The 71591-nt window shown below is 45.0% G+C and overlaps 2 protein-coding genes and 1 pseudogene across 2 annotated transcripts; 2 read left to right on the top strand and 1 right to left on the bottom strand.

Annotated features, from left to right (window-relative positions):
- Positions 1 to 9746: 9746 nt before the first annotated feature.
- LOC118710678 lies at positions 9747 to 9891 on the bottom strand (annotated as a pseudogene).
- Positions 9892 to 17145: 7254 nt separating this feature from the next.
- Positions 17146 to 18441, top strand: SPESP1 (sperm equatorial segment protein 1). The gene has a single exon (XM_045574911.1). It carries the CDS (start codon positions 17293 to 17295, stop codon positions 18259 to 18261), a length of 969 nt encoding a protein of 322 aa, XP_045430867.1. The 5' UTR covers positions 17146 to 17292; the 3' UTR covers positions 18262 to 18441.
- Positions 18442 to 33948: 15507 nt separating this feature from the next.
- On the top strand, positions 33949 to 69801 carry NOX5 (NADPH oxidase 5). The gene is made up of 17 exons (XM_045581082.1): positions 33949 to 34077; positions 38451 to 38574; positions 40209 to 40359; positions 44460 to 44670; positions 45737 to 45971; positions 47150 to 47303; positions 47530 to 47708; positions 48773 to 48955; positions 50427 to 50559; positions 53814 to 53956; positions 55546 to 55698; positions 57247 to 57291; positions 57600 to 57724; positions 57998 to 58082; positions 59402 to 59501; positions 67804 to 67970; positions 69068 to 69801. Exons 1-17 carry the CDS (start codon positions 33977 to 33979, stop codon positions 69197 to 69199), a joined length of 2421 nt encoding a protein of 806 aa, XP_045437038.1. The 5' UTR covers positions 33949 to 33976; the 3' UTR covers positions 69200 to 69801.
- The last annotated feature ends 1790 nt before the right edge of the window (positions 69802 to 71591 follow it).

Here is a 71591-nt window from a genome sequence, read left to right as displayed (position 1 = left end):
AATAGAATAGAATAGAATAGAATAGAGGACCCAGAAATTGACCCAAGCCATTATAATCAATTAATATTTGACAAATGAGGCAAGAGCAAACAATGGAGTCAAAACAGCCTCTTTAATAAATGGTGCTGGGAAATTTGGTAAGATGCATGCAAAAAAATGAAACTTCATCACCAAATTACACTATATACAAAAACAAACTCAAAATAGCTTAAAGGACTTGAATGTGACAGGAAACCATAAAAATCCAATGAGACTCCATGGGAAGCAAAATTGCATACATATGTCATATATCAATAATATCTTTACAGACACAGATCCTAGGGCAAGTGATGCTAAGGAGAAAATAAATAAATGGGACTACATAAAAATAAAAATCTTCTGTACAACAAAAGAAACCATAAACAAAACAACAAGAAAGCCCACTGCATGGGAGAACATACTTGCCAACGTTATCTCCAATAAGGGTTTAATCTCCAACATTTACAGGGAACTCATACAAGTTAACAAAAGGAAGACAAACAACCCAATCAAATAATGAGCAAAGGATCTAAATAGACCTTTTCAAAAGAGGACATTCCGAAAGCCAAGAGACACATGAAAACATGCTCAAAGTTACTAATCATCTGAGAGATGCAAATCAAAACAACAATGAGGTACCACCTCATACCTGTCAGAATGGCTATCATCAACAAATCAACAAATGACAAGTGCTGAAGAGAATGCAGAGAAAAAGGAACTCTCCTTCACTGCTGGTGGGAATTGCAGGCTGGTGCAGCCACTATGGAAAACAGTATGGCTTTTCTTCAAAAATTTTAAAATGAAACTCCCATTTGACCCAGTAATACCACTTCTAGGAATATATCCCAAGAAGCCAGAAACACCAATCAGAAAGGATATATGCACCCCTAAGATCATAGTAGTACAATTTGCCATAGCTAAGATTTGGAAACATGCCCATCAACAGATGAGTGGATTAGAAATATGGTACATCTACACAATGGAATACTTTACTGCTATAAAAAAAAGGAATTCTTACCATTTCAGCAGCATGGATGGAACTGGAGACCATTATGCTAAGTGAAATAAGCCAGTCAGTGAAAGAAAAATACCACATGATCTCACTAATTTATGGATAATAAAGAACATTATAACCTGATGAACAAAAAGATAGAAGCAGAGAAGCATCGAACAGACTGTCAAATTACAGCAGAAAGGCTGGGGAGTGTTGGGGAGGCGGGGTAAGAGATCAACTGAATAACTTGTATGCGTGCATATAAGCATGACCAATGGACGCAAGACACTGGGGCGGGGGGTAGGGTTATGGCATGTGCCGAGGTGTAGAGTGGGCCAGGGAAAGGACAATGGGTATAAAAAGGAGACATATGTACTACTATTTGTTAATTCTTTAAACAATAAAATTAAATTTAAAAAAAGAAGTGAAATTCTGTCACTTTTGTTGTATTTTGTTCATTAGAATCAAGTTACTAGGTCCAGCCCATACTGAACTAATATTTACTCAGTACTTACTCTGTGCCAGGCCCATACACTCGGTCTCCTTCTCTTCTAAGCCAGTGGCTTGTCTGAGTTCAGAGGTGCTCTCAGCATTTCTGAGCTCCCCCTGAGGCTTACAACACCAGAATGCCCCTTTAAAGTGGCTTTAATGCCTCTGCCTACAACACCTCCAACAACTGCCCTCACCGCTTAGAGTGATCTATTTTCGGTTTTTGGGGAGCTCCAAGCTTTCTTCCAACTAGACAACCTCCTCCAAACCCTTTTTGGAGAGGTGGGCACAGTGTACCGCGCAACGCCTAACACTCCCTCCATCGTAACACCTTTATGTTGTTGTAATGGGCAGGTTCCTTGTCTCTTCCAACAGTTCCTTACGTGCTGGGACGTGCTTTCGACACTGTTATATGCCACCTCCCCTGAGGGGCCAAGAGCACGCACCTGCCTGGGCTTCGACACTTTCCAAGGCTCACGCAGCCGCAAAGTTTCGCAGGTAGAGAGAGCATGCGCACCAGGGCAGCGTGGCGTGGCGTGGCGTGGTCACGTGTCCTAGGAGGGGGCGGGCTCATACGCTCGAATCCGCCTCACACTGGCTGCGCTTGCGCGCTGCGGTCAACCGTTGCGGGGCGTCCAGGGTCCTGAGTTAGGACCCTTGGCCGCCTACACCGTGCCCTTCGGCTCTGAAGTACCCGGCCTGGCGGCCCCAGGACGCTCCCGTCGCATGGCGGAGTGCTGCGGAAGATGCCCATGAAGTCCTTCGTCCTTCTGGGTGTGCTGTTGACATGGCCTTCGTTCGTGCCATCGTTTCCGAGTGAGTGACCGGCCTGAGGGGAATTTCCGGGGTCTGGACCCGCCGGAATTCCGGCTCCTTTCCTTGGTCCCACATTCCTCCCAAACTTCACTGCCCAGGGTCCTGGCCTCCAAGGCTGAGGTGTGCCCCTCCTCCTCCTCCCCTCCTGCACGCTGCGAGGCTGGCCTGGCCACGCAGCCACTCAGGCAGTGGGTCCCAGACTTGACCCAGGATGCACCGGCTGGGCACATGGGGCACACGGACCTCCTTCCACCGGAGAGTCACTGCGGTAAAGCAGGGTGGCAAACGCAGGCAGGCCAAGGCGGCCTGTTTTTGCATGGCTGGCTAGCTAAGGATGGTTTTTACATTTTTAAGTGTGAATATGAAATGTGATCTTTAGTGAAATGTGAAAAGTATGAAATTCCAATTTCATTGTTCATAAATAAAGTTTTATTGGAACATAGCCACACTCATTCCTTTATGTATTGTCCTGGCTGCTTTCCCTTGTTATAACATCCGGAGTTAAGTGGTTGCCACAGTGACAGTTTGGCCTGCAAAGCCGAAAATATTTACAGAAAAAAAGTTTAACCCCTGTGATAAAACAGGGAGAACATGTGGATTGTGGGCAGCGGCCTGGGACACTTAACTGACCCCGTGTGCACCCCTGCAGAGCATCCTCAGGAGTATAGCATTAAAAACCTTTGTTAAGAAAAATTATAACTTATGACCTGTCTCCTCCCACCCCACTCCTAGAAGTTGAAAATTAGTAAGGTGGTTACCTTGAGGTATTTAAATAGTGAAGTCCAGTATCTGATAGCTGATATTCCAGATATGATTTGTCCATCTAGTCTAACTAAATTTATTATAGCATTTTGGAATGTTGGGGTTTGGTTTAACCAAATAAAATTTAATAGGGAGGTATAAAGTATTAATACTAAAATGCTTGCTAATTCTGCAGGCCTACATTTCATGAACAGTAGTGGCAAAAGTTCTGGATTAAGTGTCTGAGTAGATAAGTTAGACCATTAAATACTATCACTTTTGGTTTTTAGTTGTTTTAAACAAAAATATTTTTGAAAAAATGTTCTTTCCCATAAATAAACAGAACATACTGAAAATAATAATTACCTTTTCTTGATATCTGATGGTCTTTGCATTTTGGTAGTTGTAGATCATTATTAAGTCACAGCTAACATATGGGGAATTTAGATGACATTGATACATATTGTACATTCTGGGTCTGCTAAAATGTTAGAGATCTTTAAGAAGAAAGAAAGAAAGAAACATTAATATATAAATAATAAAATGGCAATAAATACTACCTATCAATAATCACTTTAAATGCAAATGGATTAAATACTCCAATCAAGACAGGGTATCTGAATGGATAAGAAAACAATACCCATATATAAGTATTTTTTAAAAAACGGCAGTGTTTATTAAAATACTGTACATTTCATCTTCAAAATTGAGCTATCAGTTTTATAGTGCATATATATATATATATATATATATATATATATACATACACACATTTTTTTTTGGGGGGGGAACACCCTATGTGTGCTGTCTATAAGACAAAAAATAAAATAAAAAAAGATACAGCAGCCTTGTTGACACATTAGACCAGATAGATTTAATTGGTATTTTTAGAGCATTATACCCAAAGCAGAAGAATATTCATTCTTTTCAGGTATACATGGAACTTTTTTAGATAGACTACATTAGGCCACAAAACAAATTTCAATAAATTTATGAAGATTGAAATCATATCAAGCATTTTCTCTGACCACAAAAGTATGAAACTAGAAATCAATTACAAGAAAAAAACACTGGAAAACACACAAATGGAAGCTAAATAGAATGTTACCAAACAATATATGGGTTGCCTTTTCCTATGGGAGCTGCTGGGTAGAGGCCATCTCCTCTCCCTACCATGGTGTGTACTCATCCACTGACATCTGTGTACTCTAAAAAGAAGGAAACATCTTGCAAAAATGTCACTTTGCCTGCTGTATTCAAGGCTCCCATTCAACTAGATATTGTGAACTTTGTTCATACCAACTTGTGCAAAAGCAATAGCCCTATGCTGTCAGTGAATTGGCAGGTCACCAAACCAATGCTGAGTCCTGGGATACAGGCAGAGCTGATCCCTGATCAGTGCCCCTACCCCATAGGGGGTGGGGCCAACTGGTCCACCATTTACAGCCCCTCCCAATGGCCAGCCCCATCTGCAATAGGTCTCCTACCCCAATCGGGATTGGGGCCCACCAATTGCTCATGGCCCCTCCCCTTAGCCGGCCGGCCCTGATCAGGCCCCAATCGGGGTGGGCCAGCCAGCCAACCTCCCGCCGTCTCTTCCTCCTGACAGGCCTGGTTCTGGTCTGTCCTGATTGGGGATGGTCTGGCTGAACCCCACCCATGAACAAATTCGTGCACTGGGCCTCTATTACTTAAATATTTAATTATATTTTAACATTTAAAATAGAGTTGTATTCTTCCAAGACAATTTTTTAAATTTTTGTATTGATTTCAGAGAGGAAGGGAGAGGGAAAGAGAAATAGAAATATCATTGATGAGAGAGAATAATTGATTGGCTGCCCTGACCAGGAATTGAATCATTACCTTCTGGTCTATATATAGAAAAAGCCAGCGACCAGAACACCATAACAACTGAATGACCAGTTGCTGTGACATCCACTGCAGCCAGTGAACCGGCCCAATCAGAGAGTGGGACTGGCTGACCAACCTCCTACAGACCCTCCCCCTAGCTGTCCCTGCCCCTGATCACCCCCCATTCCAATAGAGGTTGTGGCCAGTGGGCCAACCTCTTACAGCCTCTTCTTCTGGGTGGCCCCACCCAAGATTGGCCCCCCAACCCAATCAGGGGCAGGGCCTGCTGGCCAACCACCTGTGGCCCTTCCCTCCAGCTGGCCCTGCCCCCAATGGGCCTCCACCACCCTGATTGACCCCCCACCCCACTTAGGGGCAGGCTGGCTGGCCTACCGCCCATAGCCCCTCCCCATGGCAGGCCTCACCTTCAATATGCCCCCCACCCCGATTGGGGTGGGCCAGCTGGCCAACCTCCAACCAGCTCCTTCTCCTGACAGGCCTGGCCCCAATCTGCCTCGATGGGGGCGGGGCCGGCCAGACCCCACCCATGCACAAATTCATGCACTGGGCCCCTAGTTTATAGGTTGACACTCAACCACTGAGCCACACGGTCTTCCCAGACAGTTTTATCATTATACTTCTCTTTTGCCAGCATCCTTGTGTCATCTTTTTATGGCAACATTGTGTAGTTACTTATATGTTCCTACTTTAAAAAAAAAAAATCTTTATTGTTCAGATTATTACAGTTTTTCCTCTTTTTTCCCTCCATTGCTCCCCTCCACCAGGTTTTTACCCCACCCTCTGCCCTTTCCCCACCCCCCACTGTCCTCATCCATAGGTGTCAAATTTTTGTTCAGTCTCTTCCTGCACCCCCACTCCCCTTTTCCCTGAGAATTGTCAGTCCACTCCCTTTCTATACCTCTGATTCTATTATATTCACCAGTTAATACTGTTCATCAGATTTTTTAATTTCCTTGTTTTTTAGATTCACTTGTTGATAGTTACATATTTGTTGTTCATAATTTTTATCTTTATCTTCTTCCTCTTCTTAAAGAATACTTTTCAGCATTTCATATAATTCTGGTTTGGCAGTGATGAACTCCTTTAGCTTTTTTTAATTTTTATTTGTGAAGCTCTTTATCTGGCCCTTAATTCTGAGTGATAGCTTTGCTGGGTAGAGTAATCTTGGTTGTAGGTTCTTGCTATTCATCACTTTGAATATTTTTTGCCTTCCCTTTTGGCCTGCATAGTTTCTGTAGAGAAATCAGCTGACAATCTTACGGGTGCTTCTTTATATGTAACTAACTGCTTTTCTCTTGCTGCTTTTAATATTCTCTCTTTGTCTTTTGCTCTTGGAATTTTAATTATGATGTGTCTTGTTGTGGTCCTCTTTGAATTCCTTTTGTTTGGGGTTCTCTGTGCTTCTTGGACTTGTAAGTCTATTTCTTTCACCAGGTGGGGGAAGTTTTCTGTCACTATTTCTTCAATAGGTTTTCAGTATCTTGCTCTCTCTCTTCTTCTGGGACCCCCATAATTCTAATGTTGGTATGCTTTAAGTTGTCCCAGAGGCTTATTATCTTCAACTTTCTGGATTGCCTTCTTGCTTCTGTGAAGGAGTGTCCTCTGGCTCTTTGTGTTCCAAATCTTTGACTTGATTCTTGCGATCTTCCAGTCTGTTTTTAGGACTAAAAAAATAATATTTTTTATTTCAGTCAGTATATGCTTTATTTCTAGTTGATCCCTTTTCGTTTCCTCAAAGGTTTCATTTATTTTATCGGCCTTTTCTAGGAAATTCTTGAAAAATCTTATAACTGTGGTTTTGAACTCTATGTCTATTCTTTTGCTTTCCTCCATTTCCTTCCTTTATGGCCTGTCTCTTCTCTGCATTTCAACTGCTTCCCTGAGTTGATGGTGTAGCTTTGTGTGCTAGGTGTCCTAGCAGGGCCCAGTAGCTCAGCCTTCCCAATTACCTGAGGTGGACACTCTTGGTGTAGCCCTTTGTGGGCTGTGTGTGCAGTCTTGTTGTTAAGCTTTGCTTGTTGTTAGTATCACTGGGGAGAGTTGATCTCCAAGCCAATTGGCTGTGAGGATCAGCGATGTCTCACTAGGAGGGCTTCTGTGCTCAGCTTGGATGGGGCGGAGTCTCAGAATGGCGCAAACTTTGATTTCCTGTCAGCCCACCCTAAGAGGGTCCTGTTCCTAAGTCCTGCAGTAATGGTTGTTGGCCATGCACACCTCTGAAAGAGTTTTGCCCACTGCCTGACAGTCCAATTTCTCCTTGACTGGAGCTAGATATCAGTGTAATAGGGAGGTTTTGTTCCTCCCGAACAAGGAAGCTAACTGCATGTTAACTGCCCGCCCTCTTTGCGCATGCTGTGAGTAAGCCAGCAATGTATTCAGTGGCCGCCCATTCCACGTGCACAGATCTCCACAGCTCCTGAGGCTCATTGTCCTTTCTCTTCCCTTCCTAGATGGTAGAGCTTCCACTCAGCTAGCCTTCTGGTGGTTCAGACCGATCTTTGCTCTGTTTTCCAGTTGTATTTTTAAAATTGTTGTGGTAGGCTGCATTTAGGTGTTTACCTTATGCCACCATCTTGGTTTCTCTCATATGTACCTACTTTGAAGCAAGACAACATATTTTTGAATCCCATTCTTACCACTTTCAAGTTGAATATAATTTTAGGCAAATTATTTGTTCTTTCTAAATATCCTCCTTTTCTCTTTATAAAGGTACATTTAAAGCCCTTAATATAGTGCCTGGCACATAGTAATTGCTCAGTCAGTCAGAGCTGTTATGGTCTTTCAATCAGTATTTTCTAATTTCCTCTTCAGATTTCATGCCACTTTGTTTCTACAGTTGTTAGATCTTTTTTTTTTAAACTTTCCTACGATTTGGCATATGCATAATTCTTCATGTTCTATTTCAAGAAGAGAAGGGTAGATAGCCTCAAGCTCAACTATAACTTCCATATCTGTGATTCCTGCTAACTTCAAGCCTGCTTCGCAGGTCGCCATCCTGCTAACTAAATGCATAGGAAAGCAGCATTGTGGTTTTTCAAGGTGGAAGAAATTCTTATTTAGCCATGTTCTGAGACATTGCTATGTTTGATTAGATCACTGACTGGTAAAATAGAAGGGATATAATAAAGAACACAAGGGAGACAACAAATATCCCAAGTTTAATAACACAACTTCTAGCAGAGTAGTCTGATCTTTGTAAGAATTTGAAGATTGTTCATCCTTCTAAATACCTCCTAAAAAATGGGATAAAGCAGGTTTTCAGTGGCCAGAGCCATTTTGAGGGATATTTGAGGCTTGACTATATTTTTTTACCTTGCCTGCAAAGATTTTTATAAAGAACAGGTTGATTTGCAAGAGCATTTCTGGTTAGTAGAACTGACAAGGTCTACATCAAACACACATATTTTAGGGGACAAAAATAGGAGGTGTGAGGTGGGGGAGGAGGGGATGGATTTAACAACAGAACAATGTGGAGACAAAGGGTACATGAAGAAGGAAGAAAAACAAGGTAGGTAGAGTGCTCAGTTGATAGGCAGCATGAATAGGCTTTTTAGTGTTGCCACAGTAACAGTATAAAGGGATAATGAGTATTTCAGGTGTTTTTTCTTTTTCTTTTTAGAAATCAACTAGCAGTAAGTATCTCCTTTTTATGTCCTTTGACAATGTAATCCACCTAATAGTAGCCTGGATATCCTATTTACTACTATGAAAAGAGTCAAGTTAAATGATTAAACATTGAAAGGGAGGGAGGAGCAGGGGAAGAAAGAAAACATCAGCAGGGCTGGGGATTGAACCTGCTATATATGCTCTTGACGGAATGGAACCTGGTACCCTTCACTATGCGGGCTGATGCTCCAACCACTGAGCAAAACCAGCCACGGCTGGAAATGTCTTCTTAAAAGCATTTAAGCTTTTAAAAAATACATTTTATTGATTTTTTACAGAGAGGAAGGGAGAGGGATAGAGAGTTAGAAACATTGATGAAAGAGAAACATCAATCAGCTGCCTCCTGCACACCCCCATACTGGGAATGTACCCGCAACCAAAGTACATGCCCTTGACCGGAATTGAACCCGGGTCCCTTCAGTCCACAGGCCAATGCTCTATCCACTGAGCCAAACCAGTTAGGGCCGTGGTCAGCAAACTGTGGCTCATGAGCCACATGTGGCTCTTAGGCCCCTTGAGTGTGGCTCTTCCACAAAATACCATAGCCTGGGCAAGTCTATTTTGAAGAAGTGGTGTTAGAAGAAGTTTAAGTTTAAAAAATTTGGCTCTCAAAAAAAGTTTCAATCATACTCTTGATTAATGAGTTTGCTGACCACTGGGTTAGGGCAAAAGTATTTAAGCTTTTGTTGCTTGCAGACTTTAGATTTGCTTATGAATAGTTGCTCAGAATAGATTTTTTCCAAAATTGATTTAAAAAAAATTTATTTTGGAAAAATGTCAATATATCCACAAATAGAATGGCATAATAAATGTCCACATATTTATAACCAGCTTCAACTATTATTAACCCATAATTAATCTTGTTTCATTTATATCTCCATCACCCCACCTCCCCAACTTCTCAGTCTTGGATTATTTAGAAGGAAATTCCAGACATCATATAATTTTATAAGTAAATACTTCAACCTGTAGAACTAAAATATAAGTATGCAACAATGTGAATTTCATACCTAAAAAGATAATTATTCTTTAATATTATAAAATATCTGGTTAGTGTTGAAATTTTCCTAATTCTCGCTCTCTTCCAGTTTGATTGCATTGGGATTCAAATAAGATTCATACATTTAATTTATTAATGTCCATTAACTCCCTCCTCCCCCCAGACATGAAACAGCTCTGGCCACTGACCCAGACATCAAGCTAAGATGAACTAAGGACTGTATATCTGCTTTACCCCTGATTGATATAAGAGCAACACCACCAATCAGGCGTTTCCTTGCCCATTGCCAGGGGGTCATTAATTCCCTTTTAATCTATAGTTCTTCATCTTTATTTTACCCCTGGTAATGTAGTTGAAGAAATTGGATAATATACCCTGTAGTTTGCTGCACTCTAAATTTTGCTGATTACATATCCATGGTGTAGTATATGTTTTCCTTTGTTGTCCCATGTATTTCCTGTATTTCCTGTATATTGTTAGTTAGATCTAGAGATCCTGTTAGATTCAAATTTGATCTTTTATGTAAGACTGCTACATTGAAGGTTTTGTGTTTTTTCATGAGGATGCATATATAATTTTGTATCTTTTTGTGATATCATTTGTATTGGTAATCATTGAAAATGATCATATTCTATTTATAAATGGTTTTGTTTATTATTTGGACTACTTTATAAATTGAAACTTTGTTTCATCTTGAGCCATATTTCAATATGCAATTTGGTCTATTTCTGCATTTTCTGTTCTGTTCCACTCATCTATTCATATGCAGTGCTAAACTATTTTTGTAATAGAGGCTTTATATTGTATTTTAATACCTAATAAATGGTAGCTCCTGTTTTTCTGGCTATTCTTACTCATTTGTTCTTCAAATGAACTTCATGATCCATTTTTTTGTCCTCAGAAAATAACTAGTGATATTAGGAGCATATTAAATGTATGGCCCTGGTTGGTTTGGCTCAGTGGATGGAGCAACAGCCTGCAGATTGCAGACTCAATCTTAGTAGGTGACATGCCGGAGGCAGCCAATCAATGATTCTCTCATGGATGTTTCTGTCTCTCTCTCTCTGCCTCTCCCTCTCTGAAATAATAATTTTTTAAAAAAAAGTATGAGTTAACAGAGAATATGAGAGAATATGACATCTAAGTTTCTTTATGATATTGAATCTTTTGTCTGAGTACATGGTATATTTTTCTATTTGTAGAAGTTTGCATTATGCCTTTTAGATTTTATTGTATTCTTGTGCCCATTTTATGAGGTTGTTATAACAAATTATCAACAGAAATTTATTCTCTTACTGGAGGCCTGAGTCTAAAATCAGTTTCACTGAGCTACAATCAAGTTGTAGGGCAAAGCGGGTCTCCTTCTGGAAGCTCTGAGAGCCAGTATTTTCATTGCCTATTTCAGCTACTAGTGGCTGCCAACATTCTTTTTCTTGTGGCCACACTAATCTCTGCCACCTCTCCCATATAACCACTTTCTTGTTTCTGTGTGTATTATATCTTTCTCCATCTCTCTGTTATCAAAACATTTGTGACTATATTTAGGATAATCCCCTTTTGCAAGACGCTTAATTCAATCATATATGCAAATATCCCTTTTCCATATAAAGTAACATTTATTGGTTCCAGGTACTAGAGCTTGATATCTATATGTCTATATTCAGCCTAGAATAATTCTTCATATAGGTTTTAAGCAAGTCTTTTCAACTTTATTGGACTAGAGGCCCAGTGCATGAAATCCGTGCATGGGAGGGTGTCCCTCAGCCCCGCCTGCATCCTATCCAATCTGGGATCCCTTGAGGGATGTCCCAATCATCCATTTAGGCCCAATCCCACCAGGCCTAAATGGGAGATCAGACATCCCTCTCACAATCCAGGACTGCTGGATCCCAACTGCTCACCTGCCTCTGCCTGCCAACCTGATCACCCCTAACCACTCCCCTGCTAGCCTGATCAATGCCTAACTGCTCCTCAGCCAGCCTGATCAATGCCTAACTGCTCCTCAGCCAGCCCGATTAACTGCCCTCCTGGTCACCCCTAACTACATTCCTCTGCCAGTCTGGTTGCACCTAACTGTCCTCCCCTGCAAGCCTGGTGGTCCTTAACTGCCCTTCCCTGCAGGCCTGGTCCCCCCAACTGCCCTCCCCTGCAGGCCTGGTCCCTCCAACTGCCCTCCCCTGCAGGCCTGGGTCCCCCCCAACTGTCCTCCTCTACAGGTCTGGGTCCCCCCCAACTGTCCTGCCCTGCTGGCCTGGTCCCCCACAACTGTCCTCTCCTATAGGCCTAGTACCCCCCCAACAGCCCTCCCCTGCAGGCCTGTTCCCCACAACTGCACTCCCCTGCTGGCATGGTCTCTCCTAACCACCCTCCTTTGCTGCCCCGGTCACCCCTCACTGCCCTCCCTCCTTGCCTTATTTCCCACAACTGCCCTCCCCTGCAGGCCTGGGTCTCCCCCAACTGCCCTCTCTTGCTGGCCTGGTCTCCTCCAATTGCCCTCCTCTGCTGGTCTGGTCCCCCCTAACTGCCCACAACTGCCCTCCCCTGCAGACCATCTTTTAGCGGCCATCTGTGTCCATATGGGGGCAACCATCTTTGACCACATGGGGGAAGCCATCTTGTGTCTTGGAGTGATGGTCAATTTGCATATTACTCTTTTATTAGATAGGATTTTTAACGTTTTTTTTAATTTTCAAAAGAGCATCTTCCCTAGCATTTTATCCTGTAACTGATTTACATTTATACTAAAGGCCAGGTACATGAGATTTGTGCACTCTGGGGGGTCCCTCAGCTGGCCTGCACTCTCTTGCAGTTCGGGAGTCCTTGGGGGATGTCCAATAGTCAGACATCCTTAGCGCTACCGTGGCCCCTGCTGCACTCACCACCACCACCACAGCTGTGCTCACCAGCCATGAGCCTGGCTTCTGGCTGAGTGGTGCTTCCCCAGTGGGAGCTCCTGTGTTGAGTTGTGCCCCCTGGTGGTCAGTGCGACAAGTTGTTCAGTCTATTTGCATATTAGTCTTTTATTATATAGGATATTGGTTTTTATATACTGATTTTCTAATTTGCTACTTTATTACATTCTCTTATTCCTTTTCAATTGATTCTTTTATCTGGTCTAGATGTATAATTATCCTATACTAGAGGCCTAGTGCACAAAATTCACGCATTCGGGGGGTGAGGGGGAGACAGGTCCTCTCAGCTCAGCCTGTGCCCTCTTGCAATCCAGGAGCCCTTCAGGAGATATCTAACTGACAGCTTAGGTCCACTTTGGGAGCATGCCTAAGCTGTCAGTCGGACATCCTTAACACTGCTGCATAGGTGGGAAAGGCTCCCGCCACCGCCCCTATGCTTGCAGCCAAGATTCTGGCTTCTGGCTGAGTGGTGCTCCCCGTCTAGGCGCGCACTGACCACCAGGGGGCAGCCCCTGCATTGAGTGTCTCCCCCCTGGTGGTCAGTGCGCATCATAGCAACCGGTCATTCCATCATTGGGCTGAAACCATTTCTCTGACATCCCCTGAGGGGTCCCAGATTGCAAGAGGGTGCAGGCCAGGCTGAAGGTCTCCATTGGTGCACAATTGGGGCCACGGAGGGACATAGGAGGTTGGCCAGCCGGGGAAGAACCATGGGTGGGCACCAGGGTGTGTTTGACCCATCTCACTCAGTCCTGATTGGCTGGACCCCAGTAGCAAAGCTAACCTATTGGTTGGAGCTTCTGCCACCCGGTGATCAGTGCATGTCATAGCAAGCAGTTAAGCAGCCTTAGCATATCATTAGCATATTATACTTTGGTTGAACAGCCAACTGGACAACTGGACACTTATCATATTAGGCTTTTATTATATGCTAATAAATTTTACTATAATAAAAGTATAATATGCAAATTGTTGAATGACCGAACAGCAGAATGACCATCCGGTCAACCATCCAGACAACCATCCGGGACCATGCTATGATACTCACTGGTGCCAGGCCAGCCAGGGTGGGTGCCATGTGATTGGTCGGGAGCCTGGCCATTACCGCATGATTGCCCCGCAGAGGAAGGCCCAGGACACTGACTGGCAGGGTGATCAATCAAGGGGCTCCATGATTGCCCCAAAGTGGTAGGCTCAGGCCTCCGACAGGTGGGCTGTAGTGGGTGAGCGGGGCCTCCCTCTGCGAGGGAAGCCCAGGTCCTGGGTGCTGGCAGCTGGAGGGAGACCCAGGTCCCAGGTGTAGGAGGGAAGCTGGTGCCGGCAGCTAGGGGAAGGAAGGACTACTCTTGCATGAACTTTGTGCATCAGGCCTCTAGTATCTACATATAAAGATAGCTTTGCCTTTGTCTTCTGAATTCTCATGTTTCCATTCCTTTCCCCTATCTAATTACATTGACTAATACCTCTAACACCCTGTTTATAGTAATGGAGATATTAGTATTCTAACCTTGTTCCTGTCTTTAGGGGGAAAAGCTTCCAGTGTTTTACCAAATAGGATACAAAACATGTTTTTAATGTTCTTTTTAGGGATTTAAGTTTATATTTTAAAATTAGAAGTGTAAGCAGTTACCTCTATTGGGAATATTATTATCTTAAATAGTGCTCTGTAGCTTTTGAAGTATTTTTAAATATTTAATTTATTTGGTTTTGTGAGCTAAAAGGGCAAATATAGCATTTTAATTTTATAGTTTGGAGAAATTAAGTAATTGCCTTAGGTCATGATGTTAGGAAGAGGTAGAGCCAAGACTTGCTTTTTATTGTTTCTGTACTCAAGGCTACATACTTACTTTTCCTTCAGGAAAATTCTAGATTTAGGACAATGCTTTTTATACGTATGAGAATATATAAATAAGTTATTTTACTTTTTAAAATGTAACTTGTAGTGGTTATTAAGTGTGTGTGCTTGTGTGTGGTTTATTTCTTTCTTTCTTTCTTTTTTTTTTTTTGAGAGTAAAACATCATATATAATAAAAGCCTAATATGCAAATCGACCAAATGGCAGAATAACTGGTTGGCAGGGGTGGGGCCAGCAAGCAGGCAGCACCTGGCCAGCCAAGATGGGGCCAGTGGGCAAAGAGAGGGGATTGCAATCAGGGGTTGGGAATGGGTCTGTAGCGACCAGCAGCGGTGGAGGGGCAATCAGGGGGCAGGGCCAGCCATTTGCCTACCAGTGCCATCTCCTGATCAGACAGCTGGTCACCTCCCACAGAGGAGCAGGGCCTGAGCTGCCCCCTTGTGATCAGTGCGCTCCCACAGGGAAAGCGCTGTTCAGCCACAAGCTGGGCTGATGGCTGGCGAGCACAGTGGCAGTGGTGGGAACCTCTCCCGCCTCTGTAGCAGCACTAAAGATGTCCACTGGGGAGCGGGTCTAAGCTGTCAGTTGGACATCCCCCAAGGACTCCTGGACTGTAAGAGGGTGCAGGCCGGACTGAGGGACCCCAGCAGGCCTCTAGTTATAGATAAGTCTAAAGTACTCTTTAATGATCAACTTCAGTCCCATTCCCTCTCCTCAAAGACAACTACCCACATGAGTTTGGTATGTTACCCTTCTGTCCATTTTTTAAAAATCAATAATTCACAAACAAAATGTATGATACTATGTTAGTGATTAAGGATAATATCAAAATCTACCTTATGTTCTATATCTTTCCTTTTTTCACCCATCATCATTATATGGATCTTGGAGTATGCAAAGCTTTTCTCAACATGACATAAAATGAGGAATCCACTTTTAGAATCTAGATGTTTAGACAAGTCTAGTATCTTCCCACTATCATATTGCCTCACTAAGCTGTTTCATTAAGACTTCTAAATTTTAGAAATATGCTTTCAGTTTTGATTAAACTTCATCTGGTCTAAGTTGTAACAGAAGAATTAAGGGAGAGATGTGAAACATGTAAATATAAAGCATTTTTGGACTATTTTGTGTTTTCAGACAGCTGAATAAAAAGTGCCTCTTTAACAGAAAGTTTGTTACTACTGTGATTCATCTTGCCTGCAGAGGGAGGGTTCATGATGAAATGCTATATAATGGTGTGCTACTATATATCTCTTTCTACCTTTCTGTTCAGTGATGTCAAGTAGGTAGCTTGAAATCAACCGTATTGAGGCAAATGCTGTAAATCATAGCGTTTCTGTGTTATACATTAAAGTTTGGTAAAAAGTGAGTTATACCTGGCTGGCTTGGCTCAGTGGTTGAGCATCAACCTATGTATCGGGAGGTCAGGGTTTGATTCCTGGTTCAGGGTATATACCTGGGTTGTGGCTTGATCCCCAGTTGGGACATGCAGGAGGCAGTTGATCAATGACTCTCTCTCATCATTGATGTTTCCATCTCTCTTTCCCTCTCCCTTAGTCTCTGAAATAAAAAGTATATTTTCTTAAAAGTGACTTACTTCCTTGAATTAAATCAATTTGTATCCATGATAGTGGCAAAATCTATTCAAAACTGTATGCAATACAAAGTTCCAACACTTAAAATTTAAAACTGACTAGGAGTAGGGAAGTTGGGCAGAATATTAGAGTATCTTATTCAGAAGTCTTTTTTGTTGTTGATTTCCACATTGGATATGAGAAGCTTCACCACTCAGGTGCTGCAAAATATCAGTATAAAGCCAGTATATAACTGCCATTTTTGTTGTAAGAATTAAATTTTGATGGTTTAGACAGGAATCTGCAAACTTTTCTGTAAAGGACCAAGTAGTATTTTCAGCTTCTCTGGCCATGTGGTCTCTGTTGCAACCACTCAACTCTGCTGTTGGAGCCAAAAGCAACTATAGATAATAAAGAAACAAATGGGTAAGACTAGCTGGTTCCAATAAAACTTTATTTTTAAAAAAACAAACATAGAAACAAACAGTAGTTGGGTGGAAATGACCCACAGGCTATAGTTAGATAATTTTTGTTTAAAGGCAGTGGTGTACTGGTAAATGTCTAACTGACTCTTTGGAAAGAAGGGTAAGCCCTGATTTACAGCATTTGCCCCATTACGGTTGATTTCAAGCTACCTACTTGACATCACTGAACAGAAAGGTAGAAAGAGATATATAGTAGCGTTTCATCATACAGATACCCTAGATGTAAATAACCTCAAGAACACAGATAATAGTAACATGAAATAAAGTAAGGAAGTGATGAGTTTGAATATTTATTACTTTTCAATATAATTTATTTAAATGCAAATTCAGATAATTTAATTATGAATGATGTCTATGTGTAATATCTGGCTCACAAAGTTCCTAAAATTTAACAATTGGCTCTGGTGAAACTAATTCATTATGAACCTAATTCATCACACCACTGAGTTGGAGGACATAATTGCAAATTTTGTTTTAATAAGTTACATACTGAATCATAAGTTATATGAATTGTGTTCATATGCAACTTTTCCACTGATCTTGCTCATTTGTTTTAAATAAGAATCTGAAAGAATAATTTTAAGTGAGAGTTGACTTTCAGATATGCTTTATTCCTTGGTTCTTTATTTTAACTTTCAAGTGATAGTATATGAAGTAAATATGGGTCAGTAGATTTTGTCAGTATATTATATATGTTAATGTTTCTTATTATTTGATTTTTTTTCTCCTTAAGGAATAACTGTGACACCTGATGAAGAAAAAAACTTGAATCATTATGTACAAGTTTTACAGAATCTACAACTAAGGGTTCCCACTAGGGCGCCAGGCCAAGAGAAAATATCAGTGTCTCCAAATAACATTTATTCTATGAGACAGACGACTTCAAATAACATTTATTCTATGAGACAGAAGACTTCAAATAACGTTAATTCTGTGAGACCGAAGTCTTCAAATAACGTTTATTCTATGAGACCAAAGGTATCACAGTTTAAAGAGTTAATTTCACATGATAAAGTTTCAACTGAGAATGATGTTTTAAGTGACCCTATCAGTGATAAAGCTACACGTTTCCCTACTAAAGACTTCCAACCTGAAATAAGGAGGAACAAACATACTAAAAATACACCATTCTGGTCGATTAAACCAAATAATATTTCTGTTATTTTAAGTTCAAAAGTACCTTATATTGACAGAGAGCCACAGCCACAGCCAGAGCCAGAGCCAGAGTCAGAGGAGTCACAAACTGAGACATCAATGTTTTGGCCAAATGTTACTGAATTACCTCCAAGTTCTTCCAGGATGAGCACTGACTGGGATACCTCCACAGAACTAGAAGATGTTCCTCAGCTATCAGGGGAATATGAAATACCAATATATGAAAGTCATCCACTAATTTTGAGTGACGAAGAAATTTTGGATAAAATATCAGATATTCGTTCGGAAGCACAACACGTACCTCTTGTTGAGAGCCTCAAGCCAGAATATAGAGAGGACATTCAAGCCTCTAAAGAGAACCTAAAACGAAGCCTTGCTTTAGCAGAAGCAGCAGAACACAGATTACAAAAAATGTATAGATCCCAGTTATTACCAGTAGGACGCAGCAGTTTTCTAAGTGATGACATTGAAACTGTTATTAACACGCTGTATAACTCTAGATCTAAGTTATCTCAATATTTAGATATTAAATATGCTCCAATAGATATGAGACAGAAAGCTATTACAGTAATACGTATATTGAAAAACAGATTATGTACAAATCGACTAGAATCTCAAAACCTTATTAGGCAGTTATTAAACAATAATATAAAAATTTTAAACCTACTTGATGTTCCATAACAAAGGTGATCTAAGAAAACTGGGCATTCATTAACAGGAGAAATAAGCGTACTAGTAATTCAAAAGTTATATAAAATATTTTCTATTGTAGTTCAGTGTGCTCACATCTTTACATATCATATGTTATGAACATTTTTCATATGCACTAATATGCCTAAAATTTTAAAATAAAAGTTTGGTTCAGGAGTTTGTAGTTTTCTTTCATTAATTGATTTTTTAAATTATGAAGATCTAATCTTCAAAATATTTAAGCTTTGGTTTTACTTGAATAAATTGATTAGATTCACCCATTTAATAAGAGTTAAGGACTGTGCAAACTCTATATGTAGCTAGTTTTAAATGAGGGCATATAAATGTTTAGGGTAAATTGTCTTTATTACTCTTTGAGAGAATCTAGTTTTCTGTTTGACTAGCATAGAAAAGTAAAGCTTGTATCAAAATTACTTTTATTTGGATATATGTGTGCCTCCTTTGAAAAGTGGATAATACATTAAGATATATCTTTTTCTTTGCTGGTAAGTACTTTGGGATTATCAGCGAGGAACTGTAGCCAGAATTGGTAGTAAAGTTGTTCTCACCTATTTCCTCCTTTGTTTATATACTGTATATGTACATTGAAGCTTTGCAAATCTTTTATTTGGGAGTATGACTAACATCATTAAAGTTAACTGTGTAATATTGTAATTATGGTGCAGGTAATTCTGTTTTATAATTGGACCAGTATTTAAGTTTGTTTATTTATTCATCAACCCAATCATTATTAGTTTAATAAAGATATATTGACCTTTTACTATGTACAGGACAAAATAGCAGGCTTTTGGGCTATAATAAATCAGACCCAAGCTTTCCTTCTTCCTTTATCAGGTTGTGTGGACTCCATGAAGTTTGAGGTAAGGTGTTGCTGCAAAAGATGTAGGAGACAAACATCTCACTTGTTTCTGTAGCTTATCTGTGCCTTCTGTGTCTACTTGAGCTCAATCCTGAATATATCATTTCTATCATACAAAGGATTACTGCTCATTGGTCCATTTCTTGACATGGTGGATCTGACAATATGAATGTCAAGAGCAAAACTCTGGCTATTAAATAATAATGCCAATGCAAAACAACAAAATGAGAAATCAGAATTATGGACATATTAATATTTTTAGCTACTAAATGAGTCTCTTTTGTTGCTGGTGTAGATTTACTCAGAGTCCTTGGACTTGCTGCATAAGACTTTGCAGAAGACTGGAAGCTAGCAGATACTAGCATGAGCAGGAACATGATTAAAGAAGTAGCTTCCACTTCAATCTCTAATTTCTTCAGATGACTCCATGTTGGCACCTCAGTCCCTTGCATAGCCTTCAGTTTTCTTCTCCCACTTTGCTGTCGTCTGGGCAACTCTCAGTCTTTTTGGGTGAAGGGACACAGGAGCTTCTCTGAGTCCATTGTGATGATGGACATCACACTCTGGTACCCGAATGGGCTGCATTGCTCCTTCTTTCCTTTCACACTCTGGGCCTGGCTCCTCCGGGCCTGGCTGCTCTGGGCCTAGCTGCTGCTGCTCCGGGCCTGGCTGCTCTGGGTCAATTATGAGCTTTTTGTTGGGACTTGCCAGAGACTCTTCATAGTGTGCTTATCTACCATGGTTATCTCTAGCACCTTGGCTAGGCTGTATTACAGCATCTGAATGTCAGGGCTACCCAAAACCTGGACCTTCAATAGAGCTCTTGCTTAATCAGAGCCTCACTCAAAACTAATAGCCTTCTCAGGAACCTAATAAATGGGCTGTAGCAATATTCCCCAAAGAAGTACATGTTGTCTACAAAATCCAGAAATCCATTAGGCGCTGTGTTTGTTTCTTAGTATTAAGGGATGAGAGATACAAAGAGTTGATCTTATGGAAGGATGAATTGGCATGGTCAGACCATTCACCTGATCTGACAGACTCCTGAATCCTGATAGAATAAACCTTCTACCCTCTGGCACATTTCCTTAGACCGTCTCACTTCTTTGTTTACCAAATATAATTATGACATTTTATCAATATACAATAGTTGACCAGCAAGATATAGTGTGGAATGTTAAAAAGATCAAAGACTCTCTGGACTGTATTGTGACAGGGAACAGGAGCGTTAACATAGCCTGGGTCAATACAATGAGCATGTCTATACACACTTCCTTCCATGCAAATATTATTATAATTTGCTCTTTTATATTGATGGAGATAGAAAATATTGCATTTTCCATAATATTAGTCACATACTAAATATTATATTTGTTTTAGTAAACCAATAACCCCTGACACAGTACCTGTAATTAGAGATACCACTGGGTTGAGTCTTCAGTTAGTACACCATTATCCACCACAATCTGTGGTGGTATAGGGGGCATACAAGTTAATTGAATGGGGGAAATGATGGGTATTACCACCCCGGCATTCTTTAAGTTTTTTAGAATAATTCACTCAGCAAGGATTCATTATTTCTATTGATTTGCCATCTTGGTTATCAGGAGAGCACACTAACATAGGAACTTTCATGTGCCCTCTATATAATGTTAAGGGCAGGAAAAGAATATGAAGACTAGGAGCTGCTAAGAAAATCAGTCTCAATTATACATTTGAGGATGGTGAAATAGCCACAGGGTGGACCCCTTGAAATCACTGTGAAACAGGCTTGAGCAAGAGCTTAATTTATCACCTGGTCTTCTTGAATCCCTTCTTTGACCAGGAGCCATGATGCTGGGTGAGGAAACACTCTGATGCCACCCCTGCACTTGCATGACTCCAAGAGTTAGTACCTCCTGGATGTTGTGCCCAGGTTCCTTACTAACCTATCCCTAGTCCTGGCCCTGCTATGACAGCCTCACTCCATTCTGGTGTAGAGCGCTTGCATGTATATCTCTCTTATACCTACTCCCTACCCAACTACACAGGAGGTTCATGTCACATCTTAAGTCATAGTGATTTCTGACTCTTCAGCAAAACCAAAATGGCCCCTTCTGGGTTCTCATTGCTTAAGCCCTTAGTTTGCAGCATTTTTAAATCTTACATATTGTTTATTCTTTATTAAAATTCTACATTGAATCTAAGAATATGAACTTCATGTCATTTCATAATAATTTTTATTTGCCAAGAAATTGTTATCTTGGAATGTTATATCTTACAGAAAAGCAAGATTCTTTGTCAATTGTTTTATGGTCAAGTCTATAACCATGTCATTGTTTATTCCAGATATAAGGAAGCTTATTTATTTCCCTAGACTGATTTGGTAAATTATCAATAATAATAAAAGCATAATATGCAAATCAACTGAACAGCCAAACAGTGGAATGACCATCCAGACAACCATGCTATGACACCCACTGGTGCCAGGCCAGCCAAGGCGGGTGCGATGCAATTGGACAGGGGCCCAGCCATTGCCCCATGATGGCCCTGCAGAGGGAGGCCCGGGCCACTAGCTGGCAGGGTGATCAGTCAGTTGGGGGGGGGGGGGGCTCACAATTGCCCGAAAGAAGGAGGCAGGCCCAGGCCACCAACTGGAAGGCTGTGGTGGGTGGGGTCTCCCTCTGCCAGGTCCAATCAATCACCCCAAAGAGGGAGGCCCAGACTACCCTGTGGCAGCAGTGCAGCAGGTGTGTGGGGCCTCTCAATGTGGAGGCAATCCACGAAGCCCCAGCCAAGTGGATAGGGCCTACCTCTTTGGGGTAATCCATCACAGGGCTCCTGGACTGTGAGAGGGCACAGGCCTGGCTGAAGGACTCCCCCAACCATGCATGAATTTCATGCACCGGGCCTCTAGTATCTTCATAAGCAATGTGGAAGCATTTTTATTTTTCTCCTTACCTTATCCCTCCAGAATTTGACAACTCTCAATGAGTGAGTATAATTGTTCTTATGGCAATAAGTTTATTTACATAAATCCAATCAGAATCTATTTTCTTTATAAAATCAGGTTCCCATTATGGTTTTATTAACCAAGACTTTGATTGGAAGGCCATATCTGAGAGAGACATGTCAGGATCCTGGATGTCACTGAGAAACCTTAAGGAATAAAAGATTGGCTTTAAAACCAATAAAATCACCTTGAAGAAATGGCCTGGTGCCTTCCTTGTTACCTTGGTTCATAGCAATCTTTCCAGGTAAGGAAGGAAGGTTGCTTTCCTGAGAGATGGCAGAAAGAACCTTAAGGGGGGATTTGGGGGACCTCAAGGACTTGAGACATTCACCCAGACCTTTACAGGCAAAGCCAGATGGCAACTGTGTGGCTTGTCTTCTGTGCCTGAGGGGCTGACTGAAGCTCACTCTAAATATTTCTTATAAGTGGAATTCCAGCAAAGTAAATCTGAAAAGGCCTATATAATAAATTACTATTGTTAGTGTGGTTATACAAATAATCAGGGCAAGTTAAAACCTAATAGTCCCTTTGATAAAAAATGAGGATGATTTTAGGGAGAAAAATTCTGTTCCAATAAAAATCACAATGCCCAATTATAATATTAAACTCCAGTACAATTAGCTGCCTTCAAAGTTTTAAGGCTGTACCATATGCTATACAGACCTCAGCACCTAATAACATCACCAGAGATATTCCACCTACAGACAATCAATCGTCACTACTTGCTTGCTATCCAGCAAAAGCTTTGCATTTAAAAATCTTTTCAACTTGGTTTATGAAGTATAGTAGCAACCATACTTAGCTAAAAACTGCTGTTTGAATTTTAACCCTGCTCTTCTGGCTTTGGCACTCACTTACTTGCTTAAACATAGGGTAGTTGCCTCAGCTTCCAGATTGAGACCTGGAGGCTAAGGCAGTTTTCCTATACCTGTGGACCAGGACCACAGGAGACTGATTCCCACTGACTCAGTAGCTTCAGGAGTAGAAACTGTAGATAACGTTTAGAGATTAACCGCTGAGCTCTGCTTCTGTACTATTTGCTTTCACAAGATAGGGCCACATTCCAATGTCCAGCAGGATGTGGCTGGGAACGACCCTGCAAGCTGTTTCCAGCCTTTAGAATTTAGAGCAAAGGAAAATTCTTGTGGTTTAGACCTTTAAAAAGACTGCCTACGCCTGTAATGGCAAGGTCATGAGTGTGGCCACCTGCGTGTGGTGCTCTTGCGGCCATCCTGGCCAGTTCAATAAATCCTTGCCTGCTTTTTAAAAATCAATCATCAGCCTCTGGTGGTCTTATTCTGACTCCAGGGTTCGACCCCACAATAGTTTATAATTTTATATATTGGTTAACCTTAGTATTATTATTTCTATTTTCATAGGGTATATGCCTATGACTTTATTAAATACTGGTACCTTATTACTTCTTTATCTTGAATTAAACCTATTTCTTATAAGACCTCACAGGAACCTCAACCTGAGACCTACTCTTGTGAGCCGATTGAGGACCTCAAGCTCCTCTTTAAGAAAAAAACAAAAACAAAAACAAAAAAAACACCACAATACAGATAAATAATATAATAACTAAACATTGTTCTCTTCTCCTCTCCTCCACTCCTTACAGCATAGCCACCCTCATGCCACAGTGCTAGCTTTCTGGACTGTCCACTACAAACTCCTCTCCCTAGATGATTCTCATTCCGACTCTCAGATTCTCAGTCAGGGTTCATGCCCCTTAACAGCGTGGAAGTCACTATAGAAGACAGACCTTCACCTATGCTCCCCAGTTCTGAGTTGATTATTAAGATTAATATTAAAACAAAGATCGAGGGCGGAATGTTAGGGTGAACTACCTTAATCTCTCCTGCTAGGTCATGTTTTCTGAAATATATGCTGATTTCTCATAGTTTGGGGCAGACAGCTGGCACCTGCAGAAGCAAGATAAGAAGAACTTCTTTCCGCCTGACTGACCTGTGCACTCTCCTCCCTTGACTCCCTTCACCCACTCGAGCTCTCTCCTCAGCTTGACCAGCTGGTGCACCCACATCCTGACCCTCTGCTGCGTACTTTTACCCTATAGAGAGAACCTGACCACCCCTCCGGGCTGACATCGACACACTGATCTCAGCCCTCTGTGAGAGAATGCAATAAAATTTTTTAAACTCTCAAAACATCTCTTGGACTGGCTCCCATCAGAATGGACATAACACCCATCTTCCCTGGGGGGCTATTGTGGGCAGTTTCTCATTTCCTTCTGGACTCTGCTTGCCTCAGGGTAGAGCTGCAGAACATGAGCCTTCTTACTGCAGTCTAGAATTTGTTCCTCAGCAACTGTCTATCCTACAGTGCATGTTGCAGTCATCTAGCCCCTTTTGTTTTATTTTTTAAAAAATATTTTTATTGATTTTCAGAGAGGAAGGGAGAGAGAGAAACATCAATGATGAGAGAGAATTTTTGATTGGCTGCCTCCTGCACCCCCCTCCCCCCCCAGTGGGAATAAACCTGCAACCTGGGCATGTGTCCTGACTGGGAAAGCATGATCTCTGGTTCATAGGTTGTTGCTCAACCACTGAGCCACACCAGTCAGGCTGGCTCCTTTTGTTTTAATGCCATCCTTTTTGATGTGTAGGACAGGGATCATGGGACGGCTGGTACCTCTAGCTACTTTTCCTTTCACTGTATCAGTGATGAACTGCCTAAATCTAAAGGTGGCTTTCTGTCTTTTTACCAGAGGAATCACTTAGGCCTTGGCCTTGGCCTTGTCTTGTGTTTGCTTGACATGAAACACTCCTTTCCTCTCCCAAATTTTCTGCAAATCCAAGTTCTAAGTCATAGCTCTGGTTCTGTTGAGTTTTAATATTTATGTAAGTTTCCAAATGATCACCTTTGTGTTACTTATCTTTTAATAAACAATATACCGGTATGCTACATGGAATTTAATTTGGAGAACTCCCAGTAATTCAGTGGATTGGTAAAAGTAATTCAGATTTGTTTTGAGAGTAAGTTCTTAACAATAAGTGATAGTAACAGCAAGTTCTTAATAAATTCTTAGTACTAAATAGTTTTTTGTTTGTTTTTTGGTAAGCATGATATTGTACTTTATTTTGATACTTTCAGTGAAAATCCCATGAGATATTTAAAATTCAACAATATTCAGCTCTGACCAGTTTGGCTCAGTGAATAGAGTGTTGGCCTATGGACTGAAAGGTCCCAGGTTCAATCTGGTAGAGGGCATGTACCTTGGTTGAGGTCACATCCCCAGTAGGAGGTGTGCGGGAGGCAGCTGATCAATGTTTCTCTCTCATTGATGTTTCTAACTCTCTATCCCTCTCCCTTCCTCTCTGTAAAAAAATCAATAAAATGTTTTTTAAAAATAAAATTCAACAATATTCAATAGTATCAAACATATTTGGGGGAAAGAAAAGTAGAAGTAGAATTGCCATAACCTTATTCCCTTTCTCACTATTGTGGAGCCTACTCCACCATCTTGACTGGAAATTCAAAAATAATTCTTAACAGTTCTTAGCAAACCCCAAGACCACATAGTTCTAAAGTTCACTTGCTATTCCTCACCGATAGGAGCTGCTTGCTTGCTGGTCTCCTCTTTGGCCCCAGCTTGCCACCATCTTCTTGGACCCTCTCTCCACATCCTCTCCACAACTCTCTCATCTCCAGCTGACTTCAACCAAAATTCCAGAATCTTCTGGTTTGCAATCCAATCAAGTTCTGGGTCTGTCTTCGTAGCCCAAAATGCATAAAAGAGATTTGATAAGCATTTGTCAGTCTCCTCGAGATCTATGTTTAGCAGCACAAAGAACTGGCAATAGCTTTGCCTCTATAGATTTCATTTTGCTTTGTGTTTTATATATATATTTATGAGAAATATATATATATATATATATATATATATATATATATATATATGAGAAAAGGAATATATATATATATATATATATATATATATATATATTCAGAAAGGGAAAGAGAGAGGAAGAGAGAATCCTTGATTAGCTGCTTCCTACACTGGGAATCAAGCCCACAACCTGGGCATGTGCCCTGAACAGAAATTGAACTGTGACCTCTTGGTTCATGGGTCAACCTTCATCCACTGAGTCACACTGGCTGGGTTGTTTTGCTTTGTTTTTAATATAAACATTTTTTTAGGCAAGGTACTTTCCTGCTATGGAAAGGTTTTCCTTCTCAGTGGTGCATGTTCTGGGAGTCACAAGGTAGGCCTGCATCATTAGCTGTGGCAGAGGTGAGAGTCTTCACCATCTCAATGTTAGTTGGACATCTAATACTGAATTACTCAGGAGCAAAAGCAGTCTGGCTGCTGTGAATATCTCTGTGCTCTTCTTTGAAGAAAGGACTAGGAGTCTGGAGGCAGGATTCTGGCTTTGCCTCTGTTACAGTGGGTTGAGGCTCCTCTCTCTCTCTCCAGCTCTGCAGAAGCTAGCTGAAGAGGCAACCAGCCTGGATGGCCCTTTCCTTTGACTAGGAGTCCTCAATCCTGGGTACTTGGTCTCTACACTGGTGGCAAGAGATGGGGAAAGGACCAAACTTTTTGGATTTATTTTTCTTTTATAACTTCTCAGTGGCAACACTGACATTCTTGAAGTGAGAGCTAAGTGTTGGGTGAGATGAGTTTTCTGATGCTCCAACTAAGATAGGATCTGAAGACTATGTCAACTGGTAGCCTTTAGGTTTCGTTTTCAGGCACAAAAGGCCCTTCTTTGTTCCATAGATCTGTGCCAGTGTGGTGCTGAAAATCAATATATCCTTCAGAAAGCCTAGAATATGACAACTTGGGAAAACAGGAGGTTGCCCAGCTCACCAGCAAATAAGGAATTTTTTTTAAAACATCAGTATGAAACCTCTTAGACTCTCAGTGATTAAAATTGAAGACTCACCAAGTAGGCTGATCTAAGACCTGCAGTTGATAGATGATAAGACTGAGATCAAGGAGGGGAGGGCCTTGCTCAGGATCACCTGACTAGCCTCAAGTTCACCCACTGCCCTCACCACCAAGTGTTTGGTTGAAGGTCAACACATTCTTTTTTTCTTGTTCTTGCTGCACCTCAGAACTCATCTTTTAAATGTTGTACCTGTATTCTTCTTCATCTAGTCCTACTGCCACTGCCCTAAAGTCTTTTTCTTCTGCCAAGATGGTGATGATGATAATATTAATAACAGCAACAGCTACCTTCGATTGAGTCCTTCCTCTACATCAGACCCTATTCTAACGTTTGTAAGTATGGACACTTAAATGTAGCAATCCTTCAAGGAATATACTAGTATCACTTCTATTTTGTAGATGAAGAAACTGAGGCACAGAGAAAGTAAGCACAAGGTCATAGCGCTGGTAAGTAGTGGAGCATATTTGAATTTGAGCAATTTGACTCTGAAGTGCATGCTCTCAACCATTTTATTGTACTTTTTTTAGTGTATACTAGCATAGTAGATGATATTATTACCCCATTTTACAGACCAAGAAACCGTGTCTTCGTAAGGTTAAGGTAGTTCATAAGGCTAGTAAAAAACAGAGTTGGTTCTCAAACTAAAATCTTTGCCCTTAAATACTAATTATACATTCCTGTCATAATAACTTCCCCACATCAAATGGACTAAATAAATTTCCAACAGGAGAGACAAATAAACTGTATTTTCAACAAACAAGTTTAGGGACTACTGCTATGTTGATATCCAAACCTTTAACACAGACATCTGGGGGATGAGGGCATGTGCTGGGGGGTGGGAGCGGCCAGGGAGAGGTCAATTGAGGAAAAAGGAGACATATGTAATACTTTAAACAATAAAGAATTTAAAATTTATATATATATAATTGATTTCAGGGAGAGGGGGAGAGATAGAAACATCAGTGATGAGAATTATTGATTGGTTGCCTCCTGCATGCTCTCTAATGGGGATTGAGCCAGCAACCCAGGCATGTACCCTTTACTGGAATCAAACCCAGGACTCTTAAATCTGCAGGCCAATGCTCTATCTACTGAGCCAAACTGGCTAGGGCACCTGTAAAGAATTTTTATAAAAACTAATTTGAGTCAAAAAGAGGATACACCTGAAGGCAAGATCTCAACAGACTGAGCTAAATGCTCCAAGAACAGCAGTGTGCAGCTCCTTTTTACGAAGGTAAGGAAGATTTCAAAAGGGTGGGAGGAAGCCCTGCAGGATGGGGTTACAGGGTAGTTGAGATTATGTACTTAAGGGTCAGAAAGGGGGCATTTCAAAGGTGTGTTAACCTAGATGCACAGAAACAGTGGATGGGGCTTGCTTCTGAGAAGCTATATGCTTGGAGCGAGTCTGAAAAAGGGGGTGGGGCAGCTTCTAGTTGCCATGGCAGCTATTGCTCTTGGTGATACAAGATGCAGGCCTGGCCTGCCCAGCTCTCCAGACAACAGCATTTCCAGATCAACCTGAGTCCTGAATATTTAAAACCATCTCTAACACTAGTGTAAGTCAGCAACGTTACTTCTGGAAAACTGCATTCAGTGCTCTGTGCTGCAAGGTGGACACTCTCAAAAGACAAATGTTCTTTATATAAAACATCTTTACCCTCTACCTTGGAGTACCAAGTGCCCGTTCTCCTCCTCACTGGGATAATCTGGCTTCACTGCCTCCATTGCTTTCTAGATGCAAAGTCCCGTATCTTAGAGGCAGCCTCCTCCTCACACTGCTCTGCTTCCTGGCCCACTCAGCTTCCTCTCTCAGACCCAGAGACAGGAAGAATTGTTTATTGCTCTTTATGGGCTAGAGAAACCATATTGTCTGTAAGAAGAAAATTAGGCTACCCTCCAAGGAGGTGGCCTCCAGAAAGCTTTGATTTCACCCGGTGAGTCAACAAAAACAATCAATGTCATAAACTAGCTTCTCAACAAATTATTGTGCTACATTAAATGCCAACAAGTTCTCTTTCAGTCCAAGTAAAGTAAAGTGGAGTGAGAGCTAGAGAACTAAATTAGTCTCTTGTGGAGGAGTGTGCTGGGAAGGGAACATTCGTGGTGGCCCCTGAAGGTTATGGAGTTCACCAGGTGAAGAAATGAGGCGGGTGTGATGTGCTTGGTGCTAAAACCCATGGCCTCCACTGGGCTTTCCCAAACCATAGCATGCTGCTGTGGCCCCAACTCCTCCGCAACTCCAGGATTTAAGAAGCAGATTCCGGCAAGCTCAGAGCCTGGAGGGACCCTGCCCTCTTGTCAGCAGGGTGGAAGGTTTGGTCGAGATGGAACCGGCAAGCCTGATTCTTGGCACCTCTAAAGAACAAAGGGCCAGAATAATCTTTTTATTTCGTCCAATGAAAATTCTGAATTTGTAGCACTAGCCTTATTCCAAGAACCATTTCGTAGGAAGCCAAATCAAGATAAACTGACAGCATTCCTGACTCAGCCTATGAATTTTTCCACTTATACTGTAAATACTCTGCCCTGCCTTTTTCCTCCTTATCTCTCGGATACAGAGCCAAGTCTCACATCCTATAGTCACCTCCTCAGAGTGGGGGCTGGTGGAAAAACCCCTGCATTAGGGAGCCAGGGCTCTAGTCCCAGATCGACCACCTCCTGAGTTACCTCCAGGAAACAGAACCACCCCGTGGGCCCAAGTTTCCCCACCTACAAAGGAAAGGTTGCACTAAATATTTCATAGGAAAAAGAAATCAGCATACCCATTTTGGGGAGGGGGTCAATTAAAATTCTACCCACGTAACTAAAATTAGATTCAAGTGTTCAAAAGTGACTGGAATAAGTAATGTCCAAGACTGTACTCAGACCTCACTTCCATAATTTCTAGACTTGAGGAGTGGAAGTGGAGGCAGAGTGGGAAGATGGCGATGGACTTCTTTTTTCAGCAGGGTCCCCACAGCAGCCCTCTCCCATCAGCTGCCCTTTTTGAGAAAAGGGAGTGTGTCTCACACATGTCTCCGATGAGCTGTATTTCCGATGGCTGCAGAGGAAGTGGGGCCCCTTGCTAAGGATGCAGAAGGCTAGGCGGGGAGTGAGTGGCCTCAGAACTCTGCCCCGCACTATCTGAGCCAACTCCTCCAGGAAGGAGAGGGAAAGGGGACCAGGAGCTAGCATGGATCCAGTGCCAGCGGCGAGGGGTGTACTTGTGGTGTCTCAAAGGAGCCCAAGGACTTCATAGATGCGTCTACGCGACATTTCAGGTAAGAAAAATTTGGAACAGAGAACGGAAGCAAGATGGTCTCAGGCATCACGTGGTGGATCCAAGAGCCAGTCCTGTGGGAGGTTAGTGAGCTGGGCATCAGGATCATAGCCCTGTGTGGGCAGGCGGGGCCATGTGCTTCAATCATTTCTGCTTCAATAGGACTAATCAGGGTTCTTTTCTGGAGCTTAGGAAACAAGGTGGTTGAGAATAATCAGAACAACCTTCGGAATGAGTGATAGCGAATTGAGTGTCAGTTCTGGGCCAGCTATTTCCTCCTCTAGTGTTTCACGTAATCCTCACAACTGTGTGGCCTGGTAGGCAGGACAGACGTGACTCCCATGCTACACAGAGCCCAGGCTTAGAGAGGGCCAGCGGTCCTCTCGGCCAGCCCTTCTCATTCACCCGCTGGCCCCACTCCCGTCATGGGGCCTACTGGTCACACCTGCCACACAGCTCACGGTCTCATGTGAGTTCTTGAGCAAAGGACCCTATGTAAGTCCTCTCCCTCCTGCATCTGGCCCAGCGTAGGTGCAGAGGTGATGCTCAGAGCCAGAGCATGAGTGTTTCCCCAACGATTGTAAAATATTTGAAGTTGTAAACTTCCCCCACCCCAGCCCAAGCCTCTCTCTTTTCCATGTGTCTGCGCCCGTGTACCAGAGTTGCTCCCAACAGCTAAATGGGAAAACAAGTCTTTCCCTTTAGCAGGAAGTCATACCTCAGAGGGGTGCTAGAAAAGAGCACTGTGTTCGGAGTCTAGTACCAGAGCAACCACAACCCTCTGGGTGTCTCAGTTTCCCCATCTGTGCCATGAAAGGTTCCCCTAGAAAGCTGCAGGCCTCTACAGGACCTAAGGGCTCCAAACCTTTTATGGGTGGGGCTCCCAGTGTATTCCAGGGGCAGGGCCCAGAAGGAATTCTCATTTAGCCTTGTCCTCCACAGGTTGCCCCACACAGGCCCTGTCTCTGTGGTCTTTCCTGCTTTTCTACTTAAAAATGGTCCTCACTCAGCTTTGATCAGGTCAGAGGGACACATGCTGCTGCAACTTGCCAGTCAGAGGCTGTCACTGTAAACTCTTGCCTGCTGGTCACAGGTGAGTTTTACCCCATCCTGTGGGGGTACCTACAGAATATAAACTCCATGAGAGCAGGAACGATGCCTCCCTTGGTCATTGATTTATCTCTTGAACAGCATTGAGTATTTCTGGAAGGAAGGAAGGAAGGAAGGAAGGAAGGGAGGAAGGAATAGGGAATGAGTAGAGATGGTGCCTGCCATCTAGAGCAGACAGGCTAGTTGAGGAGAAAGGAGGTACACACAAAGGTAAATAATGACTGAAGGACCAAGTTACCATACAGAGCAAAAGTGTAAGATGTTGCAAGACAGCATGTGTTCAGGCCAAATTTGTGTGTAGACAGTAAAGGTTGCAGGAGCACAGTGTGACTCTGGGAACAGCACAGAGCCACCGCAGGTGAATTCTAGACTGTGCCCCTGCGGTCTCTGTGTTGGAAATGAGCAAGGCATGCTCAAGCTCTCCAACAGGAAAAAGGAAAGGCTCTCCAACAGGAAGACTGGGCAAAACAAGTTGTATAACTCTTTCTTTGGGAGTCCCCTTTTTTATGTCTTTATAAATTCTCTCTCTCTTTCCCCCTAGGAACACAGTTGGGTTTTTACCCAAATCTGTGTGACCCAATTGCAATTCCTAAGACCAACCCCCCAAAAGCTTTTGTTTGCCTTGCAGATCTTGGTCAAAGTTGATTGACAACTCCTCTCTTCAGACACCTCAGACCAGAGTTCAAGGGCAGGCTGAAGAACAGAACCATGCTTTCCTCTCCCTCTCCTCAGGTGCCACTCCAAGCTCTCCACTTACACAGTTCTCTTCACTGGCACCTTTCCTACAAGCAAAGAGCTCTTGTGAATGAGCTCATCAGACACAACCCCACTCTGAATTCTAGACTGTGCTACTTTCTGCATACAACTACAGAGAAACACTCAATTTTAGCAGTGATTTTATCTGGGTGGGTAGAATTTTAAAAATCTCTTTTGTGCTTTTAGGTATTTTTCTAATTTTTTATAATTAATATTTATACTTTTTGTAACCATACAGAAATGTTATTGGGGATAAACCTCTGTTCTTCCAATGTATTTGTTAGAAGATAATTTTAAAAATAAAATTTCAGCTTGGCTGCCATGGCTTAGTGATTGAGTGCCAACCTATGAAACAGGAGGATATGGTTCGATTTCTAGTCAGGTCACAGGCCCAGGTTTTGGGCTCAATCCCAGTGTGTGGTGTGCAGGAGGCAGCCAATCAATGATTCTGTCTTATCATTAATTAGAGGCACACTTCTGTATCTGCCTTTGTCGTGTTGGATTATTTTACTCATCTTTGTACACTCAGACAGGAACTGCACATGATAAGTATTTTGTGAGTATTAGTTGAATGGGGGCTGGCTTATTCATTCCACAAATGTACTTGGAATGCCCACTAAGTGCTAGTCTCCTGGGATTCTACATTAACGAGGCATGAACCTTGCTCATAGTCCAGTGGGGTAGCCAGAGAGAAGCACATATCATGACAATGACAATGACATACAGGCAACTCTGTTTCACCTCTTCTCATTCTTCCTTTCCCCCTTAATTAGCCATAACTTGAAAACGTAATTCTATTTACCGCTTGGCTCGATTGTTTTTCAAAAGAATTAAGAATTTTCCATTTGCCAAAGCTGGTTTGGCTCAGTGGTAGAGCGTCGGTCTGCGGACTGAAGGGTCCCGGGTTCGATTCCCGTCAAGGACATGTACCTTGGTTGCGGGCACATCCCCGGTTGCGGGCACATCTCTCTCATCGACGTTTCTAGCTCTCTATCTCTCTCCCTTTCTCTGATAAAAATCAATAAAATGTATTTAAAAAAAAAAGAATTTTCCATTTATGACACTTCACTTCTGAAAGTGTTGAATAGAATTTTTTCTATTTCTGACTTCACGCTAGTTTGAGGAAGACTATTTGAACAGTCAAAGCAGCCTTTACCGCTGCCTGACTCTCCCCCCCCCCCCCCCCCCTGCACACACACACACACACACATTGTTGCTTCTCAAGCAAGTGAGCACTCTATGACTGGAGTTATGCATGTCAGGATCAGTGACCACAGGTGTGCTTGGAGAAGGGTGGAAGAGGGATGGAAGTGAAAAAAGGGTTGGTTGAAGTCTATGGCCTTGAAGGGCTTTCCCATCCTGATTCTGAGACAAGGCCAACGTAAGCTCAGATCCTGAGGCTGCACTCCTAAAATGCTGTCATCACAGTGCAGATGCTCGTGGGGGGAAAACAAGATGCTCTTCATTACTTTCTCCTGGCACCGAGTAGGGCCTGCCTTGCGTTGTGGGTGATTTTTTCCATGATACATTTCTCATTCTCACATCTGTGCATTCTCCCTGAGGGAGGGAAAGTGGAAGACACAGGGCGGGGAGAAAGATAGCCAAAATTCTTCCCAGTGAACGTCTTGCCCCACCTCTGCACCAGGCTTCCTTGTTGGAATGTCTCTGGACCAAGCCTGCCACTAGCCATCACATAAAGACAGAGGAGCTGTGGGTGTGGCCAACTATTTAGGAAGTCAGGAAAAGGAGGAGTTGGGGGAGAGGTGAGTCCTGGACTCCCACACCCAGACTGCTGTATGGACAGCAGCTTCTCTGGGACCCATGTGCTAAAAGAGACAGGAGAAAGGATGAGCATGCCCAGAGACCCAGCCCAGCCAGACCCTGAAGGCTGCAGAGGGTGAGTGGCTCTTATGTCAAGCTTTCCCTCTCAGGGACAAGGGAAAGCAAGAGTTCTTGGACTTTGGGGGCATCTACAAAAGTCAGGAAACCTGAGCTCTGCTCTTGTCTGATTTACTTCCAAACTGTGCAATCTTGAGTAAGTCGGCAGTCTTTTCTGGGCCTGTTTTTTTTTTTTTTTTTCATCTGTAAAATAAGGAATTGGCCAAGGCAAGACTAATAACAGGAGCTAGCCTTTACATAGTGCTTGCCAGTTGAGCTTTTCTGAAGAGCATCTCATTTGGTCCTCAGGGCAGTCCTTTGCTGGAGGAATGCTTGTTGTATTTCACGGGCAAACTAGAGTGCAGTGGGTGAGCTACTCAGTTGGTGTGAAGCCAGGCTGGACCTGTAATCCTGTCTCCTGGGGACAGTTCTGGCCTCTGTGAACACGTTGTTCCCTGGAGGTCTGGACTCTGAAGAGCCCCAGCTCTTGTCAGGACTTCTTCTCGATTGGGTGCTGCCTTCTTCCCCCCATGCCTCATCCCCAACCTGTCACAATGTTTCAGTCTCTTCTCCATCCCCTTCCTAGAGTTACCTTTCTCACTCTGCATGCTGACACTACTAATATTTCTGAGAAGAGGGAGGTGAACCCCAGATACCCACCCCATCTCCAACCTCCTGGGTCAGGGACCACTTTTATGTAGTACATTTTCCAGAGTTCTCTCTGCTTTCTGGAATGTCTTCCTGGGAGGTCTTGGGAAATCAAAAAAAAGTAAGAATAGCCGAAACCGGTTTGGCTCAGTGGATAGAGCATTGGTCTGTGGACTGAAGGGTCCCAGGTTCGATTCCAGTCAAGGGCATGTAAATTGGTTGCGGGCACATCCCCGATGGGGGGTGTGCAGGAGGCAGCTGGTCGGTGTTTTTCTCTCATCAACATTTATGGCTCTCTGTCCCTCTTCCTTCCTCTCTGTGGAAAATCAATAAAATATATTTTTAAAAAAAAGAAAAAAAGAAAAAAGAAGAAAGGGTAAGAATTGACGAACTCTCAGGGTGTGGTTCATTTTTCCAGATGTGACCCTGGGTCACAAACATCCAGGGTGTTGGTTAAATGGGCAGATTCTTGGGTCCCACCCCAAAATTGTATTTTAGCCAACTTTCCCTGTTTCTGATAAGCACATATCAGACAGTTTGGGAACCAATGTTCTTTGTTGTTGTTTTTTTGTTCTCCCCTTTTTTGGGAGGGAGAAGCGGGGTGGTGGGATCACTATTCTCTAGCAGACCATTGCTCTGCTGCAGAGGCTGTGGAGAGATTTCATAATAGTCCCTCGTTATCCTTATTTTTCTAGAGTAAGCCTTTCCTGATGACAGTGGATTATTAATTTTAAAATAGACTTCAGGATTTAGGTTGGCTATATTTTAGTTTGAGTTTTACATCTCTATAAGTTAAATTTGTCTAGGATTGATTTTTTTTTTGTATGCCTCCTTTGTAAAATAAGTTGGAAACCTTACTATTATTTTCTATAGTCTGAGATAGTTTGATATTGGACTTATTCTTTGAAGAATAAATAGAACTCGGTTGTAAAAATAAAGTGGGTCTAACATTATTTTAAGTGGTTGACATTTAACTGCCTTTCTAATTTCTTTAATGATTATTGGTAAGCTCAGGTTGTTACTTCTTGAAATTAGTTTATTTCTCTAAATTCACCAATACTTTTATATTTGCACTTGATACTCTTATATTTCTGTAGCCCTACTTTTTCTAGAATTCTGTTGTCTTTCTTAATGATAATGTTTTTGTTTTGTTTGTTTCACTTTCTTTCTTAATCATGATTTTCTATTTAGTCTTTTCAAAGAACCAATTTGTGGTTTTCCAAGTACAAGTCTTTAACCTCCTTGGTTAATTTTATTCCTAAGTATCTTATTTTTTTTGTAAATGGGATTATTTGTTTAGTTTATCTTTCTGACAATTCATATTGGTGTATAAAAATGCCTCTGATTTCTGGGTGTTGAATTTGTATCCTGCTACATTGCTGAATTCCTTTATTAAATCTAGTAGTATTTTTGGTGGAGTCTTTAGGGTTTTCTATGTACTATCTGAAAATAATGAGAGTTTTACTTCCTCCTTTCCAATTTGGATTCCTTTTATTTTTTCTTGTCTGATCTCTGTGCTTAGGACTTTGAGTACTATGTTGAACAAGAGTGTGAAAGTGGACATCCCTGTCTTGTTCTTGCTCTTAGGGGAAATGGCTTTAGTTTTTTTCCATTGAATATGATGTTGGCTGTAGGTTTGTCATATATGGACTTCATTCTGTTGAGATATGATCCCTCTATTCCCACTTTGCTAAGAGTTATATATATAATTGGTGTTGAATTTTGTAGAATGCTTTTTCTGTGTCTATTGATATGATCATGTGGTTTTGTCTTTCAATTTGTTTATGTGATGCATCACATTTATTAATTTGCAAATATTGTACCAGCCTTGCATTCCTGGAATAAATCCCACTTGATTATGGTGTATGAACTTTTTAATATATTGCTGGATCTGATCTGCTAATAACTTGTTGAGGATTTTAGCATCTATGTTCATCAGAGATATTAGCCTGTAGTTCTCTTTCTTTGAAGTGTCTTTATCTGGAGGTCCAGTGCACAAAATTCATGCAAGAGTAGGCCTTCCTTCCCCTGGCTGCTGGCACTAGCCTCCCTCTCGCACCTGAGACCCGGGCTTTCCTCCAGCTGCAGGCAGGCACCAGGGACCTTGGCTTTTCTCGCATCCCTAGCTTCATCCAGAAAGTCATCAGGAAGGACATCCGGTCTAATTAGCATATTATGCTTTTATTATTAGAGTTAGGTGCTTATTTATTGTCCTTTTAATTCTTCTTTTTTAAAAAATATATTTTTATTTCAGAGAGGAAGAAAGAGGGAGAGAGAGAACCATCAATGGTGAGAGAGAATCATCTATTGGTGCCTTCTGCATGCCCTCTACTGGGGACCAAGCCTGCAACCCATGCATGTGTCCTGATCAGGAATTGAACCATGATCTGGTTCATAGGTCAACGCTCAATCTCCAAGCCATGCCAACTGAGCCCATTTTAATTCTTTATCCCTATGTTCCTCTCTATATATAATTCTTCTTCTCATTACAGCAGTTCCTTTAGCATTTCTTGCAGTGTTGGTTTGGTGGTGATAAACTCCTTTAGTCATTTTTTTTTGTTTGGAGAGCTCTTTACTTCACCATCTATTTTGAATGATAGCCTTGCTGGAAAAGTCACTGTCATTCTGTTAATTTCTCCCCACCCATCCTCCTCCCATTCATTCCCTCTGAGATTCATCAGTCTATTCTATGATTCAGTGTCTCTGGATCTATTTTATTCATCAGCTTATTTTGTTCATTAGATTCCACATGAGTGAGATCTTGCTCTGAATGGCTTATTTCACTTAGCATAATACTCTTCAGGTCCCCTCAAAGAATAAGAGATCGTTCTTTTTTACCTCTGTTCAGATCTCTGGATAGCTAGCTCACAGGGGGTATTCTTGGGTTTTTGTAGAATAAGTCTTGGACCTGGAGGGTCAAAACCTGAAGTCTGAGTCTTGGTGTGGCTTGTATTAGAAGTGTTTAAGCAGAGGGTGGGGGCTCTGGGGCATGATGGGAAAAACACTGGCCTTGGATTTGAGTTTTGTGTCTAACTTGCTGCGTAACTTTTGCTGAATTACTCCACTGCTCTGAGCTTATTTCCTCCTTATAGAATGGCATATTCCAACAGATTGCCACAGAGACCAAAATAAGTAGTGGGTAGGAAGTTTTTGGAAGACAGTATAGAGCTGTATAAATGTGAATGGAAAGTCATTGTCATCCTTTTAACAGCACTCTGGGAGCATGTCATTATCCAACCTTATTCCTATAGTTTAGGGGTCATTTCACTGGGGCCCTATCATTCCAGTACCTGAAAAGACACTAGCCTGGACCAAATGATACTAGATGACAGGAAGAGACAGGATCTTAAAGACAGAAAAAAACACCTGTGTGGGGGCTCCTCTTCCACGGCCCAAATGTTTTTTTTAAAATATATTTTATTGATTTTTTACAGAGAGGAAGGGAGAGAGATAGAGAGTTAGAAACATCGATGAGAGAGAACCATCGATCAGCTGCCTCTTGCACACCCCCCACTGAGGATGTGCCCGCAACCAAGGTACATGCCCTTGACTGGAATCGAACCCAGGACCCTTCAGTCTGCAGGCCAACTCTCTATCCACTGAGGCAAACAGGTTTCGGCTCATGGCCCAAATTGATTCAACCCCTTGGGAGGCCCATGGCCCTAGTTAGAGGAAGGAAGAGGTCCTGGGACACTATAAACCCTAAACCATCCCAAATTCATAAACCTGTCTCCTTTGTCTCAGTATCATGAGTGCCAAGGAGGATGCTAAGTGGCTTCAGTGGGTGACACAACAGTTTGAGACCATTGCTGGACAAGACCGGGAGATCAACCTGCAAGAATTCAAAACAGCCTTGAATGTGAAAGAGGCAAGTATCCACTCCAGAAGTGGGGACTGTGTTTACAGAGGAAGACAATCTGGTTCCCAGGACACAGTGCCTCACAAGGAGGGAATGGTCCCTTCTGGGTTCTCTGGGTTTCCTCTGGGGTTGAGGCCCCACTTCTGAGCAGAAATGGAGGGTGTTTCTGTCTCTGTTACTGGGGCCCTTCCATCCCTTTTGGTAGCCATGCCTCATGTGATCTTCAAAACCACACACAAAGTTGGAAATCAGTAGCCTTTCAAATCTTAAGAAATATTGATTTGACCTCACAATTTCCACTAGCCTCAGGAGTAGGGGGAGAGTTGATGCTATGGTGTAAGCCTCCTTCCAGGAAATGAGCTTCTCCCTCAGCCACATCATTCCCAGTCTTCCTTTGATTTTATGGGTCCTCTGCACACCCCATAACAGCCTGCATACCTGACAAACAGTGGTGACACTAGCAGAGAAACAGCAGGTCTGAGCCTGCAAATGCCAACTTTTCCCCAACTGTCCTCTGGGCTGGCATCAGATAATGGCCTATGTTCTTGATAAGGGGGAGCCAATGATCATTTGAATGTCCCTTTTTGGATTGGAGGGTTCCTCACTTGCTGGTACCTGGGATACTGCAAAGAACTCTAAATGCTCTGTCTCCTTCCATTGTAATTATGGGGAAGAAGAAAAAAGACCTTCTGCCTAACAATACATTACCATGATAACAGGAGGCTGTAACATGTTTTAAGATAAAGGCCATTCAGGAAGGTAGAGAGTGACAAAGGCATTACTCAATGGATCCAAGGGGAAAAGAGTAAAGCCAAGGTAGGCTTGACTGTTGATTGCTGACTTCATTCTGCATGTGAACTCATGGTTTCTTTAGGTCAGACACAGGAGCCCTGCAGGCTTCTCTCTCTGCCTTGAGGGAAGCATCCAAAGCACAGAATAACTGGGACACTGATCCAGGTCTTCTTAATGTCTCTTTCCCAGTGTCTAACGCCAGGCCTGGAAAACAGGGGCTATGCAGAACATGATTGTTGATGGATGGATGGAGTGAATTGGCACTTAAGAACAATCGTTAAGTGTAGGCTATAGGCAGCCTAAACAAGTAAAGGAAAAGACAGGTGACATCTACTCTATAAGTCCTTTCTGGTTTCACTTATCCCTGGTGGTGACCCCCAAAGCAGATGGAAAGGACCTGGGAGAAGTTGTAGGACCCTAATCTGACCCTTTCCCCAGGTTGAGTAAGAGGCCACCATAAGTCTGGACTGCAAAGCTGATGGGGTGATGGCTTACACAATTGACCAGTCCCAGAGGCTAGAAGAGGGCCTGATCCCCATACACAAGTCCATCCTTGCTGCAGGGCTCCGAGCAGTTCGTCCACTAGAGCCCAATCTTGCTCTCAGCAGGCAGGATGGGCCATGGACACTGCACCCTGGTGTGGCCTCATGGGTAGATACAACCTGGGTCCTGACTGAATCCCATCACCCATCACCCCTAAGTGTACACACACACACACACACACACACACACACACACACACACATACACACACACACACACACACACACACACACACACACGGTGAATGGATTCGAAGCCCAGGCCCTGCAGCCACATCTGTGCCTGTCTCTGTCCTTCTATGGCCACAGTCCTTCTTTGCTGAGCGGTTCTTCACCCTGTTTGACTCGGATGGAAGTGGTACCATCACCCTGCAGGAGCTGCAGGAGGCACTGACCCTGCTCATCCACGGCAACCCCATGGACAAACTCAAATTCCTCTTCCAGGTGTATGACGTCGATGGTAAGGGCTCTTTGTAGGGGCAAGGGGTCTCCGTGGAAGGGGACAAAGGGAATCAGCCCATCTCAGGGCTGTGCCCAACACAGGGCTGTTTTCTCCAGGCGAGTTGGATGGTTCTCCCTCCGTGGGTCGCCCCCCTCTACTGTTCTGACTGGTCCTGCCTCCTTTTTGTGGTTGGGGAGAAGGGAGGACTGACTCAGGAGATAGGTGCACTTGATTCAACTTACCTGAGACCAGAGTTTTCCTTTGTCTTTTTCTCTGATTGGAAAAAATAATATTTGTTACTTTTTCCTTATAATAATAATAATAACACAAGCCCACTATGAACATTTTAGACAGTACAAAATACTTTAAAGAAAAAAGCAAAAATTACCCAGAACACTTTTCTATACTGTCTTCTAACTGATCACACACACACACACACACACACACACACACACTTTTAACTAAATAGGATTATATCAATACTATACCTGCTAATTTTTATCACTATTTAACAATATGTACATTTGTTCATGTAAGACTATATTGTTTTATAACATCATTTTTTCATTGTAGAAAATATGCATAACATTAGATTTACAACTTTAACCATTTTAAGTTCAGTAGCATTAAGTGTATTCACATTGATAGGCAGCATCGCCACCATCCATCTCCAGAACTTTTAATTTTTCCCACCTGAGGTCCTGGATCCATTATTCATTAACTCCCATTCTCTCTCCCCACCCATCCCCATCCTTGGCAACCACCGTTCTACTTTCTGTCTTTAAAATGTTGAGTATTCTAGGTATGTCTTATAAGTGGAATCACAATATTTCATTTAGCATCATGACTTCAAGGTTTATCCATGTACTTGCTAGGTGACAAGATTTCGTTCTAAAAAACACACTAAATAATATTCTATTGTCTGTATATACCACATTTTGTTTATTCATTCACCCATCAATGGATGCTTGAGCTGTTTTCACCTCTTGAATATAGTGAACATGAGTGTACAACTATCTCTTTGACAAACCGATTTCAATTCTTTTTGGCATATACCCAGAGATGGAATTGCTGGATCACAGGGAAATCCTATTTTTAATTTTTTTGAGGAACCATACTCTTTTCTACAGCAGTCTGCACCATTTTACATACCCACCAGCACAAGGGTTCAAATTTCTTCACAGCCTGGCCAGCATTTTTTTAAAATTTATAATAACCAAAGTGGTGAGTGTGAAGTGGTTATAACATCATTTTAAGTGGTTGTGTCATATTCCACTGTACATAGTGGTCCTATATAGCTTAGGACATAGTTAAGATCTCTGACTCTGAGGCCAGGTTACTTAGGTTCAAATCTCAGCTCCACCAGTGTTATGGAGCGACCCGCAAGAGACGGCCACCAGAGACAGAGATCAAAATGTCTGAGCCTTTAATAAACTGGCCAGGGACTGCAGTTGTAGCACTTCACCGCGGTAAAAGCCGAACTGCAGTGCAGACCACAGGTGTTACAGCAAATTTATAGTCAGAAACCACAAGAGGGGGTTAGGACAGTTACAATGACAGCCAAAGGTTACAAAAGCTATTTCAGCTGTTCCCAAGGAACTCAGGGCACACGTGTAATGCCTGGGCACGCTTGGCCAGAGCATGAACCGCCACCTCCTTCTAAACTCCAACCGACCCATTGTTCGGTGACCTACTCCACCTCCCTCTGTCCTAAGGCATCCTGCCTCCAGGCAGCGGAGGAGCTGTGCAATGTCTGCAGCCCAGAACACCAGTAATTTGACCTTGAACAAGTTACTTCACTTCTCTATGCCTCAGTTTCTTCACCTATCACATGAGAACGACGATAATAATACATTTCATGAAGTTGACCTGAGGATTAAATTAGTTAGCTTAGCTAAACTCAGAACAGTACCTAGCATAGGATACACTCTGTTATTTATTATTATTTACTCAAACCCTATTACTGAAATGGAGAATTCCAGTGTCCTCCCCCTTTCTTTTTGTGGGCGGCATTATAAATGACACTGCAATGAACATCCTGGTTTTTACGTATTTGGTGACTTTGTGACCTAACGGGTTTCCGAAGGCCTGGAATCATCAGGGCAAAGGAGACTGGACGGGGAAAGAAGCACCCAGTGAGACTGGAATGGTGGGTGAGGCCATACTGGAGGCCATGCTTTGGAGAATCAGTAGAATGAGCAATGGGGAACCGTCAAAGAGTGTGAGCAGGGCAGTCACCGGGCTAGATTTCCATCCTGAAAAGCTCAACCTACCGGCTAATCTGCTGCCGGGCAAGGTTCTCTGGTCGGTGGGGTTTCTCCAGCTCCCATGTCCACCTGGCTCAATCTAGCCAGACCTCATTCCTGGAACCCACCCCCCGAGTTGACTGGCCTGCCCACTCGATGGGCAGTTGAGCATGCTGCTACCTGGGCATTTTCCTCAGACCCCATTCTAGTCACAGGGCCCTCTTTACTGACTACTTTCTGGCCACCAGGCTGTGCTCATCCCTGGGAGTTTTCGAAGACTTGAGGGTGGAGAGTTTGGCCTATAACAAGAGGGACACAGGCCTACATCACACTCAAGGCCTCTTGCAGACAGAGGTGGGGAGAAAGACAGAGGGCAGGGCAGGTGTAAGGAGGCTTGTCGTTTTACAGAAAGAGCTAGGGGGCATTCTCTCCCAGTGGCTCCAGTTTTCACTAAGAGCCAGGGAGGGACTGGTTGGATGGGCGTGGAGGTGAGAAGTGTCTTTGCAGACAGCGGGAGCGTGGCCTTACGAGAGGTGCAGGAGAGGACTGTGGGCAAGCTGCAGGCTTTGCTGTGGCTGGGGATCAAACAATTCCTGCCCTCCCGGGTGATTTTCTTTAGCAAATGTTCACTTAGCTGCCCTGGTGCAGGAAAGGAGAAAAGAGGTGGCTGGATTCACCCAGGGATGGGATATTTTTAGGGCCAGTGGAATAGGACAGAGGGATGAGGAAGAAGAGTGTGTGCATGAGAATAATTGTGAAGGAGGATAGACTGGATTTGCACATGCCCCAGGAGAACAGAGCTGGGTGGAGGAGAGGGCGTGATGGGTTAGGGGAGGGACTGGTGCTCTGGATGTAGTCTGAAACCTGTTGACTAGGAAAGCTGAGGACAGGAGGTGAGGCTGGAGGGTGAAGTGTTAGACTCTGCTCTGTAATGTGGTTACATTTGGCTTTGGCCCAAATGATGATCACAAAGCCAGTAAGACTTGTCATTTATATGCAACCACCTTTTTTTTACTGTGCTAAGTGCTTTATAATTAATTAGCTTTCATCCGTGATGATAATTCTGAAAAGGAGGATTTATTATCCCCATTTTCAAGATGAGCAAAATAGCATTCGCTACTGTAAAGGTCTTACAGCTCACCATCACTCAGATAGTAAGAGACAGAAGCTTGTTGCTACATGTGTGTCTATATCCAAAGCAGGCCAAGAAATCAGTAATCAGGGGTCTTGCTGTTTTTGAAGAATGAATATATGAAAAAAAATGCCCCAAATCTCATCTCAGTTGATAGTTTTGGCTTCCTTTTCGCATCAGTTTTAGCTACTCATGTTCGCGTAAGTCAGCATGCCGGGCTTGAGTGGCCAGCTGTGGCCTCTCAGGACAACATGGTTGAGCAGAGCTGGCTGCAAGTTAGGGTACAACAAGGGACTCCCCCCTCACCATCACCTCATATACAGTTTTCCCGTGGATAATGGAGACTCTGGGCACGTAGCTTCTTGTAGATTAAGCAAGTGAGGGTATCTCCTGGACAGTTGTTTTGGTCATTGAGTGACACTTAAGGAGGAGGCTGCAGGTAGCTCAGCAAGGCAGCACCGAGGCCAGAGCTTCTCCATGCTCAGGGCGGGGTTTGCCTCTGTTGAGCTTGGCAATAGGAAGCCACGGAGGGTTGTGAGCCGGGTTGTGAGCCGAGGTGACACATGTCCTTCGACAGCCTGGCCTATACCCCGAAAGGAAACTGGTTGGAGGAAGATTGAGGTAGGCAAGCAGGAAAAGGTCACCTTTCTATGCAATGACTGAGCAGGGCAGAGGTGTCTGCAGGCACAGAGTGGGTCCGGGCGCAGGCCCCCACTTGGCCTCCTCCCCTCCTGGGACAGGCAATGGCTCCATCGATGCGGACGAGCTGCGCACGGTGCTGCAGTCCTGCCTGCTGGAGAGCGCCATCTCGCTGTCGGAGGAGAAGCTGGACCAGCTGACGCTGGCGCTCTTCGAGTCCGCGGACAAGGACTGCAGCGGCGACATCACCTTTGAGGAGCTCCGAGATGAGCTGCAGCGCTTCCCCGGCGTCATGGAGAACCTGACCATCAGGTGCGTACCGCCCTTCTCCGGCGTGGGCACTGTACGAGTCTGGTTTAGACTCGGGGAGCGGAGAGCGGCCTGAACTCACTCACCAGCGATCCCTCAGTCCCGCCTCCCCTGCCTTAGGTCAGCCCCGCCCACCGCAGGCAGCCCCGCCCACCACAGGCAGCCCTGCCCCCCCAGGTCAACCCTCCCCACCGAAGGTCAGCCTTGCCTAAACCTAGCTTAGCCCAGTTTTGCCCACTTTTTCCTCAGGGGACAGCTATAGTCATGTTTGCATTTTCTACTGTGTCTCTTCAGAATCTACTCACAGAAGTAAACACCTACTAAGTGCTGGGCAATTTTACAAATATACCAGTGCATTTTATAGCACTGGTATATTTGTAAAAGGAAATCAAAGATGTAAAAAGATTAAAGTTACAAAAGGAAATTAAAGTTATTTCACCTGAAGTAACATGCCTAGGACCACACAAGTAATTAACAAAGGCAGTCATGTATTCAGCTTGGTTTTACAGCTGCTACGTACCAGACACTGTTCTGAAAAAAGGCAGTCCCTGCTGGGCTGCATCCCAGAGGGAGGGAAGGTCACGTATACCCATAAACAAACACGTAAAGTAGAGAAGCAGAAATGTAATAAGGGCTGTGGATAAATGATATCCATAGGGTGTGGACCCAAGTTTATCCCAGGTTCTGACTAAATAGTGCCCATTTTTAGTTTATTTTTTTGTGCATTATTTACTACAATACATCTCATGGTCTTCCATCCTTTTTGATTCTTGGGTTTTCTTTTTTCAATTGGGAAGTAAAGAGAGGTAATAAAAATAGTCACAGGTCTGGAATCAGACAGAGCGAAGTTCCATCCCAGCTCCACCTAGCTGTGTGCCGGGAAGCAGTCGCTTGTGTTTCTCACTGTGAAAGGAAGCTTGCTTGCCGCAAGCTCCAGAGCGCTGGTGGGCTGCAGTGAGAGTCGGGTCTCTAGGTTCAGATCCTGGGGTCCCCCTCACAACCCAGGTGGATTCCTCCCCTCCCCAGCTTGCCCCACTTTGTCCTTCTGAGTGGAGCCCCTCTCTTGCAGTGCTGCCCACTGGCTGAAGCCCCCTGCCACCAAGCGGCACTCACCCCGTCCTCGCCCACTGACCTCTGCCTACTGGCACAATCACCGCAGCCAGCTCCTCTGCCTGGCCGCCTCCACGGGCCTCCACGTGCTGCTCTTCGCCCTGGCAGCCAGTGCACACCGGGACCGCGGCGTCAGCGTCATGGTGGCCAAGGGCTGCGGCCAGTGCCTCAACTTCGACTGCAGCTTCATTGCGGTAGGAATCTGGGGGTACAGTGCAGGGAAGTGGGCAGGGGCACTAATGTAGGCTCCTCATAGACACCTAGAGTGCCAGGTCAGGAGGGCACCTTTGAAATCAGGGTCATTACTCAGGGGTGGAGACTGAAGCCCAGAGAGGGGCAGTGACTTGTCCATAGTCACACAGCTCATAAATAACATAGCTGACATTTTGAGGCACTTTATGTGTACCCATCAGGGTGCTAAGCACTTTCCATTGGATCGTCACAACAAAACTATAGTGGATCTGGAGGAGGTGGGGCTGGCTCCTGGGCAAGGCTCCAGCCAGAGAGAACCCTTCAAGAGGCCTCCCATGCCAGGCTAAGGAGTAGACATAATGAATCCTCTGGGCCAGGGAATTCAGTCACCAAGCATTTTTGCCTATGCCTACCATTAAAACAAAACAGAAGACCCTTCCAACAACCCAATACATGTCTATCTATATATATAATATATATAAATCTCAGCAACCGGCCGGCTGCGAAGGACCACCAGGGGGCAGACACTCAATGTAGGAGCTGTCCAGCGACAGCAACTTTGCAGAGTGCCCTCTCACACTCTGGGCCCCCTGGGGGTGTTGGATTGCCAATTTCGGTCAGTCCCTGCAGGCCAAATTGAGGAACCCCATTGGCGCATGAATCCAGGTATTGGGCCTCTAGTTTACTTATAATTATATGCATGCCTGATTATCATTAGCCAATTGACTTGCATATAATTATAAGGCAAGGTTCATTGGTGTGTTTTTTGTTTTGTTTTTTGTTTTTGTTTTTTAGGTTGAGTCAGGGTTAGATGACATTTTTAATGGTCAGAGATGTACATCTCTCATTCAAACACTCTTCTTTTAAAAAAAATATATTTATATTTTATTGATTTTTTTTTTACAGAGAGGAAGGGAGAGGGATAAAGAGTTAGAAACATCGATGAGAGAGAATCATCGATCAGCTGCCTCTTGCACGCCCCCTACTGGGGATGTGCCCGCAACCAAGGTACATGCCCTTGACCAGAATCGAACCGGGGGCCCTTTAGTCCACAGGCTGACGCTCCATCCACTGAGCCAAACCGGTTTCGGCAAACAGAGGGAGGCAGGTAGGCCACTGCTGGGGAAGAGGGGCAGGGCAGAGAGAGTCAGGTGGGGATCTCTGCGCCTTTGTTTTGCAGGTGCTGATGCTGAGGCGCTGCCTCACGTGGCTGCGGGCCACGTGGCTGGCTCAGGTCCTGCCCCTGGACCAGAACATACAGTTTCACCAGCTCATGGGCTACGTGGTGGTCGGGCTCTCCCTTGTGCACACTGTGGCCCATGTGGTAAACTTCGGTGAGTGGCCTGGTGCTGGGGGGATGGTGGGACCTGAGCCGTTCACAAGCACTCAGTTATCCAGTCCCTGAGTGTCCTGCCTGCCTAATGAATGGAGAAGGGGTGCCCCCGTAAGCCAGCACTCTGGACAAAAGTCCCCGCCTCCACGGGGATCTGGTGGGGAGGGATGGGGACCAACCACAAAGGAAGGTGGAGTGGGAAGAGCTTTTCTTGTGCTTGTCCCCAGCGCTCCAGGCCCGGTCTGAGTCCAGCCCCTTCCAGTTTTGGGAACTGCTGCTCACCACGAGGCCTGGCATCGGCTGGGTCCACGGCTTGGCCTCCCTGACCGGCGTGGCTCTCCTCTTGCTGCTGCTCCTCATGTTCGCCTGCTCCAGCGCCTGCATCCGCAGGAGCGGCCACTTTGAGGTGCCCAGCCCTTGCCCCTGTGCCTCTCCCAGGCTCGGCTCCCATCTCATCTCATGCAGTGCCCCCGCTGACGTGCTCCAGGCCCATGGAGGTCCCAGCCTAGTATGCATATTATGCGCCTGTGATGTGGGTTCTGCCATTGGGCGTTGTTAATGTCTGCCAAGTGCAAGTGTTTTGCTCTGGATGATTCTGCCTTTTCTCTGGCTCATCCCCTAGTTTGATTGAAGTGGGCTCACGATGGCACAGGGAGGGGAAGAAGCACAGGCCCCCAGGATTCGAAGCCCCACCCCTCGATTTACAGGACACTCAGCTTCCTCATCTGTAAAATAAAGCTATCATCTTCTACTTTTGATATTATTTTAGTAATTAAATGAGATAGCGCACGTGAAGCCAGTAACTACCTACCTGGAACATAAGTGCTCCAAAGAATGTTAGTTTTATCTTTGCTTCCCTCTCTAACCTCCTCAAGACACAGGAGGCCCCGGGGGATTTAGTTTGGAGACGCTGGCTGTCCCTGGACTGACTGGTCACATCAGAAATAGACATATAAGAACACCTACTCTGGGCCAGCAGCAGCCCTTTGAAGTAGGAATCAGCATCCTCATTTAACAATGAGGAATCTAAAGCTCAGACATGTCCTGTACTAAACCAAGGTCCCAAGAGGGTAGCAGAGCGCATATTACACGTATTAAAACTCCGTGCTCTGCTTTTTCTCTTCCATTCCCAGAACACCATTGCTGTCTTGCCTTTTTTTCCCCGGAGAAAGGGTCAGCGTGATGGGACATCAGTGCTACGAGGCCTTTGGGGGTGCTCCACTCTGCCCAGAGCACCCCCAGGGGGGTCCTTCAGATGTCTGCCTGCTGGCACCAGGCTCCCTGGGCCAAGTCCCCAAAACAACGAAGCAAGGATGCCTTCCAGCCTCTCACCCAGCCCAGTCCCCAGGAGAGGGTGCGTATGGCCAAGGCTCTGGGCACCATCCTGGCTTTGAGGATGGCCCTGAGCTCTGGCCTTGCCTTGAACTCTAGCGGCTTATCTCTCCCCCCTCCCCCGCCCCACCTCCGCAGGTGTTCTACTGGACCCACCTGGCCTACCTTCCCATGTGGCTGCTGCTCATCCTGCATGGGCCCAACTTCTGGAAGTGGCTGCTGGTCCCCGGCATCTTGTTCTTCCTGGAGAAGGCCGTCGGGCTGGCGGTGTCCCGCATGGCAGCCCTGAGCATCGTGGAGGTCAATCTCCTCCCCTCCAAGGTGCAAAGAGGGCCTGAGGGGCCCAGGGGAGATGCGGAGGGTGGTAGGGCACAGCAGCTGGATGTCCTATTTGGTCCCCAAGGAAAAAGGGAGCCCCAGACCAGGGGAGGAGACAAGCAAAGTGAAGTCCCAGCCCAGCCTCTCAGGAGTGACACCATAGGAAGGGGAATGACAGGGTGCCGCTAAAAGCCAGGACTGCAAAGGACATGCTCAGTTAGCATAAGGTCAGTGGCTATGAGGTGGAGGCCCTGGCTAAGGTGACAGACACAGAAAAGGCTCAGGCCCTGTCCTGCTCTCTACGGTCCCGAGGCGAGTAGGGGATCGGCCCTTTCATTGGAGTGCAGGGCTGTGTTGGTAAGAGAAGTACAGTTCCAGGAGGAATCAAACGCTTTGCCTTTGGGAGGCCAGAGAAGACTTCAGAGTGAGGGAGGCGATGCCCTATCAGGGCTTTGAGAATGGGTAGGAGTTTGTTGGGCTGACCACACATGGAAGGGCATTGCTGAAGGGGTGAGCAGGGCCCCGTGGTGAAGGTAGCTTCCCTCTGCAGGCCCCAGGGAACCTCTGAGCAGGGTGGGGAAGAGAGAGTGGCATTACACTGATACGTGTCCCAGCTAAAGGTTTTAGTTGCTCTGTGGGAGGTGGCTTGGAGGGGACCATTTGGGAAGTTTTGCACAAATGCGGAACAGAGCGCATTAGGGCCTTGACCCTGAACTGGGCAGTGACTGCGGGGTGAGGAGGGGGCCTATCACAGGAGGACTCGAAAGGTCACTAGATGCATTTCAGGGCAGAGACAGAAAGGAGGCTGGGACACCTCCCAGGTGTCTAAGTGACTTGGGCCATTTACGGAGAAAGGGAAGGCAGTTCAGGGTGGGCAGGGCTCTGGGTGACTTGAGCGTGAGGACATGGAAGTTAAATAATGAGGTTGCCATCTATGCCCTGGTTCTGGCATCAGACAGTAATTATTGGACTCAAATGCCATGGTTTCCTGGCCGATGGCCCTGATCAAGCTATTTAACCTCTTTGTGCCTCAGCTTTCCGCCCAGAATGTGGTGAAAGTATGACAAGTCACTGTGAGGACTAGCGAGAACACTTAACGTGCTCCTCAGAATTCTGGCACACAGCAAAGTGCTCAATGAACTGACGCTATGACCCAGGATGATGTTATTATCCCACGGGTTGGAATGCTGGCCAAGTGCTACTGGAGTTTCGGAGACAGAGGCGAGGACAGCCAGGGAGGGCTTCACAGAGGAGGGGGCCACTAAAAAGCAGCATTTACACCCTAAGAAGTAGAATCCAGCCATGAACCCCGCTTCAGACACAGCCTGACTCCTCCCTTCTCTGACAGTTGCCCCTCCCTGGCTAGCAGATGAACTGCAGGGATGGTCCCCACTCAGAGGCCCAGAAAGGTCTCTGGTCTGAGCTGGCCTGATTCATGGCAGAGGAATGATGCTGGTTTCCCTTCCTTCCCCAGGTGACCCATCTCCTCATCAAGAGGCCCCTTCTTTTCAACTACAGGCCTGGCGACTACCTGTATCTGAACATCCCCACCATCGCGCGCTACGAGTGGCACCCCTTCACCATCAGCAGTGCTCCGGAGCAGAAAGGTACGCCCGGTCCTCCCCCCATTCTGATATTGACTGAGTTCCACTGGGCACCAAGCACAGCCTGGAAACCAGTCACCCGGAGGGGAGCAAAACCAGGCGCGCAGAGTTCGTCTCCCTCTGAAACAAGGAGGCAGATGGGTAGACACGGTGGATGGCCTGGGCAGAGCTGTACCAGCCACTGCGAAGCTCACAGGGGAGGGCCTGACATGATAGGACAAGTAGTCAAGCCTTTGCAGCATGTGGGTTTCAGCTGAGCTTTGAAAGGTTAGTAGGAGTTTAGTAGACAGGGAAGGAGATGTGGGAGGAGACAGGGGAGAAGCATAGGCAAAAGCCATGAAAGCCTAGACACATGGGACATCAGATGTTGTTGGAGCTACGGGTTGGGGTGGGGTAGGGAGGAAAGAAGGGAGGGATGCAGAGAGGGAGAGAATAGGGGGACAGGAGAGAGGGTCAGAAGAGGGATGAAAGGCAGACAAGTGGCTGGCAAAGCCAATTAGAGCCAGGTGGACCAAGGAGGCTTTGAATGCAGAGTTGGGAGCTGGATGGCCCAGCAGGTGGGAGCCCATGAAGGTCTTCAGCAGAGGAGCAGCCAGCTCTCAGGAAGGGGTGCCAGGGGGCTGTGCCAAGAACCAGGCTTCCCCACTCCCTGTGGGCATGAGCCCGTTGACCTCCAGGCAGCAGACTCCCTCACATCCTTTGCCCCAGCCCTACACTACTCCTCTTCTCTGCAGGTCCCCAACACCCATAGACCTGTTCAGCTGGCCCTTCCTTCACCCAGCTGTCCTCGGAACCCCCCACCCCCCTGCCATGTGTGTGCCTTCCTTCTGGTCCTTGGCTGTTGTTGGAGCCACCACCCAGACCTCTGCCCTCCTGGCCAGGCCAGCAATTGGCCTTCCCACCTCAAGTGGTGCTTCTGGCAGTGCAGGCCTTGCATGGCCTGTTACACTGAGCCCCTTGCTCAGCTTCATGGGGGGGGGAAAGGGCCATCTCTGACCCATTCCTGTGAAAAGATTTAGCTTCACTTAGGATCCTCCTAACCAGAGCCCACAGGCCCCAGCTCCGAGAGCTCAGGGCACAGATGCAAGGCCAGGGTTCCCCCGACATGAGGCTGCACAGCAACCCCCTTTGAGTGACCTGATTGGTGGCCTGGATGTAGAGTGGGATGAAGACAGGGCTGGAGGTTGCAGAGGATGGGTTATTTTCTTTCTATTTTTCTTCCCTTTTCTGGTTTCTAAAGAAGATATATGCTCTCAGAAAGTTCAGACCATATAGAAATCTGTAAGGAAGAAAATTAAAGGCCATGGCTGGGTAGCTCAATTGGTTAGATTAGAACCTCATCCTGATACACCAAGGTTATGGGTCAGATCCTCTGGTTAGGGCACATACAAGAAGCAACCAATGAGTGCTTAAAAATAAATGGAACAAGTTAATGTTTCTCCTTCTCCCTCTCTCTCCTCCCCCCCTTTTTTCTCTCTCCCCCTTCTCTCTCTCTAAAATCAGTAAATAAAAATAAAATACCATAGTTAAAAAATTAAAATCCCTCAATTCCATTCAAAGAAAACTATTGTTAATCTTTTGGTGAACAGCCCACCAGCCAGTACATCTACGTGGATAAGCAGATTCAGGGACAGCTTTACATACACAGGATCATACTGTTTTGCAGCCAAATTTTCCTCAGTGAATAGTGTGTCATGAAAATCTCTGCGTGTCAGTTTTTTTTTTTTCAAAAAGAATGTTTTCTTTTCGTGGCTGCATAGTATTCCAGGATATTGCTATTACTCTGATTATAATGATTGTGTTTATTATATGGATGGGGTATTTATTTGACCAAAGGGGCTTCTTCAGGGCCTCAGCTTGGAATTCACCTACCTCTTGGGCCGTGAGTCTCCTGCAATGAGCTGAGTCCTTATGGGGGCTGGGAAATACTCTGACTCTGTTTACAAAGCTGTTTACAGAAATCAGGAGCGGGACTCAGGTTGGCAGCTGTGGCTGTTTTAATGCAACTGACATGTAGGGGGACCTCCTACGTGTGGATGAGTGTGTGAGGCACTTCAGGATGCATGTGTGTAGAGAAGGCATAGCCACCCCTCCCCCACCACACACACACACGCACACACGCACATGCACACGCACTTATATCCTGAAGGGTGAGGAAGCCTGGGAGAGGAGCGTGGGAGGAAGTGTCTGAGGACCTGAGCTGCAGTCCTGACTTTTCAGTTCACCCCTCACAAAGCTGTGAGAGCATGCCGCTCCGGCCTCTGTAAATGCAGCGCTGAACCAGTTTATTTGTGAACTTGGAAGTGGGGGTGGGAAGAGACATCTTTATTTTCACGAACCTCTAATTCATTTAGGAATGCAGATAACCCACAATAGTGTTAACAACACCTGTGGCTTTTTCTAAATAAAAGCCATAGATTCCTTTATACCACACAGCAATTATGGCTGATACCTCATCATTACTTCAGATTCCAGTGGCCATGCAACTCCCCAGCGGGAGTTATTTCACGTGTTAACAAAGAAGCGCATACATTCCTAAATCACACATTTGGTTTTTTTTAAAAAATATTTTGATAACTTTCTCATTATAACTGGTTTCATTTGTTACTTTATGTATTTAAAAACCTTACTGTGAGGAGTCTATCCATTGCCTTCACAGAGCTGCCCGGACAGTCCCTGGGTTAAAAGGAAAGAAAAGGAGCTCTCTCAGGGGCCTCCTCAGTCTAATGTTGTGGGTTCTCTCTGGTCCCCCTCAGCAGAAGGGTGGCCACCCCACTCTGCCTTCCCGCCAGCCATCGACTCAACAGACAACCTCAGGAAGCACCTGCTACATCCCAGGCACTAGGTGCAATTAAAGTCATTGGTCCCACCACCAGGTGAACACCTACCATGTGCAGAGCCATTGGCAGGCACCTGGCTGAATGTGGGAGGGAGATGGTCCCCACTTTAGTGAGACCCTGGCCTGAGGGAGGAGGCAGGGATTCCAACCCAGGGAGCTCCTAGTGTGCTCAGGGCAGCTCTGACCCCTGCCTTGGCAGAGGAGACTGAGCCTTTACTGTGGAGGCTTACATCGTCTTCACTGAGAAAATTTGCAAGGGAGAGGTCAGATCTCCATGTCACTGTGGTGCTAGTTTAGATCTGAGGAAGGACATTCAACCCAGGACTTGAGCAGCATACACCCAGCTCCAATTTCTCAGGTGAGCCAGGCCTGCTTCTCACTGGATTCCAGCACTGATAACCTCCCATCTCCTGTTCAGACACCATCTGGCTACACATCCGGTCAGAAGGCCAGTGGACAAACAGGCTCTATGAGTCCTTCAAGGTGACAGACCCAGTGCACTGTGACTCCAAGAGACTGTCGAGGAGTTTGAGAATGAGAAGGAGCCAGAGGAGGCCCCAGGTAGGTGTGATGGGGAAGGAACGGTCCACCATGGAGGCAAACCCATGGGGACCAAGTTGCCTCCTGCCCTGTTGGTGACACCAGTCACTGAGCCGCAGTATGCACACTGGTGGAGAGGCAATTTAAGGACCAAGGTAGCTCAGGATTGTGTGGTCCAAGAACCTTTTCAAATCTTGAGCCCTCCATTAAAAGGTGGGGGACAATGAAAAGAGAGGGAACATTGAGATCAGAAAAACTCACTTCTACGTCTCTGATCCAGCACTTGCTAACTGTATGGACGTGGGCTCATCCTTTAACCTCGCTGAGCCTCAGGTTGTACATTTACAAATTGACTTCCCTTTCTGACATTTAAAGGACCAGTGGAATGAATGCCTGTAAAGTGAACTGGGCAGCATCATCACCATCAACACCATCAGCATTAGCATCAGCATTGCTTTTTGAACCTGGATGAAACCCACAAAAAGCTGCCAGAGCCTGGAGTGCATACAGGCTCCGTGGGGTTTGGTAGGAATTCATAGAGATCACAGCAGCACTTGAGGCAGTAAGGATAGGGGAAGGAGATGGAGGGCGCCTGAAACTTAGTGGGCTGTACTGCCAGCCTGAGAACCCTGGGGAAGATCCAAAGAAGAGAAGCCTCCAGGCCTGCCCTGCCCTGCCTCGACCTAGAAGAATGTGAAGCCCAGTGGGAAAACCAGGGGGGAATCCTGCCTGGTCAGACCAGAGAACCCGTCTGGAATGGTGCCAAGAGCAGAGCTTTGGGAAACGGAAGGGCAAGTAGAAACAAGAGAGCATTGTCTACTGCTGCCTTCTGCACTCCCCATACTAAGGATCAACCCAGGCTTGTGCTCTTGACCAGAACTGAACCAGGACCATTCAGTTCACTGAGCCAAATCAATTAGGGCTATAATGTATATATTTATGGTTCAAGACAGGGTATTCACACCTGACTATTATTGTTGTGTTCGCTGTTGTCATTTTTTCATTCCACAATGTAAGAGAAAAGAGGTCATTGCCCCTAACTAAATACTAAGGTGTTGCATATTTAAAAATTCTTGCGGCACACGGGTTGAAAATCGCTGGAGTAAAGAATAGAGAAGGAAAAGGTGTTATTTTGTATGTGGTAGTTGTTAGCAATAATGAGGAAATAAGGATAATCAAACTTGCACAGTAGGAAAGTAGCTAAATAAGTTACCCATCACCCTTATAATGGAATATAGGTCCCTAAAGAAAGATATGCACTGGAGAGCACAGAAACCTAGTTAAGATATAATAATGTGGAAAAGCCAGATTACAAAGCAGTATGTTCCATTTATGTAAAAGAGTGTGTGTGTGTGTGTGTGTGTGTGTGTGAGAGAGAGAGAGAGAGAGAGAGAGAGAGAGAGAGGAGAGTGAGGAAGTCTAGAAGGACATTAGCAAAAATGTTTAAAGAAGATGTATTATCTGATTCAGGTACCTTTTCACTTTATTCGTTAACATTCTGTAATATCTGAATCTTTCAAATTAATGTGTTACTTTTGTGATTTAAATAATAAACCAATTCCCATCTTGAAACCAAGAAGGGTTTGCAACCCCAGCCCATCTGTCCCAAGGCCGTGGCACAGGGAGCAGTGGTGTCCAGCAGGGACGTCAGCGTGGAGCTGACCGCCTATAAGTGCGAGGGTGCCCCGCGGCAGGGGGGCGCAGGCCTGGCGCAAGCAGGGACGCAGTCACAGCGCGAGGCCTCGGCCAGCAGCCAGGTTCCGGTAAGTGTAAGGCTGAGGAAGCTGGGCGGGAGGCTGGGAGCCAGGGGTTTGTCTCCCGGGGGGTGGCGGATCCTTGGGACTTGGAAGAGAGGGCCTTAAGGGCAGCCACCTGCAGGAAGACCTCACACTTCAGTGTTTCTGCACAGTCATCTGCATCCTGCCCTCATAACGTTTGCCATACTCACTTCCGGCCGTAATATTTCCTACCTCACGTGTGTATCCCAAAATTACTTTGAACTTACTTGTATTTTAGAAGGACTCTTTTGATGGCTACTGTTAGTGGAAAACTGATATCCTATGCCATAAACAGGCGGTAGCTCTAAGAGTAAAAACAATGAAAAACGATGTTATTAGACTTGTCAGATGTTTCTGCCTGCCAAATCTCGGAGCCTGAAGCTGCACTCCACTGCTCTGCTCATTCATTCTCTCTCTCTCTCTCTCTCTCTCTCTCTCTCTCTCTCTCTCTCTCTCTCTCTCATTTTGTTAAAGGGAAAAAAAAGAGGAGGGATTAGTAAATACTAAAGACATAGAAATTATAATGTAAGGCTTTCTCTTTGCAACCAGAAGGGTTAAAAAAAACAAAACAAAAACATAATAGAAAGGTCTTGGTCTCTCACAGTGTGTCTCCCAAAGTCACCAGAAGGAAGTAGTTCCCATCCATCATGTGGGGAACACAGCATTCCGTCTCCTCAGACAAAGGAGCGACACGGTGCAATGTGGAGAACACCGGACAGGCCCCAGGGGGAGCCAGGCAGGCCGCTGGTGTGCTCTCATATGCAGCTCCCGTTCTGTGAAATGGGGGGTTGGCCTGGACCACAGTAAAGGTCCCTCCTAACTGCCCGAGAGGGAGTTACCACAGGACCCTGTAGCCTGCTTGGGGGTCTGCTTCCCTCACCTCCAGAATTTCACCTCAACAAGTCTAGTCTGCATGCTGGCCGCTGCTTGGACCCCGAGCAGTCAGCCAGGCCTGCTCCCTGTCCCCAGGGGGCTCCGGTCGGCCAGCCACTGGCTTTCTGCCTGGGTCAGCCAAGCAGAGCTTCAAGGAGGAGCGACCACTTCAAAGCAGCTGCACAGGACAGATGCACTGGAATTGGCCGGAGGAAAGGGTGTTCTAAGGGAAGGAACATTTAAGGTCAGGGAATTGTCTAGAGATGTGACAGTTTATCCGGAGGGGCTGGAGACATGTGTCTGGTCACACCCTGAAGCTACTGGGAATGGCCCACAGAGCTGATGGTTAAGTTCCCAGGGATTCTGAGAGCCAGTTATTAAATGCAGACCTTGGTGGGAGCCAAGGTCAGTGTTCACACCAGAAATCAACAGACCTAACATCCAGTAGCGTTGTTGCTGTTGCTGAGGAGTGAGTGAGTTTTCCAGAATATCAGTAATGGTCTCTCCCAGAGGGCACCATGCTCCCTGGAATGGTGGGGGCAGAAAAGGCTATCCCCTTTTAGTGAAGTTGCTCAGGCTGGCAAACGCTTGGTAGCCTCTGAGAAATGCCTGCCAAGCCCTCTCCCAGGGACCATAAGCTCACTGCTGTGCTCCTCGCAGGTCTCTGAGATGACCCCTGAGAACCACCAACTCTGCAACATCAAGGTAAGTGGCTCCGGGACCCCCTGCCCAAGCGCCCCATTCCCCGCGGACTGATTCCCAGGTGTCCAGAGAATGGAACCACACCCTCCGGTCCCAGGGGCACGCGGGGATGCGGGTGGAGCCCCCCTCCCGTCAGCTCTGCACCCTGACATTCCGGGCTCTCCCAGAAGTGAACTCGGACCACAGGGCTTAGACCTGGTTCCAGGCCAGGAGACAGCTGCCTGTGGAGAAAGGGGGTCCTAACGCCTTGGGTTCCAGCTCTCTCCGCACCCACTCACCACTCTCTTTCCTCAAACCTCCCCGGTGCACAGTGCTACATCGACGGCCCTTACGGAACCCCCACCCGCAGGATCTTCGCCTCTGAGCATGCGGTGCTCATCGGGGCAGGCATTGGCATCACGCCCTTTGCTTCCATCCTGCAGAGCATCATGTACAGGTGGGTGGCCTGCAGCAGAGTTCTGAGAGGCCCCTCTCCTCTTCTTCTCCCCTCCCCCCTCCCTTCCCTCCTTTTAGTATCTCCCTTTCCCTTTTCTCTCTTTCCTCCCCTGCTCACACAGCCTCTTTTTTTCAGGTTGTCATCCCTCTCCTTTCTCATAGGGTGGGTTCTGTCACCCCATCCTCCTTCCCTGTCCCCTGCACTGTGCTTCGAGGTCCTAAAAAGTCTCCTACTCATCTCAAATTCAAAACCCCTGCTCCTGCCTCCCATAAGGTACCAGAAGAGGAAGCACATTTGCCCCAACTGCCAGCACTGCTGGATGGAGGGCATCCAGGACGATGACATGAAGCTCCACAAGGTAAGCATGGCCCTCCGCAGCAAGCCTGGGAGGCCATCTGAAACAGGAGCTGGGCCCTCCTGTGCAGGGATAGGGAGGGACAGGTGACCTCTCCCCTCTGGGATCTGCTGGCCACTACACTTCCCCCGGCGCCCTGCATTTCCTAATGCCTCCTAAGTGTCCAGCCCTCCCCCTTCCATCACCCCCATCACCCCTGAGAGATGTTCTGATGACAACATCTCATTAAAGACCAAGGAATTTGAAAGTCAGACAGTCTGGATCCAGTTATAGCCATGATGCTACTAGCCATCATCTGGTGGTGGTTTTTAAAACGAAAACATTTGCCTGTTGAAATTTTATTATTTTGACTAGGCCACTTCAAAGAATTTCTTTATTAAAAATATATTTTTATTGATTTCTGGGAAGAATGGAGAGGGAGAGAGAGATAGAAACATCAATGATGAGAGAGACTCATTGACTGCTGCCTCCTGCATGCCTCCTTCTGAAGATCAAACCCAAAACCTAGACATGTGCCATGACCTAGAATCAAACTGTGGCCTCCTGGTTCATAGGTCAATGCTCAACCACTGAGCCATGCTGGCCAGGCAAGAATTTCTTTAAAAATAAGTACTGTTTCCCTAGCCAGTGTGGCTCAGTTGGTTGGAGCATTATCCCATACACCAAAAGGTTGCATTCTCAGTCAGGGCACATACCTAGGTTGCAGGTTCAATCCCACTCAGGGTGTGTACAGGAGGCAACAGATTGATGTTTTTCTCTCCCTCTGTTCCTTCCCCTCTCTCCAAAAATTAACAAAAACATATCCTTGGTGGATTTCTTAAAATCTATATAATAAAGAGGTAATATGCAAATTGACCCTGATGACCTCACATAAGATGGCTTCCTCCATATGGTAAAAAATGGCCACCCCCATGTGGTCAAAGATGGCTGCCGAATTGTGAGAGGGATGTCCCAGATTGGAGAGGGTGCAGGCTGAGCTGAGGGACACCCCCCAAAATTTTGTGCACCGGGCCTCTAGTAAATAGATAAATAATGTTTTTCTGGCTGTCCTATGCTTAAGATCTCAGTACATTGCTTGCTGTAACAATAGACTTTTATAGAAAATCCTGGCCCAACAGTCAGGAACCTGGGATCCAGTCCCATGCTGCTCTGTGGCCTAGTCAAGGCTCCTCACCTCTGTGAGCCTCAATTTCCCCCTCCTTAAATGGGGATGATAATGTGTACCCTGCTCTTGCCAGGGTAAATATACAGGCCTTGGAGATCAGACATGAGCTGCGAACTTGGTAAGCCCCACCTCAGAACCCAAGGGCCCCTCTCTCTAGGTGGACTTCATCTGGATCAACCGAGACCAGCGGTCTTTCGAGTGGTTTGTGAGCCTGTTGACCAAACTGGAGATGGACCAGGCCAAGGAGCCTCAAGAGGGTAGGAGAGGGACAGAACCTGAGGTGGGTGGGAGTGGATCTGGGTCTTCATGAGAAGGTGTTTAGATTATTCTATTTCTATAAAAAATGTGTGTGGGGAAGAGGTCTGCTTTTATTTTCCACTTAAATGTAACATTTTGTAAAACAAAAAATAAAGGAGAAAAAAATCATTCACAATCCATCCAGCTATCTTGTCTATTCCAGGCATTTTAAAGGATTTCTTTCTGGTATTTTTTATTCATATTTTATAAAAATGTATGCTCTTTTTTCTAATTTCTCTTTTTCATGACATTTCTTTTCATTCAAAATGAGTACTTGTTGAAAATTTAGATTTCTAGGCCTCACCTGAGAACTTCAAAGCAAATTCTCTGGGTGGAGGTCCAAGAACAAACATTTTAACATACTTCTTAGGTGATTCTTAGTCATACCTTTTTTTTTCTTCTTTTTAAAATATATTTTATTGATTTTTTTACAGAGAGAAAGGGAGAGGGATAGAGAGTTGGAAACATTGTTGAGAGAGAAACATCAATCAGCTGCCTCTTGCCACACTCCCCACCGGGTATGTGCCCGCAACTAAGTACATGCCCTTGACCAGAATTGAACCTGGGACCCTTGAGTCCATAGGCTGATGCGCTATCCACTGAGCCAAACCAGTTAGGGCTAGTCATACCTTATTTAAAAAAAAAAAAATTATCCCTACAGATTGCTAGTCCTTTATTCATTTATTTTTATTAAACTTATTGGGGTGACATTGGTTAATAAGATTATATTAGTTTCATGTGTGCATTTCTATGACACATGATCTGTAGATGGTGTTGTGTGCCCATCACTCAAAGTCTAATCATTTTCAGTCACCATATATTTGGCCCCTTTTACATTTTACTACCCCCCACCGTCTTCCCTTTGGTAACCGCCATACTATTGTCTTTGTCTATGAGTTCCAGTTTTATGTCCTACATATGAGTGAAATCATGGTTCTTAGCTTTTTCTGACTGACTTATGTCACTTAGTATAATATTCTCAAAGTCCATCCATGTTGTCACAAATGGCAGTATTTCTTTTCTTATGTCTGAGTAGTATTCCATCCTATCTAATAAAGAGGGAATATGCTAATTGACCCTCACATTGTTGCAAAGATGGCAGCGCCCACAGCCAATAAGTAGGGGATATGCTAATTGACTGTCACACCCTCAAAGATGGCAGCATCCACAGCCACAAGACAATGGCACCTAGTCTCCTCAGCCCCACCAGGGCAGCAGGTGCGCTGCAAGGCTGGGCCCATCCCCAGGCAGGCCTGGCTGCTATGCACACCTGCCTCTGGAGTCCCCCAGTTCCCTCAGCCCCTCAGCCGCCCAGGGCCAGCCTGAAGCACAGACAAGTTTCAGATGACAACTGCCCAGCCACCCAGGGCAGCCTGAGACTCAGGTAACCAGGGCCAGCTGAGGCTTGTGCTGTCGGCAGTGGCAGCAGTAGAGGTGTGATGGGACATTCCCTTCCCCTGATCGCCAGGTTGCCTCCTGACCCTGAGGGCTCCCAGACTGTGAGAGGGGGCAGGCTAGGCTGAGGGAGCCCCCCTCCAGTGCATGAATTTTCATACACTGGGCCTCTAGTAGTATATATGAACCACATCTTGTTTATCTAATCATCTATCAAAGGATACTTTGGTTGTTCCATGTATTGGTCACTGTGAATAGTGCTGCAATGAACATAGAGGTGCATATAACTTTTCAAATAAATACTTTCAAGTTTTTTCAAGAGATTCCCAGATGATTTGCTGAGTCATATCATAAGTTTTATGAGGAACCACCATACTGTTTTCCATAGTGGTTGTACCAGTTTACATTCCCACCAGAAGTGAATGAGGGTTCCCTTTTCTCCGAAACTTCTCTAACACTTGTTATTTCTTGTCTTATTGGTAATAGCCATCCTAATAGGTATGAGCTGTATCCCATTGTAGTTTTGATTTGTATTTCCCTAATAGCTAGTGAAGCTGAGCATCTTTTCATATATCTGTTGGACATTTGAATGTCTTCTTGGGAAAAGTGTCTGTTCAGGTCTTCTGCCCATTTTTTTTTAATTGGATTGTTCATTTGGTAATGAGTTGTATGCGTTCTTTATATATTTTGAATATTAACCTCTTGTTGGAACTATTGTTTGCAAATATCATTTCCCATTTGGTTGATGCCTTCCTGTTTTATTATTATTGTAGTTTCTATTGCTGTGCAGAAGCTTTTTAGTTTGATATAGTCCCATTCATTTAATTTTGCCTTTACTTCCCTTGACCTTTGGGGTCAAATTCATAAAATCTTCTCTAAGACCAAGATCCATGAGTTTAGTACCTACTTTTTCTTCTTTGTAATTTATTGTTTCAGATCTCATATTTAGGTCTTCGATCCATTTTGAATTAATTTTGTATATGAGGACAAACTGTAGTCTAGTTTCATTCTTTTGCGGGTGGCTTTCTAATTTTCCTAGCACCATTTACTGAGGAGGCTTTCTTTTCTCCATCGTGTGTTTTTGGCTTCTTTGTCAAAAATTATTTGCCCATGTAGTTTATTTATGGGCTCACAATTCTTTTCCATTGGTCTGTGTGCCTGTTTTTCTGCCAATACCATGCTGTTTTGATTATTGTTATGCTGTAAGTATAATTTGAAATCAGGTAGTGTGATACCTCTGGCTTTATTCTTTTTTTTTCAGGGTTGCTTTGACTATTCGGGATCTTTTTTGTTTCATAATAAATCTGATAATTTTTTGTTTCTTTAAAAAATGACATCGGGCCCTAGACAGTTTTGCTCAGTGGGTAGAGCATTGGCCTGTGAACTGAAGGGTCCAGGATTTAATTCCAGTTAAGGGCATGTACCTGTACCTCAGTTGCAGGTTCAATTCCCCACTCTGGTTGGAGCCTGTGTGGGAGGCAACCAGTCAATGTTTCTATCTCTCTGTCTCTTCTTCTCCCTTCCACTTTCTTTAAAAATCAATGGGAAAATATCGTCTGATGAAGACAAACAAACAAACAAACAAAAATGACATTGAAATTTTGCTTTTAACATACTTCTCAGATGATTCTTATTCATACCTTTAAAAAATGTTGTTTATGGATAATTTGCATACAATAAAACTCACAACGAATACAATGACATTTTGACAAATTGTGTAACCATCAGCATAATCAATATAGGGAACATTTTTATTATCCCCCCCAAAGTTCCCTCATCACATTTTGCATTAACAAACTTCCTTCAACTTGTAATCCTTAGCAACCACTGATCTGCTTTCTATCACTATAGTTTCTAGAATTTTATAAAAAGATTAATATAATCCATAGTCTTTTCTATGTCACTTCTTTCACTTAACATAATATCTTTGAGATTTGTCCATGTTATTGCATATATCAATAAGTAAATTCCTTTTATAACTGAGTAGTTTTCTATTTTATGATATATCACAGTCTGTTTTTCCATTCATTTGTTGATAGATATTAGAGTTGTTTTCACTTTTTTTTTTTTAGCTATTTTGAATAAAACTACTATACATATGTGCATATATGTCCTTGTGTGAACCTATGTTTTTATCTCTTTGGGGTAAATATTTAAAAGTTGGATTGCTGGGTATGTGTTAAGTTTAAATTTATTAAGAAACTGCCAACTTGTTTTCCAAAGTGGCTGTATCATTTTGCATTTCCATCAGCAAAGGATGAGAGTTCCAGTTGCTCCACAACTTCACCAAAATTTGATATTGGCGTCATTTTTATTTTAGCTGTTCTAGAGGGTGTATAAGGATATTTTAATTTGCATTTCTTTGACGATTAATGATATTGAACATTTTTTTCATATGTTCTTATTTGTTATTTGTACATCTCTGTAAAGTTTCAAATATTTAGTCCACTTTTTAAATTCAGATGTTTGTATTCTTTATTAAGTTGTAAGAGCTATATGCATATTCTGGAAACAGGTCTATTATCAGGTGTGCATTGTACAGATACATTCCCCCAGTCTGTGGTTTGTGTTTTCATTTTCTTAAATTGTCTTTCGAGCACAACATTTTTAAGTTTTTATTATATTCGAATTATCAATTTTTTCTTTTATTCTTCATGCTTTTTCTGTCCTATCTAATATCTTTGCTTTTCCAAGGTCATGAGTTTTTATCTCCTTTTTTATAGCAGCATAGTACTTCATTATTTAGATGTACCACAGCTTTTTAATCCACTCATCTGATGATGGGCACTTAGGTTGTTTCCAAATTGTAAATTGTGCTGCTATGAACATAGGGGTGCATATGTCCTTTCTGACTGATGTTTCTGTTTTCTTGGGATATAGTCCTAGAAGTGGGGTTACTCTGCCATTAGCTTTTTATTGGCTGCTGGGCATTGTGAATTGCATGTTGTTGTGTTCTGGATTTTGTGACATTTCTTTAACTTTATTCTGCTGCAAAGCTGCATTATTTGGGATAATTTGAATCCTTTCAGGACTTGCTTGAACTTTTAGTATGGCGAGTCCAGGACAGACTTTATTATGGGACTAATTTAACCCCAGTACTAAGAAGTTACATCTCTGAGGACTCTACCCACTGGCCTGTGCAGAGTTCTCAGAGGTATAACCTCTTAGTACTGGGTTACCTCTTAGGTCTCCCTACTCTTTCTGGTGGAAACACAAATTATTCCCAGCTCTTTTTGAGCTCCAGGTACTGTTCAGCCTAGTGTTTTCCAGAAAGTTTCTCTCAGACATGTTCAGATGAATGCTTAACCAAAGGCTTAGGGGAACCTTTGTGCAGATTTTCAGAGCTAGCATCTTCCCTCCCTCCTCCCCGACTCTTCGTCTTCCTTTCCTTTCTCTCTGCGGTTGCCTTTCCCCAGTATTGTGCCTGCATACTCTAGTTGTCTTGGCCTCCTTGAACCCCGATTTCTTCTCCTTGCTCAGTGAGACCAGCTCCAGGCTGGGACAATTGCAAGGCTCACTTCATTTGTTTCCCTCTCTTGGCAATTACAGTCTTGCACTACCTGTTGACCATTGTTTTATATATTTTGTCCATTTTTCTGGTTGCTTAAGGTGAGAAAGTAAATATGGTTCTTTTTGTCCAACATACATTTTTAATGTACATAAACAGTTAGTAGAAATGAACATGTGAATAAGCACATATATGTATTGGGGTTGAATGCTCAATATTTTTCCTGATGCAGTGGCAATAAGAATGTTTTAAGAGTGTCCTAAGATAAAGATTAAGCACCTTAGCATATATGAGTTCTTTTACTATTTAGGCCCTTTTTTTATACTTTCATCAAAAATGAATGTTTCAAATGTCCTCCTCCAGCCCCTGCAGTGTGCCCCCACCCCACCCAAGTGTACATTCTGCACTATTCACTAAGCCAGTGCTTCGTATGTATGATGACACGCTTCTCTGGGTTATATCGTAGCCTTCATGGGACTCCTTTGTGGGATGCTGATGTTTTGACCCGTGTCCTAAAGTTAATCTGTTAGCTTCATTACTATTTTTTAAAATATATTTTAATTGATTTCTGAGAGGAAGGGAGAAAGAGAGAGACAGAATCGTCAATGATGAGAGAGAATCATTGATCAGCTGCTTCCTGCATGCTCCACACTGGGGATTGAGCCCATAACCCGGGCATGTGCCCTGACCGGGAATAGAACCATGATCTTCTCCTGGTTCGTAGGCCGATGTTCAACCACTGAGCCATGCTGGCTGGGCAGCTTCATTATTTCTGTTTCATTTTGTTTTACTTGTGGGATAACTTATACAAGAAGGAATGTCTTTAGATCTGTTTCTAATGTCAAGAGAATTGCATGGTGTTTTTGTTTTTTTATTTTTTAATACTAGTTGAGTTTATTGGAATTAGATCTTATTTGGCTGCTTAGCTATCACAAGATTGCCATAAGTAAATTCAAATTTCAATAATAAACATAGTTTATAAGTTCAAGTAATCAAACATCGTTTTCTGCAGGAAACACTCAAACAGATGTAGCTTACTATAGCAAGCATCATTCTAAAGCCTTAAAGCCAAGTCACCAGTCTTTGGGAGATAACTATTAAACCTCTGAAGGTTGCGGTAAAGCTCCTTGCCCTTCCTTGTAAATAACAATTACAGCAAATATTTACATAGCATCAGTTTGTTTTGAATGCTTTTGTGCGTGTCCATTCATTAGAAACTGGATTTTTATGATGTAAGTAAGCAAGGGAAAAGTTTAGGTTTAATTTAAATGTCTAGTTACTGGTATATAAATATTTACTGTTTGCTTCTTCCTGATCCCTATAAACAAAGGCTACCAGCTAGCCCAGTGCTTTCCGTTCTCAAGGCCACTGAGCCAACACCTGTATTACCTCCAATTATGGCCTCTGGTTTTTAATTTCATACTGAGGTTTGAGTTGAAGAATTTGCAATTTTTCATTTTTAATTTCTGTAGCTTACGCTTCAATCATTCTGTTGGGTTTGAATCTTTATCCCATAGTAGCTAAGAAGCTTGGGCACATGATTTCACTGCTTTGCTTCAGTTTCCTCATCTGAAAAATACAAATACAAATGGATTGTTGTGCGGATTAAGTGAGATATCATATAAGCAGCACTGACAACAGTGAGTGGAGCTTAATAACTGCTCAGTAAATATAGTAGCAATGGTAGTAGTAGTAATGGTAGCTGCTCAATAAATTTAATAGTAGGAGAAGTAATAAAACTCAATAAATTAGCAGTAGTCGTATTTAATGGCTATTCATGAATATTCACAAATATTTTAACCAAGCTTTTACTACTGGACATTTTGTTTATTCCTAGTTCTCCACCACCATAAGTAAAGCTGTGATTAACATATATGTGCACATAGTGGGGGCTTTTTTCTCCTTCCTTTGGATGGTTTCCTTAGGAGAGTGGCCCAGAAATGGGATGACTATCTCAAACTCAGCTGTTTGAAGATGGAGAAACTATGTCAGGTCCCTTCCACATGGGGTCTCTTTCTCTCTTCTCTTCCCCTTCTCTGGGATGTGGTGACTTTAGGAGGGTGAGGAGGGTCAGACCTCTCCCAGACAGGCATCCTTTGTAGTACATCGCCCTCCCACACTACCCAGTACTCCTCACATTCACCGATATGTGACATAAAATGTGGTGTCCCTTCTAAGGCCATTTGCATTTCAACAGTGGCCGAGACCTTAGGCCAATGGGAAATGGGGTGAATGATGCCAGATGAAACCATCGAGAACTAGTTGAGAATTGCACAATCCTTTAGACTGGGGGGAGGTGAAGGATGCTGTGATCAGCCCATGAATCCAACAGCCTAGATGGGGCCCTGCCACTTCTGACTTTGTTGGGATGCACAGGCCTTCGTGGTACCATGGAAAATGGTCACATCTGTATGCCTTGTCTGGGAAAACGAAGGAAGGAGCCTGAACAAGAGCTGCCCTCCTGGGAGCTCCCAGGGTCCTGAGGGCCGAGAAGGGTCAGACCTCAGCTAACCTGTCCCATTGCAGGCAGCTAACGGAGGCTGCTCAGACCTGGTGGTCTCCATGATGTTAGCCTGGCCCCCTGACTCCCCTTTCTGTAGCTGTTTCCAACCTGTTCGGCTCAGATCTCCTCCACCTGCCCTCATTTCCCAGCTGGGCACGCAAGACCTGTTGCGTTCTAGCCTCAGAGGGTCCAGTCCCACCTTCTGCTGCTCCTGTTCAAGGATCCTCTGCTCCGGTCAGGCAGTCACCTCATGCCCCACAATCACCAAGTTTGTCGCATCCCCTTGCCCTTGGCTCTGGCTGGTTCCCCTCCTTAAGATGCCTTGCTTTCATCTCCTCTTTGAGTCTTGCCTCTCTTCCAAGACCTTACCCAACCCCAACCCCCCCTGGGAGCAGCTCTACTCCAGCCCTCTTCTGCGTAGCAGTAGCATTTGCCATCATCCTCTCCCTCAACCCTTGGCCCTTTGGTCTCAGTTACCATTTCATGTGTCCCCAACCTGCCTGAGCAGCCGCCATGTGGAATGGAAGGGCACATGCTTCGGACCCCAAGGACGGCCACAATGCCTGGGATTGATTTCCCTCTAGAAACAGAACCCCTGGGTGGTGGTGAGGCTCACATGAGACACGGAATATGAACCAACTCGTGTATGTGAAACGCAGAGCAGGCCCAGCTCAAGCAGTGGGCTCGTTCCTGTTTACAGCACGGGTCACGTGGGGGTCCTGGGTGAGCACGGTGGCTGCAGGTGTGAGTTCCAAACCCTCTTGGTGTCCCTCCAAGCCCCAGGGCGAGGTGGCTGACATTCTGTGCCCATCACAGCTCCTGGCCCTTCAGCGCCACCCTCTCCTCCCACCACTAGGCCGCTTCCTAGAGCTGCACATGTACATGACCTCTGCGCTGGGCAAGAACGACATGAAGGCCATCGGCCTGCAGATGGCTCTGGACCTCGTGGCCAAGAAGGAGAAGAAGGACTCCATCACGGGCCTCCAGACGCGCACCCAGCCGGGGCGGCCTGACTGGAGCAAGGTAAAGCCTGCTGGAGTCACAGCCCCAGGGACCCGTGCGGTTGAGAGCCTGAGTGGGTGCCGGGTAGGTTAGGGCCCAGCAGCCAGGGGCAAAGCGTGAGGCTGGCATCTGGGGTCCAGTCAGGATCGCAGGCCTGGGTCTGGAGGCAGGGGACCTACTCTGGCTCCATCACTGGCTCACTCTACTCCATGATTAGCCTCAGTTTCCCCCTCTGTTTAGAGAGGAAGTTAGCCCCTTTGACTTCCAAGGTCTCGCCAGCTATGACCTCCCAAGCCCCCCCCCGCCCCCTCCACACACACACACACAAATGAACCAGAGTCAGAAGGCCCAAAGGGACAGCATCTGTGTCTTATCCCTTCCTATGCACATGGGGGGAATGAGGCCCAGGGACATAGGATAGTTTGCAGCCTTCCTATTTTATTTCTCGGGTTGGTTTTAGTTTTCTTCCTTGAGTGCTTACCAACGGGGGGGCTACGGTTGCACGAAGTGACCCAGAAAGTACTGCTTTTCCAGTTGCTGCCGACACTCTGGGCCCAGGGAATGGGAGCTGAGAGGGAGCGGCTACCAGTGGTGCTCGGGCACCCAAGAGGACTTTCACAAAGGCAACTCTTAAGCAGAATCTGGGGTGGGTAAGGGTCCCCACTGGGGGAAGAAGCCCGAGTTCAGGAGAGACATTTCAGTGGGGGCGTGGGGCCAGCTGGGGGACAGCACGAGGCTTGGGGCAGCAGGGGGCAGCATGCCGCTCAGGGCTCTGTCATTGTCCTCCAACATGGCAGTTGGGGGGAGGGGAGTGTCTCCCTCTCACACACAGCTCCTTAGCAAAGGCCCGGGTCTCACTTTTCTCTGGCCCATCCCCTCTCTGGGGTGGGGGTCAGGTTATGGGTAGAGCAATGGCTCCTGAAGGAATGGCTGCCACGTTACACTCTCTGCTCTGAAGTCAAGCAGATGAGTCTTGGCATTCTTCTTGGGGACAGACAGATGGCCATGGCTGCCACTGCCAGCACATGGCATTGATGGCTTCAGGTGGGTGTGTCACAGGGTGGGCCCACAGTCCCACCTCTCCTCCCTCTGTTCTTTCCCAACCCCGTGGACTCCAGGTGTTCCAGAAAGTGGCCGCTGAGAAGAAGGGCAAGGTGCAGGTCTTCTTCTGCGGCTCTCCAGCCCTGGCCAAGGTGCTCAAGGTCCACTGTGAGCAGTTCGGCTTCAGATTCTTCCAAGAGAACTTCTAGCCCCGCCTCTCCGAGCCCCGCCCACTCCACCAGCCAGTGAACCATCGCCTTGCACCGTGCGCCTCAGGGACCAGCCTCCGATAGCCACTCAGAGATCAGGAGGCCCCACGGGCAGGTGGACTTCCTGCATAAGGGGGTGGGATGGGAGGTTTCCAGGGCAACTGCTCCTCCAAAAGTACAACAGGGGTCCTTCCTAGACCTGCCTAATCATCACAACCACTCGGGAAACATCTCCCCCACCGCTTTATTATGGACTTTTTCAAATATACAGAAAATTAAGGGAATTGTATAGCGAACAGTGTTATCTGCTTTCTAGATTCCTCAGTTAACATTTTGCTATATTTGCTTTATGACGTATTATCCACCTGTCTTTCCCTCTATCCACCTATCAGTGCACCTTCCTTTTCTGATGCCTTTCAAAGCACACTTTGCTACTCAGAGGACATTTCTTTAAATGTAGATTCCTGGGTCCCACTTCCAGAAATTCTGATTCCGAAGCTCTGGAGATGAGACCTGGGGTGTGTATTTTTTCCAAAATTTATGCCTTAGGGAGAGGTAAGCAGCATATTTTCTTTACGTTTCTCTCTGTCATTGACTTCCCATCATCTCTATGTGTGCCCCTTGTCCTCTCTCTCCCCCCCAAGAGTGTCCCTCCGTGTCCCTCATTGCTCTGCATGTGGGTCTCTCCCTTCCCTCAAGTACTGAATCCTCAGAGAAACAGGATGGAGATGATGCCCGTGTGTCTGTGGGGTCACAGAAAGGCCTTGTGCTGGGGATCAAGCCGGGTTGTGGCTTGAAGCTGAGCTCAGCCACACCCCAGCTGAACGGCCCTGGCAACCTCTCTGGGTCTGTTTCTTCATCTGAAGAACGGGACTGAGGACCTCTCCCAGTCACAACGGAAAGTGAAATGGGACATCACCGTCAGTGCTCAGGACATTCATCTTCCATCCTGTGGTTCCTTATCACTTCAGACGTTGTTGTCTCTGCATCCTCCGGCTGTGTTGTGGCTCCCTCTATCACTGCGTTCCGGCCTCTGTTTGCATCCGTCACTGTCCAGAGACAGCAGATGCAAAAGCTTTCCCAGGAGACACTTTGGGAGAAGAGGCCGTGGGCTTCGGGGGTGTGGGAGGGCTGGCCTCACCTCCTCAGATCTGAGCTGCCCCACACTGCAAGCCCCTGTGAACCCCGCGGCTCCTGGGCAGCCTCCACCTTGTAGCTGGTCTTGCCAGGCTGTCTTTTCTGTGATAGACTAAAACACTCATCCCCCAAATGGTCCTCACGGGGTTGGGATCAGGCACTTGGCAATGGGATTGTAGAATGTGCCTTTCTTTTCCACGGGTTGGGTTGGAGGAGAACAGGAAAAGAATTGAGGTTCTAAAATCCACGTGTTGGACTTGTGACCCAGTGTGTCCAAAGGCTTTCTCTCCAGATATATCCCAGTTGCCCACTAGAGGGCGATGCAGAACCAGGGATCCCAGGAGGAGTTGTTTGCTGGGAAGGAGACTGCTTCCTGAGCGGCAGTGAATCAAAGGCAGGACAGAGACCACCGGGCCTCACCCCAAAGCTCTGGGCTGGAGACAACACCCCCAGGCCCAGTCTCAGGCAGAACTGTTATGGCAAGAGAGTTCATTTTCAAGGTCTCTAGCTGCCAGCTCCTCATACCAACACACAAATGCATGCACACACACACAAACCTGCTGCCATACACACACACACACACACACACACACACACACACCCCTCCCTTGTTGACACCCAGTGACCAGGTTCTGGCCTTCCCTCTTTCCCATCTGCAAGTCAGGACAGGCCTAGCTGGGGAGAGCTGTAGGCCCAGGCTCTGCCATCTAGTGTCACCGTAGGGGGCGGGATTAAATAGCTGGTGTACACAGATCACACCGTCTGTCCGCCTGGATGGTTCCCAGATGTCCACATGGTGCCGTCCTACTGCCAGCAAGAAGCAAATGCATCTGCATGGCTGGCTGACTTTTCTCTGTTCACCCAGATGTTGGCAGTGCTGTAGACACATCTGGGCCCAAGATGGCTACGGCTGACACACATAGGCTAACTTTAGACACAGGTGTGTGCTGTGAGTCCCCCAGGGTCAGGCCTGTGGTCCCAGAATCTAGCGCAGAAGGAGGGGCAATAGGCCTAATGCAGACACCAGTCCACCAGGCCCAGGGGTTGCTTACATGGAATTATCTTTGGGAAGGGGCCTCTGCATACAACTGTCGGGTGTAATCTGAGAACAAAGGTGCAAACACAGCTCACTGAATGGGTCTCTTTGCCAGGTTGGAGGACACTGGTCTGCTGTCAGGACAGCTCTGACAGACACAGCAGTCATTAGTGAAACAAACAGGTAGGCAGGTCCCGGGACAGGCAGCACACGTGTAGC

This window comes from Pipistrellus kuhlii, unplaced genomic scaffold (assembly GCF_014108245.1).
Source record: "Pipistrellus kuhlii isolate mPipKuh1 unplaced genomic scaffold, mPipKuh1.p scaffold_m20_p_1, whole genome shotgun sequence".
Lineage (NCBI taxonomy): Eukaryota > Metazoa > Chordata > Mammalia > Chiroptera > Vespertilionidae > Pipistrellus > Pipistrellus kuhlii.
Note: the sequence above shows the minus strand (reverse complement) of the source record. Positions and strands in the feature narration are given on the sequence as shown.

What these genes read in the sequence shown, in the direction of transcription:
- SPESP1 (XM_045574911.1), top strand. Translation starts at nt 17,293, where the DNA reads ATGAGACAGACGACTTCAAATAACATTTATTCTATGAGACAGAAGACT.
- NOX5 (XM_045581082.1), top strand. Translation starts at nt 33,977, where the DNA reads ATGGACAGCAGCTTCTCTGGGACCCATGTGCTAAAAGAGACAGGAGAA. An exon ending in CAGCCTTGAATGTGAAAGAG is followed by an intron (nt 38,575 to 40,208) that starts GCAAGTATCCAC and finishes CTATGGCCACAG; the next exon opens with TCCTTCTTTGCTGAGCGGTT. An exon ending in CGGCCAGCAGCCAGGTTCCG is followed by an intron (nt 55,699 to 57,246) that starts GTAAGTGTAAGG and finishes TGCTCCTCGCAG; the next exon opens with GTCTCTGAGATGACCCCTGA.